Consider the following 60065-nt stretch of genomic DNA (forward strand, 5'->3'; position numbering starts at 1 on the left):
GGCGGGGGGGGGAGGGAAGGGGGGGTCTTTGAAAATTTTGAAACTAAAATAAGAGCTGCGACCATCATGACCACTTTCTCTGAACGACTAGAGTGACAGTCCCTAGCACTGCAACTTAGAATTGTACTATATCATATGTCCCCCGCTAAGGCTTCTTTCCTTTTCTCAGCCATTTCCTCTGTTCTTCTTTCTCGTATTCTGCATCTCACCAACATGCAAACTTAGCTTCAGGGAAGCTGGAACACTCCGCCCAGGGCTGACTGTAGGTTCCATAGCTATGTGTAGGACTCTTGCATTAATTCACTGATTCAACAAGCGTTCGGGAGCGCCCACTTGGGCCATACACTGGATGAGTAAGAAGGGAAAAAATCAGTCTCTGCTTCAAGAAACTATGTTCAGGGCTAGCGCACGGATGTGCCCGCAAGGCCCTCTCTGGATCCCCCAAAAGCAAGCTCAGGTTGGAGGGCCGGGCCAGGGCTGCAGATTCCACCTTCCGACCTTCCGGGAGGGCGCCTCCTACTGGCCCGAACCGCACCAGCAGGCTACGCTGCGACCGCGGGCCGCCCTCTCTGCCCGGCCGAGATGTCACGGCTCACACCTGATGAAACACCCGCATCATCTGCGTGATCCGATACCCCAGGATGGTTCCGGCCGGAGTCCTGGCTTCCGACTGGCACGGGCGGCCGCTTTCGGAGGCCCAGCCGCCGCTGCCGCCCCGATCCCCGCCCCGCGCACTGCGAACCGGGCGTCCGGGGGTGCTCTGAGGGCGGGGCCTGGGCGCATCAGCCCCGCCCCGCGGCGGCCGTCGCCCTGGAGATACGCACGGCATCCTGGGAATGTTGCCTTTCCTGCGCCTGCACTCGGCCCCCATAGCGCCGCCTGCGGGCAGGAGGAGCAGATTGCTCCGGCAGCGTCCGGCAGCTCTGTGCACCTTTAACAGCATCCGGATCTCCCCTGCTCTCCAGACTGGAATTGCACTCCACAGCTCTGACCCTTCCTCCTTTGGGGGCCAAGACAGATCCAAAATTGATCGGCATATAAGTCGTGGAATTGGACCATGCATAATGTTATTTTTTCTGCCTCAATTTTTGTTGACCCAAATCTTCCCCCCTCTTCACAATGAAATTGTACTACTCAATCCACCTTTAGGCCACTCACCCACGCACTGCGGTGGTTATCACCGTTTCGTCGTTACAGGAAAGGTTTGGGCTGCCTTGGGTTTAGAGCAAGTCCTCCAGCTTCTATGAGGAGCTACGAGGGGAGGTGTAAGGGAGGCAAACTGAGGAAGGTACTCTAACGATTAGAAAAGACTAGTTAGTAATGCTCGTTATGCCGATTTCTCTGGTGCTGTCGGTATCGGTATCGGTAGAAACCAGTGCACGGTTTCGGAGGCACAGCTTCGGAAACTGACGTCCAGCTTTTAGGCAAATAGGGAGAGGGCGGGGAACTTGTATCTGCTTCCTTTCCATTGCTTTCTGCTCAAAGTAATCCTTATGCCAAAGTGGCATATTCTGCCACTACTATATAGTGGTCAGATGATCCAGCTAGCACTCGCCAGCAGGAGTGTCTATAAGTTAAAGAAGTAATGCAGAGGCTATTACTTATTTATTTTGAGAGAGAGCGAGCGAGAGAGAGCGCACCCACACAAGTGGGAGAGTGGCAGAGGGGAGAACGGGGAGAGAATCCCAAGCAGGCTCTACACTGTCAGCTCAGGGCTGGAAGCAGGGCTTGAACCCACCAACTGCGAGATCATGACCTGAGGTGAAGTCGGAAGCTTAACTGACTGAGCCGCCTGGTCCTCATTTAATGCTGACGACCGCCTTTCTCTCTCTAGTTTGAGCATCTGCTAGAGCTCCAGACTCACAAATCTGTTGAGCAACTCCACCTGCCTTTTTGTCTTTGCCTTTGAATAAAGAAAGCTGTAGGAAGGTTTTGAGCAGGAGAATGACATGATCCCACTTTTATTTTTAAAGAGCCAGTCTGCGGTGCCTGGTGTGTCAGTTAAGTGTCCCACTTGAACTCCGGTCATGATCTCACCATCGGGGGGTCTGATCCCCACATGGGGCTCTCTGCTGTCAGTACAGAGCCTGGAGCCTGCTTGGGATTCTGTGTCTCCCTCTCTCTTTGCCCCTCCTCACTCAATGCTATCTTTCTCTGAAAAATAAATAAACATTAGAAAAATATTTTTAAATATTAAAAAAAAACTTCTGATGACAAACTGTCCTTTATTTTGTCAATTATACCTAAAAGTTTCAGGATCTGTAGTTACTTGATTTAATCACTCCAAACTGCCCATATTAAGTTGATGGAAACCCCCCTCTCCCAAACTAGTTCGGTAAAGAGTGAGGTAGTGAATTACATTCAATCTGCAAGATGTTTGCATTTTATCACTAGATAATTTTTTTGTTCTTATAATCATAAAGGCTTTCCATTAATTCTCTGCTTTTCTTCCCTATTTAAAAAAAAAAGAATACCTTTCATTAATCTTTTGGTCTCTTCCAAATGTTAATAATCTCCAGAGGCCTGTGTGATTTTGCTCTCAGTACTTTGCGTTTTTTGCTGTTCTCTTTCCTTATAGTCTTCATATTTTGAAAAAAATTTCCCCCTCTTCTGCAACAAACTAATTGGTTTAGGTAACTGTGCTGGTTTTATTACTTTAAGCACTTGGTATTTCTTATCCACAGAATATGAATTTCCTGTATTTCCAATTAAGTGTGGGAGAAGGATCCCTGCCCTGGCACCTGGGGACCCACAGAGAGTCCCAACCCAGCCACCAACTATGGATGAGACATTTACTATAGCTTTGGTTTCCTCCTCTGTAACATTAGAGATTGGAATAAAAACTCTTCTTGCTCCGTATAATGCTAAAATTTGGAATTTAGAATGATAAATTACTCTATATGTTTATTATATTCCTTATATATATGTATATCTATATAAACTCTAAAAAGAATTGAAAAGAGTACTTGGGTTTAATTGGATCTTACCCTTATTCTTGACTTCCTCCAAGGCACCACTAGTTTTTAACACCATTTTGAACACTCTCTTTTAGCGTCTATCAAATCCTGCAATTGTAACAGGCAACAGGTGAGAACAGAAAATGAGAGGCTCTGGCCTCCAGTCTCCCATGAAACCTCTCCTGGGTTCCTGATCACATCCTGCTGTCAGGCCTCCCACCACAGGCATCCACCTGCAGCAGGGTCATGGCCCCTTCCTGCTTACATTGAGTCTAGCTCTATACATCGTAAGGTTGGCTACTCCATGAACACAACAGACATTACCGTGGCCCTGAGTGACTGTAAACCTGCCTAAACGATAGAATCTTTTAACGTTGTCAATGACCTTTGCTAGTGTCCCTCCACTTGAGGAAAGACAGTACTCTTAAACCATGCGAGAATTTATTCTGACTTAAAGGCCTGTTTTCCCTGTCCCATAAAACCTTAGACCTCCTTTCCCTGGATTCTCATTCTTTTTTAAAGTTTATTACTTATCCTGAGAGAGACAGATACAGCATGAGTCAGGGAGGGGCAGAGAGAGGGAGATCCAGAATCTGAAGCAGGCTCCAGGCTCTGAGCTGTCAGCAGAGGGCCGCATGTGGGGCTCAAAATCATGAACTATGAGATCATGACAGGAGCTGAAGTTGGCTACTTAACCGACTAAGCCACCCAGGTGCCCCTTAGCACCCTCCATTTTATATTTCTTCGACTCAGATTACCGAATTTTGATGAAATTATCAGTTTTTAGGGAGAACTATATACATAACCACCATGGAACATGCTGTGAAGCCTCAGCATTCACATAAACAGACCCGGATTCAGAGAACTCGTTTTATTGCTATCAGTTTTAAAGCAATGAATCAAAACCAAATTCAACATTGTATCAGGGCTGCAACAAAACTCACACATACTTGAACCCCCACTTTGGGATCATACTGTGAAAAAGAGTATAGCGGACATTTAATAGCCACCCCATCTCAACTTTCAGAACAGTACTGGATTTCCTTCTGTCTTAATTCAAGCTGGGATTTCAAAGCTAGCTTAGCATTTGGGGGGGAAATTACCACTTAAGATGGTAGGAAGAGACATCGCTTTTATCAATGGATAGGAAATAGAACTGGTGATATTTTAAATGTTTGCTTATTTTAGAGAGAGAAAGAAAGCCCGCGCACACGAGTGGAAGAGGGACAGAGATAAAGGGCAAGAGAGAATCCCAAGCAGGATCAGGCTGTCAGCACAGATCCAGATGTGGGGCTCGAACCCACCAACCAAGATCACGACCTGAGCCAAAATCTGGAATTGGATGCTCAACTGACTTGGGCCACCCAGGTGCCTTTAACTGGCAGTGTTTTAATCGACAAAATCCTTTGTGGCTTCTCATACTCCTAACTTGGGCTACATTCTTGCTCAAAAAAGGGCCCCTGTTCCTAAAACCTGTCTCCCCGCGGGTTCCGCTGTGGCAGCTGCGGATCCCCAGGCAACGTCGTCTGCTGAAGACTCTGGACGCCCTTACCCGGACTCAACTCCAGTCAGCCTCGATCATTGCAAACAGCTGGCTGAGCCTCTTCTTAACGTCAGGCTCGCTCGGGGCGCGGTAGGCCTTGGCGTGCACTCGGAGGTGTTCGGCCAGTTTCGACTTATAAATGAAGCCCTTGCCACAGTCGCCACAGGCAAATGGCCTCTCGGGCCTGTGTATGCGCTGGTGCCTCAGCATGTGTCCCTTCTCCCGGAAGTTCTTATCACACTCGGGACAGCGGAAGGGCCTCTCCCCTGTGTGCAGGCCTTGGTGGCTGAGCAGCTGCGCCTTCAGGCGGAAACGCTTGTCGCACTTGGGACACTGGAAGGGCTTCTCCCCCGTGTGCGTCCGGACGTGTTCGACGAGCTTGGACTGCTTGGCGAAGCCTTTGCCGCACTCGCAGGAGAAGGGCATCTGGCCGCCGTGCAGCAGCCGGTGGGCCTTCATGTCGGCCTTGACGCGGTAGCTCTTGCCGCACTCGGGGCACTGGAAGGGCCTCTCGCCCGTGTGCAGGCGCTGGTGACTGAGCAGCTGCCCCTTGAGGCGGAAACTCCGGTCGCAGCTGGCGCAGCGGAAGGGCCGCTCGCCGCTGTGCACGCGGAAGTGCTCGGCGAGCTTGGACTGCCGCGTGAAGCCCTTGCCACACTCGGCGCACGAGAAGGGCCGCTCCTTGCTGTGGGTGCGCTGGTGGGCCTTCAGGACGCCCTTGAGGCGGAAGCTCTTGCCGCACTCGGCGCAGCGGAAGGGCCGCTCGCCGCTGTGCACTCTCTGGTGCTCGCGGAGCTTGCAGCGGTGCGCGAAGGCGCGGCCGCACTCGCCGCAGGAGAACGGCCGGTCGCCGCCGTGCCGCAGCCGGTGCGCTCTGAGCATGCTCGGCAGGCGGAAGCTCAGCCCGCACTCCGGGCACCGGAAGGGCTTCTCGTCCGTGTGCAGGCGCTGGTGCCTCAGCAGCTGTCCCCTCTGGCGGAAGCTCCGGCCGCAGTGGGCGCAGCGGAAGGGCCTCTCCCCGCTGTGCACCCGGGCGTGTTCCGCGAGCTTGCACCGCTTGGCGAAGCCCTTGCCGCACTTGGCGCAGGAGAAGGGCCTGCCGCCGCCGCCGTGCGCGCGCTGGTGGAGCTCCAGCAGGCCGCTCAGGCGGAAGCTCTCGCCGCACTCCGAGCAGCGGAAGGGCTGCTCTCCCGCGTGCACCCGGACGTGGCTCGCGAGCTCGGGCCCCGAGGCGAAGCGCTCCCCACACTCGGGGCAGGAGAAGGGCCTCTCCCCGGCAGGGCAGTGCTGGACAGCAGCCACGGCCCCCGGCCACGGCCCCGGCTTCCCTCCTGAGCCCACGCTGCCCCGCCCTGCGAAGAAGCCGTCGCCTTCTCCACAGGAGCCCAGCCTCCCCGTGCTGGGCTGGCCCTGGTGAGCCGGCAGGCTGTCCTTCGGAAGAGCGTGCTGGTCACATCCGGGGCACTGGGAAGGCCTCTCCCCTCTGTGCCGGAGGCAGTGGCCGAGAAGGGTCGGCCTGTGCGGGCCGCACAGTTTACATTCAGGGCCCTGCAGGGCGCTCGTCCCCGCGTGTACAGCCAGATGCCTGAGCAAATACCGCTTCCGGTGGAAGCTCCGCCCACAGTCGTGACACCCGAAGCGCCTCTGGCCCTGAGCGATGCTCCGCTGTTGCTGTGGATCAGCCTGTTTGCTTAATTTCTTCCAGGGCCTACACGGCTGGTCCCTCAAGTGGCTCCTCTGGTGCTTCTCTAAGTGGTTCTTCTTCCAAAAGCTTTCCTCACAGACAGCGCGAGGGTGTTGGGTGCCCTCCCAAGAGGGGACCTCCTGGAAGGCAGGGGGACCCAGAGTTCTGGGACTTGGGGTGCCTTCTCTCTGGGTAGGTTCCCTGCAGCTGCGGACTACCGGAATTGGAGCCTGGGTGTCATGTCCGTGTGGGTTCATGAGGGCGATGCTCCCAGCAGGCCTGAGGGAAGCACCAGCCCTTTCTCCTAGTGACGGTTCAGAGGAGCACTGGCCGTGTAGGGCATCTCCTTGGAACCGGCATTTAGCTTCTGAATTCACAGCTTGCTGGCTTCCTGAAATGGAGAACAAAAATTCAGTCAGTATTCCTGTTTGTGTCATGACTAAAGGTTTATGTCAACAGGAAGGGAGCAGTAACAGTGACTCGAGTGGCCTAGGAACCCAGCTACCAAGGAGCTCCACAACCTAGGACATTTCATTGTGGTTCCATTTAGTGATTAGGAGTTTGCTGAGAGTCTGCTGAAACTAAACCAAAACCAAAACAAAACAAAACTATCTTAAAAGAGGAAAATACAGGAGCGCTTGGCTGGCTCAGTCCAAAGAGCATGCCACTCTTGATCTCAAGGTCGTCAGTTTGAGCCCCACGTTGGGTATAGAGATTACATAAATAAATAAAACTTTAAAAAAAAAAAAGGAAACTATAGGTCTTAATAGGGCCTAAGCTCTGGAATCAGACTGGGTTTAAATCCCACCTCTCTGCTGTATAGCCTCTGTCAAGTTAATCTCTCTTGGCTTTGGTTCCTTCTCTCCTAGAAACAGGGAAACAACAGGACATATGATTGTCATGATTATTAAGTGAGTTCCTGCATTTGTTGAGCATGTGCCTGGCATACTGCACACCCCACAAGTGCTCACCACCATCATGACTACAGGACCATCCATCTTGTGCCGTTTGGATGTGGAGGGGTTTCTGTGGTCAAGATGATGACAGTATCACTAATAGACCCTAACACCATGGTCCCATGTGACCCAGGGGCTGTCCCTCAGGCTAGGCACCAGGGCCTGGGCTCTATTCCCCCCTCCTCACCCCTATTCCCACCAACCTTTTAAAAATGTTTCTTGGAAGAATTGATAACAGATGGTAAAAAGTGAAAGAATCTGTAAAGCAAAACTCCTTTACTGTCCAGAAAGCAGCAGCAACAAACTAAGCAAACTGAACACATTTCTTGGAATGATGCTCCCATTGGTTTTCTCATCCCATACTTTAATGCTGACTTTTAAGAATCGAAAAATTTCAGACTCTCCTACCATAATAATAAACAACAGAGGAGAGCTAAATTTTAGGTGTTCAAGTAGAGACAACAGTTCCCAGACAGGAAAGAAGCAAATCTGATCACTAGGATTTAGATAACCAGTCTCGGATTCCCACTACCACCCTGCCCCAAACCGCCCTGCCTACTAACTATAGTGCCCATTTACTGAGCTCTTCCTGTGTGCCCGGTATTTTAACACTTTAAATATGTTGACCTATTTAAACCTGTAATGTAGGTCCTTTTATCATTTTCATTTCATAGGCCAGGAAATTGCAATATCGGGAGGTTGAATAACTTACCCAAGCAGACCCGGAAAAGGCAAGATCCAGACTCAGAGTCCAGGACCCACACTCCTAACCACTGTGCTTTACTGCCTTTCTCTAGAATATGCCAGACATCAAGCCTCAGGCTAGCCAGACAGGAAGACAAGATCAGAGAACGGGAACGAAGTCACCTGAATGTGGTGTCTTAAGGAAAAGGCTCTAATTTCTCAATACTCACGCCAAAACAGATGTCCCTCAACAACCGGATCAAAATGCAGATCAGTTGAAGAGCAAATTATGTTTCCTGATTTCTGTGATTCTCCCCAGTTCTTGAAGAAATCTCTCCCCTGTTCAATCCATGATATTAGTTCTGGTTTGGAAAGTCCATCATCTGTGCAAAGAAGTCAGACAGGGTAGTTTGGTTTCTTTGAGCACTAAATTTAAAGCACACTGAGTTGGTTTTAAATGTTTAAAATATATTTCTGCGAAAATGTAGGAGAAGAGATGTCAAAAATAGATTATAGGTTTACACAAAGAGGAGTAAAACTGCCCACACATCCTAAAAGTTCTTCCTAATCTGTCTGGACCTGCTAAATCAGTTGTACTGTTTAAATCCTGTCTCGGTCCCCATATGTCTAGCAATATGTATTTAGTCATGGGTTTCATAAAAATCACTAGTAGGATGCTTTGAGAATGGTGGAACAGCCCTGGAGACACCATGGGAAGAGTAGGAGATGGAAAAATAAGAACTGGAATGCCTGTCCTAGGAAATTTCAAAGTAGGTAGCTCCAGCTAAAATACTGTCAGAAGTTCTCTGGTGACAGTGCTAATCACGACCCTAAACATGGGTAGAGTTCTGTTAGAATAAAAAGGGTTGTAAGCAGTGAATAAGCAGATGAAAATACTTATAAGATTCTCTACTATATGACTCCCATTTCCCAAAAGAAATATTTACTTTATTTATTTTCAAGTAAAACTTTCTTTCCATAAAATATATTTGACAGAACCTAAAGTATGCTTGATAGATGCCTAAAGGGAGATCAGTTATGGTTCCAATCAGAGAAAGAGGGTAAGCTGGGTAATGTCTGCCCCAAGAATAAAATGTTAGAGTGGTATAATACATGTGGAGACAGACCGCTCTGTTCTAGATTCCTCCTTGCCCTCTGAAATCTGACTTCAATCCCAAAAGAATCCTAAGATTGCCCTCATGAGAAAAGGAATCATTATCTTTTGTTTAAATCAATACACCTATTCTCAATCTTCATCTGCTGAAATCCCAGCATCCTTTAAAATAAAAGTATTTTTCCAAAAGTAAAGACTGGGTGACTCAGTCAGTTAAGTGTCCAACTTTGGCTCAGGTAATGATCTCACAGTCTTGTGAGTTCAAGCTCCACACTGGGCTTTGCGCTGACAGTGCAGAGCCTGCTTGGTATTGTCTCTCCCTCTCTCTCTCTGCCTCTCCCCAGCTTGGGCTCTCTCTCTCAAAATGAATAAATAAACTTTAATAGAATTAAAAAATAAATAAAATAAAATGAATTGAAGAAAACAACTTATTGTTTCAATTATTGAACAATTTATTGTTCAATTTTCAAAAAAATAAACTATTTATTATTAAAAAATAAATAAAATAAAATAAATTGAAGAAAACAATTCAATTTATAATAACACCAAAAAGAATAAAACACTGAGGAATAAATTTAATAAAAGAAATCCAAGACTTATATAATAAAAACTATAAAATATTGTTGAAAGAATTTTTGTCACAAATAAATGGAAAGACATCCCATGTTCATGAATAGGAACCATTAATATTGTTAAAATGACAATATTCCCTAAATCCCATCTGCTTTTTTTCTTTTAGAAATTGACAAATTGATCCTAAAAGTAATGGTAATAAAAAAGACAAACATATATAGATCAATGAAACAGTATTGAGAATCCACAAATAAACCTCTACATTTATGGCAAACTGATTTTCCAAAAGAGTGCCAAGAGAATTCAATGGGGGAAAGACTTTTTAACAAATGGTATGGGGCAACTGGATATCCATATGAAAAGAAGTTGGATCCCTACTTCACGTCATATACAAAAATTAATTCAAAAGGGATCAAAGACCTAAATGTAAGCAATGAAACTATAAACCTCTTAGAAGAAAACAAAGAAGTGAATCTTTGTGACTTTGGATCAGACAATGGTTTCTTAAGTATGACACCAAAAGCTCAAACAACACAAGAAAAAGAAGCTGGACTTCATGAAAATTGCAAACTTTTGTGCTTCAAAGGATATCATCAAGAAAGTGAACAGGGGCACCTGGGTTGCTCATTCAGTTGAGCATCCAACTTTGGGTTCAGGTCATGATCTCAAGGTTCCTGAGAAGAGAGGTCAAAAAACAGCTCGGAGTCTGCTTGGGATCCTCTGTCCTTCCCCTCTCTCTGCCCCTCCCCGACTCATGTACACGCACTTGCTCGCTCTCTCAAAAAATTTAAAAAATTAGGGGCGCCTGGGTGGCTCAGTCGGGTAAGTGTCTGACTTCAGCTCAGGGCATGATCTCACAGTTCGTGGGTTCGAGCCCCATGTTGGGCGCTGTGCTGACTGCCAGCTCAGAGCCTGGAGCCTGTTTCAGATTCTGTGTCTCCGTCTCTCTCTGACCCTGCTCATGCTGTCTCTCTCTCTCTCACTCAGGAACAAATAATTTAAAAATTTTTTTAAATTTTTTAAATAAAAAAAAAGTGAAGAGAAAACTCATAGAATGTGAGAAAATTATCTGTGAATCATATATCTGATAAGGGTCTAGTATCCAGAACAAATAGAGAACTCTTTTTTTTTCTTAATAGCTCAACGTGGGGCCCAACACAGGGCTTGAACTCACAACCCTGAGATCAAGACCTGAGATGAGATCAATAGTCAGATGTTTAACTGACTGAGCCACCCAGGCACCCTACAAATAGAGAACTCTTAAAACTCAATAATAAAACCACAAATAAACCAGTTTAAAAATAGGCAAAGTAGGGGCGCCTGGGTGGCTTAGTCGGTTAAGCGTCCGACTTTCGCTTAGGTCATGATCTCGCGCTTCGTGGGTTCGAGCCCCGCGTCGGGCTCTGTGCTGACTGCCGGCTCAGAGCCTGGAGCCTGTTTCTGAGTCTATGTCTCCCTCTCTCTCTGACCCTCCCCTGCTCACGCTGTCTCTCTCTCTCTCTCTCCTAGAAATAAATAAAAATATTTAAAAAAAAATTATGGAAAGAGTCCAGAGGTTTATCCATTGACTGATGAATGGATAAAGAAGATGGAATATTATTCAGCCATAAGAAATAATGAAATCTTGCCATTTGCAGTGATGTGGATGGAGCTAAGAGTATTATGATAAGTGAAACAAGNTCGGTTAAGCGTCCGACTTTCGCTTAGGTCATGATCTCGCGCTTCGTGGGTTCGAGCCCCGCGTCGGGCTCTGTGCTGACTGCCAGCTCAGAGCCTGGAGCCTGTTTCAGTCTGTGACTCCCTCTCTCTCTGACCCTCCCCTGATCACGCTGTCTCTCTCTCTCTCTCTCCTGGAAATAAATAAAACATTAAAAAAAAAAATAGGCAAAGTATTTGAACAGATATTTCTCCTAAGAAGATATACAAATGAAAAGACGTTTACCATGATTAGCTGTTGAGGAAATTCAAATCAAAACCACAATGATATACCACTTCGCATCCATTTAATCCTGATGTTTGGAACATTCTTTCTGGGTGGAACAGGGTGGATGATAAAAAAATTATCTTTCTTTCTCTATAGATTCAATTACTTTAATTCGTTCTTCAGTAAAAATAAAAATATGTAATATCTTAGAATATATGTTTTAGAAACAACACTCTATATGTAAAGCTTAGAAAACTTAATTATAGTAAAGGAATAGAATAGAAAGTATTAGAAACCTTACGATAGAAAGGAAATGGTATGGCTGTTGAGAGCTGGCAGGAGAGGTGACACAAAGTACAGGAGAACTAATCACCGTATCTTCATACACTGAAGGAATCAAGAAATCTAATATGAAGTTGATGGGACATGGTCTAGAAGTTTATTATTTAAATTATAAAGTTAGCCAATAAAAGCATGGAAAAAAACCCTCAAAATTTGGAGAAAAGGGAAAAAAGGAGATAGAAGAAAGATCATATAAGTGAGTGAATGCCTCATTTTTCACAGTAATGAGTTAATGCTGTCTAAATGCAATAAATCAAGAAATCGAGATGTAAGCATGATAGTTAGATTGGAGGAAACCAGAGTAAGAACTAGAACAGAAAAAGTTAGATGTGGTTGCCTTGGGGAATGAACTGAGTGCAGGAGTGTGGATGAAGCAGAGACTTTATCATTTAACTGACACTTCTCTGAACAGACTGATTTTTAAAAACCACATTTGATAAATTTAAAAATACATATAAAGACCAAGTAAGGAAGAAGACTAAAAAGAACACCCATGGAGCGCCTGGGTGGCTTAGTAGGTTAAGTGTCTGACTTCGGCTCAGGTCATGATCTCACCGTTCGTGAGATCAAGCCCCATGTTGGGATCTGTGCTGACAGCTCAGAGCCTGGAGCCTGCTTCTGATTCTGTGTCTCCCTCTCTCTGCCCCTCCCCTGCTCACACTCTGTCTCTGTCTCTCAAAAATGAATAAATGTTAGGGGCGCCTGGGTGGCTCAGTTGGTTGAGCGTCCGACTTGGGCTCAGGTCATGATCTCGCGGTCAGTGGGTTTGAGCCCCATGTAGGGCTCTATGCTGACAGCTCAGAGCCTGGAGCCTGTTTCGGATTCTGTGTCTCCCTCTCTCTCTGACCCTCCCTGGCTCATGCTCTGTCACAAAATAAATAAATGTTAAAAAAAAAAAAAAAAAAGAAAACATGTTAAAAGAAAAAAAAATTAAAAAAAAAAAAACAACTTAAAAAGAACACTTATTACCATAACCAGGCAGAGACAGCCCCTGTTAAACATCTCAGGATAGAGCCTTACAAAATCTCACTGCAGGGAAATATTGTAGCTTTTCTGAGTTATACAGACTCCACTGTAATAGATGACAAGTAGAAACACTCTAGGGTAAAGATAATATGGGTATGTTATGGATATGAGCTAGGAGTGCTCCTGTATGGATATCCTGGCACTCTGTGAGTGTGACTAAAAGTCTTGATTCCTGATGTATTTGGTCACCTCTGACCACCACACATCAAACAGTCTTAAATAGTCTCATGTGACAGTATCTACCCAGGAATAAGGATGAACAGTGCCTGCAGAAGTGTTAACACAGGACTCTGGGTTAAAAAAATATATATATATACTTTTCTGAGTTAATTTCTGAGAAATCTGGACACCTAAAAAACAGAATTAAGTGGCCAAGACCTCTTTCAGGCCCAGTTCGATGACCCACCCACAAAATCAAGCACTTCTCACCTAGAGAAACAAGAATCTCATAATTGGTTCTCATTACATGCTTGTAAAGCTCCTTCTGCCACGCCTCCAGACTCTTCCATTCTTGCTCAGAGAAATAAATGGCAACATCTTCAAAAGTCAGAGGTAACTGAAATTACAGACATAATAGTCATTATTGCTTCAAAATGATTTTAGCTCCTTCTCATCAATTATTTTCTTTCTTGTTCAAGTACAAAGCTACCCTCAACATAGGGCTTGAACTCAGAACCCTGAGATCGAGAATCACCTGCTACCCACTGGGCAACCAGGCACCCCTGCTTTTCATCAATATAAAAGATTTTTGTAGAGGCACCTAGGTGGCTCAGTCGGTTAAGCATCCGACTTCGGCTCAGGTCATGATCTCACAATCCATGGGTTTGAGCCCCGCATTGGGCTCTGTGCTGACAGCACAGAGCCTGGAGACTGTTTCAGATTCTGTGTCTCACTCTCTCTCTGCTCCCCTGCTTGCTATCTGTCTCTCAAAATAAAATAAAGACATAAAACTTTTTTTGTAGTGGACCCTGTTTTTGTGTATTCAGCAGCTTCCTCGAGAACTGCTCCTCCCCCTATTCCAACCACGTGGTTTTGTTAACTGCTACACCTTCCATGGTTACTTATGCCTGCTCAAGCTGTATGTGCATATGTATAGAATATTTTTCTTCTTTTAAAAATGAAAGTGGGAATAAACCACTGTGTAACTTTATTCACTTAATATGTCACAGGTATCTTTCCAGGTCAATAGTGTACAGGCAAAACCAGATTTTTGCAAATTGCATTATATTCCATTGCATGGCTACATATACCCCATGGGTGGGACATATAGTTTCCATTTCATTTATAAATGACAAACAATGCTCTGATATGCTTCCTGATATACTAAGGCTTTTATCTCTGTAAGATAAAGCATAAAAAGGGGAACTACTAAATCAGAAGGTATAAACATGTTCAGTTCAATAAATACCACTAGATTGCCTTCCAAAAAGAATCCAGCACTTTTGCCCTTTTGCTAATGAGACTTACTTTTTGCCCCTTTGCCAGCACAGGATGTTTTTAAACTTTAAAAAAATTTTTTTTGCCCATGTAATGAGCAAAAAATTATATTTCATTGCTGTAATTTACATTCATTTGTGAGGCTTAACATTCTTTTCATACTTGTCGGGTGTGGGGGCATTCCAGTATCTTTGTACGTCTGTTCACATCCTTTGCTCAACATTCTCATGGACTCGTATAATTTGAATGGACTTCTTTATATTAGGGTTAATCATCCTTTTATTGACTAGCAAACATTTTCTCCCCCAGTCGTTTGTATGGATTTGATCTTCTGCCAAATAGAGCATTTTGAGCCTTTTATTTGATCTGTCAGTCTTTTCCATAGTTTCCAGCTTTTTTAAATTAAAAAAAATTGTTTTTTAATATTTGTTTTTGAGAGAGACAGAATGTGAGACTGAGCCACCCTGGTGCCCCCATGGTTTCCAGCTTTTTAAGTGTCCTCCATATCAAAAAGTTATACAAATATTCTACTAATATTTTTTGTCCTTAGATTTGCAATTTAATTCTATAGATGAGGGGTACCTGGGTGGCTCAGTCCATTGAGGTTCTGGCTGTTGATTTTGGCTCAGGTCATGATCTCACAGTTCATGAGATGGAGCCCTGCATCGAGCTCAGTGCTGACAGTGGGAAGCCTGCTTGGGATTCTCTTTCTGTGCCCCTCTCCTGCTCGCACAGTTTCTCTCAAAATAAATAAGTAAATACTAAAAAAATAAATAAATCAGCATGGAGGGCACTTGTGGGGATGAGCACTGGGTGTTATATGGAAACCAACTTGACAATAAAGTACTTAAAAAAAAAAAATAAAAATAAATAAACCAAAGAAAATTCTACAGATGAGATTGGCATCTTTGATACATACGGAGAGCCAATCACACACCTTTAAATATGCCATCCTTTCTCCTTAGATTGGACTGCCAACTAATCTTTGCATATATTGGATTTTCATAAATATGTGAATCTATATATTCTCTTATACTTTCTTTACCTATCTGGTTAAGGTACCTATGCAATACTGTAATCCTGGGATGACAAGTCTCACCCTCACTTCACATTCGTTTCCAAGTTACTGCTGTAAATTCCTGGATATTTGTTCTTCCTCATAAACTCCAAAACTGTTTCATCCAACAACAAAAAGTGCATTGGGATTCAGTTCGGACTCCATTCACCGTACATATGGATTTAGGAAGGACTGACCTCACCTAGGAACATGTTCTACCTTCCATTTATTTGGTCCCGCCTGCTAACCTTAATGACTTAATTCTCTTCTTCATAAATGTTCGGAGTCCTTTTTATTAACTTTATTTCTGGTATTCTGTGGTCTTTCCAACAACTGGAAGTAGGATCACCCCTTTTGGGGTGCCATTTGAAATTATTATTAATAGTTTAAAAGAAGTTACTGGGGCGCCTGGGTGGCTTAGTCGGTTAAGCGTCCGACTTTCGCTTGAGTCATGATCTCGCGGTTCGTGGGTTCGAGCCCCGCATCGGGCTTTGTGCTGACTGCCAGCTCAGAGCCTGGAGCCTGTTTCAGAGTCTGTGACTCCCTCTCTGACCCTCCCCTGCTCACACTGTCTCTCTCTCTCTCCTAGAAATTAAAACATTAAAAAAAATTTTTTTTAAAAAGAAAAAAATAAAAAGTTACTGAGTTTTGTAAACTTAGTCTGTATCCAATTACTGTAACATATTGTTTGTCAATCCTATTAAGCTTATGGTGGGATACAGTAAAAATTTTCAAAGATAATTTCTCCCTCTTCCACACTGCTTTATTCTTATATTATTATACTTTTTCAGGAGAACCTCTTTTGTGGCTTTAGGGTTTAATATCTTGAAAACTTTTCCTATTCTATGATTATAAAATATTCTTAAATTCTTCATAACATTCTTATAACTTTCATTAGACTTAGACCTTTTTTTCCATATGGAACCTACTTATGTGTAACATAACAGGGAGGAATATAATTCTTTTTCCAAGTGGATATTCAGTTAGCACAAAACTTATTGAACAGTCTATTCTTTTTTTTTTTTTTTTAATGTTTTATTTGTTTCTAGGAGAGAGAGAGACAGCGTGAGCAGGGGAGGGTCAGAGAGAGAGGGAGTCACAGACTGAAACAGGCTCCAGGCTCTGAGCTGGAAGTCAGCACAGAGCCCAACGCGGGGCTCGAACCCACGAAGCGCGAGATCATGACCTAAGCGAAAGTCGGACGCTTAACCGACTAAGCCACCCAGGCGCCCCTTGAACAGTCTATTCTTTCACCATTGATTTGGGATTATTCTTCATTAATGAAGCTTTCATTTATACTTGAATCCATTTTTGCTCCAATATTGCAGTTTAATTCTTACAGTTTTATTAGATATTTTGCCTTTTAAGTGGTCATGGCCATCAACAACCGCACTCCATCATTTCACACAGGAAAATGTCTTGACTTTTCTTGTCTGTTTTCTCTTCTACATAAAAAGGAAAGGCATTTTGTCAAATTTATACAAATTCTAATGGGATTCTGATAGGAATATGCTTGATATATTAATTTGGGAAGAACATTTCTCTCATCTTCCTAGACATTTTTATGTGCTTTAGTAAAATTAGTTTTCTTCATACAGATTTTACATTATTCTGAATAGGCTCATTCCTAGGGACTGTAGAGTTTTTGTTGCTACCATGTTTGGGGTTTTTTTCCCACTAAATTTTCTAATTATGAAAAATTGGGAAGCTAATTTTTGTGTTTATTCTAGAAATGAATTCCCCTGTTGCCTAACACTTTAGTTGATTACCTTTTAGTATCTATACAGAGAAAGAGATCTGCAAATAAACATTTCTTTTGACTATTTAAGCCTATAATTTCTTCTTCTTCTTATTGTATTGGCTGGAATGATGTTGAATACTAGTGATGATAGCATGCATCTAAGGTTTATAACAAGAAGCATGTAAATTATATATTTGTTAAAATACTCTACATTAAATGCAAATTCTGTTTCCTTTTCTCTTTTTAAAGTTACATTTAAGACTTTTTTTAATGTTTTATTTATTTCTGAGAGAGAGAGAGAGAGGCAGGGTAAGCAGGGGAGGGTCAGAGAGAGAAACACAGAATCTGAAACAGGCTCCAAGCTCTGAGCTAACTGTCAGCACAGAGTCTGATGCAGGGCTCGAACCCACGAACCGTGAGATCATGACCTGAGCTGAAGTTGGACGCTTAACCGACTGAACCACCCAGGCGCCCCAAGACTTTTATTCTTTTCAGGTAATTTCTACACCCAATGTGGGGCTTGAGCTCACAACCCTGAGATCAAGAGTCACATGTCCCAATGACTGAGCCAGCCAGGAGCCCCTATTGCTTTCTTTTTTAAGTTTTTAAAAAATTTATTTGAGAGAGACAGAGAGTACAAGCAAGGAAGTGGCAGAGAGAGACGAAGAGAGAATCCCAAGCAGGTTCCCCATTGTCAGCACAGAGCCTGATGTGGGGCTGGAACTCAAGAAACTAAGAGATCATGACCAGAGCTGAAATTGAGAGTCAGAGGTTCAACCAACTGGGCCACCCAAGAGGCCTCTGTTGTTTCCTTTATTTCAGTTTTAACTCCCGATGTTCTGCCATGTGTTTATTTCCTATGGGTATTAAAGTACAGCTTGTTTCAGCTTTTATTTTTACTCATCTTTTTGTCATACTGAATATGAAACTTAGATTTACATTTTTAAAAATCTAATAATTCTTTTACGCTTAAATCAGAAATTCATTAAGTTTCATTTCTGCTATGTTTTTAAGATGTGGATTTGTCCTAACATAATTGATAAAGAAATAATAAAATTGGGTACCTAGGTGGCTCAGTCCATTGAGCATTCGACTTCAGCTCAGGTCATGATCTTATGGACCATGAGTTCAAGCCCTGATTCAGACTGTACTGACAGCTCAGAGCCTGAAGCCTGCTTCGGATTCTGTGTCTCTGTCTGTCTGCCCCTCCCCTGCTCATGTTCTCTCTCTCAAAAACAAACAAACATTAAAAAATAATAATAATAATAATTTGTCACAAAATTTTATACTTGCTTATATGCAATTTTGTCAGCGAAAAACTCTCGGTCAGTTCTACATCAGGACAATCTGACCCCACAAAGGACGTCTGGCGATGTCTGGAGACATTTTTATTAGGATTGGGCAGGGATTGCTACTTGCATCTAGTGGATACTGATAAACATCCTACAGTGAGCAAGATCGCCCCCCACAACACAAATTATCCAGTTACAGAATGTCAGCAGCGGCAAGGGTAACTGTGCCAGGTTGCCAAAGAGAGATGAGAAGGAATATACAAAACACGCCCACGCACATACCCTTCAAGAATCCACCAGCTTCCTCAGATTACCCTGTTTTATGAGCCGGACCCATCCAAACCTGGTGTTAAAACTTTCCCTCTGGGGGCGCCTGGGTGGCTTAGTTGGTTGGGCGTCCGACTTTCGCTTAGGTCATGATCTCGCGGTTCGTGGGTTTGAGCCCCGCGTCGGGCTCTGTGCTGACTGCCAGCTCAGAGCCTGGAGCCTGTTTCAGTCTGTGACTCCCTCTCTCTCTCTGACCCTCCCCTGCTCATGCTGTCTCTCTCTCGCTCTCCTAGAGAAATAAATTTAAAAAAAAACAAACAAAAAACTTTCCCTCTGATTTTGGATAATGGTCCCTCTACCTCACAGTCCCTTCTTCGACCCACTTCCATAAGCAAATTTCAGGCAGTTTTTAAGAGTTTGTTTATTTTTTTATAATGTAACATGCTTAAGGATGTGTTTTTATTAGGTTCCTAGCTTTTCTTTTTAACATGTCTCTGACAAACTTTTTAGGTGTTTTGTGTCTAAACACCATTCCTCCGGTAAGCTGTGGTTTTTATTACATGATGTTGCATTCCACTGTGATTTTTAGAAATGCATGTGATGTATTATAGAAGAAATGAATGCATGTTTTTGCTTAAAATATACTTATTCTCCTCTTCTGATTAAATTCCTTACTTTATTTTTTTTTAATGTTTTATTTATTTCTGAGAGAGAGAGACAGAGTGTGAGCAGGGGAGGGTCAGAGAGAGAGGGAGACACAGAATCTGAAGCAGGCTCCAGGCTCCAAACTGTTAGCACAGAGCCCGACGCAGGGCTCGAACTCACAAACTGCGAGATTATGACGTGAGCTGAAGTCGGATGCTTAACCAACTAAGCCACCCAGGAGCCCCTAAATTCCTTACTTTAAAAATGTTTTCAAGAAATGCTTAGGGGCGCCTGGGTGGCTTAGTCGGTTAAGCGTCCGACTTTCGCTTATGTCATGATCTCGCGGTTCGTGGGTTCGGGCCCCGCGTCAAGATCTGTGCTGACTGCCAGTTCAGAGCCTGGAGCCTGTTTCAGTCTGTGACTCCCTCTCTCTCTGACCCTCCCCTGCTCACGTTGTCTCTCTTTCTCTCCTAGAAATAAAAAAAAAAAAAAAAAATGCTTAAAAAGCCTTCAGTATTCCTTTAATTTTCAGAAGTTTAAGATTCAGAAAATTAGAACATTATAACAAGTATCCTGATTGTTATCAGTATACTATTGATTTAACAACTTAACATTTTTCTTCAGATTTCCTTTGAATGAAATAAAGTATGACAGATGAAACTCAAGTCTTTAGTTCTTCTTAAATATTTTTAAAAATCTTTTTAAGGGGCGCCTGGATGGCTCAGTCAGTTGAGCGTCCGACTTCGGCTTAGGTCATGATCTCGCGGTTCGTGGGTTTGAGCCCCGCGTCGGGCTCTGTGCTAACAGCCAGCTCAGAGCCTGGAGCCTGCTTCAGATTCTGTGTCTCCCTCTCTCTCTGCCCCTTCCCTGCTCACTCTGTCTCTCTCTCTCTCTCAGAAATAAATAAAACATTAAAAAAAATCTTTTTAAAATTTATTTTTTAAAGTGTAATTATTTTGAGAGAGAAAGAGAGAGGGAGAGACACACACACACCCTGGATGAGCAGGGGAGGGGTAGAGAGAGAATCCCAAGCTAATAATCCCAAATTATTAGTCCCAATGCGGGGCTCGGTCTTCCAAAAATGAAATCGTGACCTGAGCTGAAATCAAGTCAGATGCTTAACCAACTGAGCCACCCAGGTGCCCTATCATTTTTTAAAAATATGAATTTATTTTAATGTTTTTATTTATTTCTGAGAGAGAGAGACAGAGAGAGAGAGCATGAGTAGGGGAGGGTCAGAGAGAGAGGGAGACACAGAATCCGAAGCAGGCTCCAGGCTCTGAGCTGGCAGTCAAGCACAGAGCCCGACGCTGGGCTCGAACCCACAAACTACGAGATCATGACCTGAGCCGAAGTCAGATGTTTAACTGACTGAGCCACCCTGGTGCCCCAAATTTATTTTGAAAGAGAGAATGGCCATGGGGAAGGGGCAGAAAGAAAATCCCAAGAAGGCTCTACGCTGTTAGCACAGAGCCCAACTTGCGGCTCAATCTCACAAACTGTGAGATCATGACCACAGTCAAAATCAAGCGCTGGGAGCTCAACAGATTGAGCCACCGAAATGCCCCTTCAATATCTTATACTCAGTCCTCTTCTCTCTTCCAAGAAGTAAACATTATGTGTATGTAACTTTTCAATTAGTGTTTTTAATTTTTAAATACACATACATATCTATAAATATTACTTTGTCTTTTATGCACAAATGCTTTAGTATGCTGCAGCTTGGGTTTTTCATTCAACATTTTGAGATCTGTCCATGTTGATATATACAGAACTGATTTAACTTTGTGTCATGTTCCATTGTCTGAATATGTCACAATTTTTAATCCATTCTTTTATCCATTGACCATTTGTTTTCACTTCTGTGAACTGACCGTTCAGACCCTTTACCTAGATTTTTTACTGGGTCACTTGTCCTTTCATTTCTAGGATTTCTTTTCTTTTTTTAAAGTTTATTTATTTTCAGAGAGAGAGAGAGAGAGCGCGCGCGCACAAGCAGGGGAGGGACAGAGAGAGGGAGAGGGAAAAATCCCAAAGAGGCTCCAAGTCAACAGCGCAGAGCAGGACGCAAGGCTTGAGCTCACAGAGATCATGACTGGAGCCAAAACCTAGAGTCAGATGCTCAACTGACTGAGGCCCCCAGGTGCTCCTCATTTCTAGAATTTCTTTATATAACTTGTATATTGACTAATTGTTGACTAAATTAGGTTACAAATACTTTCTCCTTGTGTATGTTTTATCGTTTATTTTTTCTATTTTTTGAAGTTTATTTATTTATTTTGAGGGGGAGAGAGAATGAGCATGGGAGGGGTAGAGAGAGAAGGGGACAGAGGATCCAAAGAAGGTTCTGTGTTGCCAGTAGAGAGCCCTACGCCCTAGAGGGCTCAAATTCACAAACCAAGAGATCATGACCTGAGCTGAAGTCAGATGCTCAACCGACTGAGCCACCCAGGTGCCTCATGTCTTATCTTTTAACTTTAGATCAATTTTTTCCTTGAACCCTGCGTCACGCTCTGTGCTGTTGACGTGGAGCCTCTGTGGGATTTTCCCTCTCCCTCTCTGTCCCTCGCCTGCTTGTGCGCTCTCTCTCGCTCTTCCTCTCTCAAAATACATAAACTTAAACAAAAGAAAAGAAATCCTAGAAATGAAAAGGACAAGTGACCCAGTAAAAAATCTAGGTAAAGGATCTGAACGGTCAGTTCACAGAAGTGAAAGCAAATAGTCAATGGATAAAAGAACGGATTAAAAATTGTGACATATTCAGACAATGGAACATGACACAAAGTTAAAATAAATCAGTTCTGTATATATCAACATGGACAGATCTCAAATTTTCTGTGTTTTAAGAAAATTTTCTACATCTAGGTTACAAAGATATTCTAAATTTTCTTCCAAAAGGCTTAAGTTTTACTTTTCATGTTTATATTTTAAATTTTACCTGGAATGTAATTTTTTTTATTTTCTTTTTAAAAAATTTCAATGTTTATTTCTGAGAGACAGAGAGAAACAGAAAATGAGTGGGGGAAGGGCAGAGAGAGGGAGACACAGAATCTGAAGCAGGCTCCAGGCTCTGAGCTGTCAGCACAGAGCCCCACGTACGGCTTGAACCCACGGACTGTGAGATCATGCCCCGAGTCGAAGTCGGACGCTTAACCGACTGAGCCACCCAGGCGCCTGATCCCTGACATTTCTTGACTTAAAAGCTGCATGACTCCAATCTCTGTCTCCGCTGTAACGGAGCGTTCTCCGCGTGTGTGTCTGGGTCTCCGTGCCTCTTCCTACAAAGATATCACATGGGATTAAGAACCTACCCTACTGTAGTACCATCTCCTCTTAACCAATTACATCTGCAACCACCTTACTTCTAAATAAGGTCACAATGTGAAGATCCAGAAAGGACATGAATCTTCGGGAGACGCTGTTCAACTCAACAGTCTGCCTCTGGGTTCTCTTTTGGTCCCCACTGCTCTGTGTGTCTACCTCTGCACAAAATAACACTGTTAATTCTATGGGCTTATAATAAGTTTTATTATCTGCTAGAGCAATTCCCCTTTCCTCGTTCTTTTTTCAGAATGATATTTTTGATCTTTATTTTTCCAAGTGAAATTGAAAATCTGCTTATCTAAATTCACAAAAATCTTACTGCCATTCTGCTAAAACTGCAGTATATTTACATATTAACTTGGAAGAAAGGTGCCATCTTTTACTGTATTTAGTCTTTCCATCTATGGGCCTGGCTAGCTCCTATTTATTTAGATTTCTCCATGAAAGTGTTGCATGTCTTTGGAATACTTAATCCAAGGAATTATGTTTTCTAAGCCGAGGCTATTAATGCTATTTTGAAATAACCTCACGAATTCATTTAGTAATCAGAAAAAATGCTCACTATGAAAGTTTGTAAGGTATTAAAAAACATAATAAATGGCCATTCCTTCTAAACCTCAATTACAAAAAATATTAGTCAAAAACTGCTAAGTATTACTGTAACATTGTATTCTGCTTAGATTTTTATATCCTATTCTATTCCTCTGACCCGTCTTCCTTCTTACACTCAACATAAACGTTAGCAGGTGAATTATTGTATCCAAGCCGCTGTCAGCCATCATTTCAACCACCCAGAATCTTAAATGTTTTAAAAACACTTGTTCTGGGGGTGCCTGGGTGGCTCAGTCGGTTAAGCATCTGCTTTTGGCTCAGGTCATGATGTCATGGTCCCTGGGTTCAAGCCCCGCGTCGGGCTCTGTGCGGACAGCTGAGAGCCTGGAGCCCGTTGCCTCCCTCTCTCTCTGCCCCTCCGGCGCTCACATTCTGTCTCGCTCTCTCCTTCACAAATTTTTAAAAAATTTTTAAAAATTGTTCTGAATTCAGTAACTGCCATGTGAAATTGGCTGAGCTTTAACACCCATCGTGAGTACCAGACCCATTTCTCGCCTTTCCCTTGGCAGCCCCCGCCACGCCCGGGCACCCCCGGCCCAGGCAGGGCCCGCTGCTGAGTCGGCCTGGTCCACGCTCAGCATGTTCGGGAGTGGGGCCACGTACGACCCCCGGCGGCCACCGGCTCCGTCCAGGGTCCAGACCTTACACTCGGAGCCTAGCGCGACCTCCAGACTCCAATGCACCCGTTCTCCCTGCAGCCCCGCGAGGACCCCAGAGGGGTGCTCGCCAAGCCTGAGCCCGAAGACCTGCCCCGAGCCCCGAATGTGGGCGTCCGCGGAGGCAGCCTTTCTTACCGGAGCCGGCTCGGCCATGGCCCTCCACGGTCCCTTCCGGCGCCCGCCCGGAGACGCTGAGTGCCCGGGCGGCCCCGCGACACCTCCTCAGGAGCGCAGCCTCCGGCTCCGCCCAGCCCCGCAGGCCCAGCCCCCGCGCGGTGCACGCTGGGACTCGCGCCCGGCCCGGCCCGGCCCCACAGCGCCCCCTGCGGCCAGGAGGAGCCAGCGCCGTCCACGGGTCCTGGTGCTGAGTCTGGGTCCCAAGCGGGGAAGACTGAGACCGAGAGGCACTGACAGGAGCTGGAGAGAAGGGGACGGAGAGGTGGACATGGGACTTCAGCTGCAAGTGGGGAGAAGAGTCGCTCTTCACTCAGCCCAGGACGGAGAGGGGGTGTGGGGTTTGGTTTGGTTCCTCCCCGAAGCCGACTCCAGGCGAGGGGAGGATCCTCTGTGAGGCCATCCCGGGAATGAAGCAACGGAGGTGAGCCGGCCAAGGGGGTCAACAAGCATGTCCCCGCCACCGTGGGCAATGGGGAGTCTGTCCTGCCGGGGATTCTGAGCGTGTGCAATTCCCCCACCCAGTCCCCGCTCAGAATCCACCTGCCAGGGGCCAAGAGGCTGGGAATTCATCCTCAGGGGATCAAGTAGACACATGGCAACGCTCCAAATGTCATATATGGGAGCCATGCATAGACTTAGATATGACCATAGCTTTAAGGAATTAAGATTGACTTTATGAAGAATGAAGCCAATAGAGCCCCTTGGAACTATTGGCCTTGATGAAATTTTGGGGTGATGTGGGGGGAGTCCAGAGCCAACGACCAAGTAAGAATTCTTGAAAATGTCTTTGGTGCAAAAAAAGGTGGTTTTATTAAAGCATGAGGACAGGACCCTTGGATAGGAAGAGCTGCACTGGGGTCAGGAGGGGAAACTCATTATATACCCTCAGGGTGGGAGGGGGTTAGGGATAGAGAAAGTCTCTAAGGTTTTTTGGAAGCAAGGTCTCCAGGACCTTGAGGAGCATTTGTTGCTAGGGAAACATCAGTTAATATCGTGTAATAAAACCTCAGTCATGAGACTCTTCAGATGTGTATGGGGGGTGAGGGGGAGCATAAACTTGGAGTATGATTGTGGAAGGGACCCCTCCCTAAGGAGAGAGAAAAAGAGGAGAGAAGACGCCAAGGTCACCTAGATATGCGCCTCAGTGACTACGTTACCCATGGCCTTGTAAACTGAAACAACTTAACCAGACTGCATGTTTATGTGTGTTACCATACATGGGAGGCAAAGAAATAGAAAATGCATAAAAAAAAAAAACTATGCCATGTGATGTGGGCCGCCCAGTTCTTTGGGTATGAACCCAACGGGGAGGTGCTGGCACGAATTAAGTTGCTTCCTGGAAAGAAAAGCCTTGATGTCACGACTCTGTGTGAGAATCCTGCAACAGGATGGCCAGCATATATCTTGGGGCAGTTGAGATAAAGGAAGGAGACTTATAGGATCCTCTAGGTTGGGATAATATGAAGCTAAGATTCTCTTTTGCCTGTAGCAAAGTGTCATCACCTAGGCAGCTGAGTCCCTAGAGGGAGGTCACTGCCTGTTTCAAGGACTTTGTCTATAAGCTGTAGGCAGTAAGGGAATTTAGTTTTTCATTTGCCTTAGTTTCTTCCCACATTAACCACGGCAAGCACTTAACCCCCTTTCCTTTGTTCTTGGGTAGCCGGGAGTGGAGTGCCGGAGGAATATCACACATATTCCATGGGGGTGGGGGTGGGGTGCTGTTAGCCTATACTGCGCCCTCAGCTTGCCCCACGCTCCCTCATCAGCCTGATACCTTAGAGTTCACAGCAGCCTGACCAAGAATCTAGTCTGTCAGCTGACACGCCTTCTTATTCCCCCGAGAACCTGTGGAAGACCTCAAACTTCTCCTCACATGACAATGAAGGGCCTTGAAGAAAGTTCCAAATGACTATCAGAGTGAAGTGGGAAACAAAGGCAGAAGGAAATGGCAGATAAAATTAAATTTCCTTCTAACCTGCAGCCCACTGACAAATACTTGAGGCAGGCAGAGTACCTCACTTTCCTCCCTGTCTTCATGTAAATGCTTGGCTAGAGGGGAAAACTGCCTTAGCTTAACAATAGCTGGGCCTCCAGGATCCAGTGAGTCTTTAGCATACGAAAACCCTTTTGGAAACTTCCGCTAGCCTTTACCTCCCCCAACTCCCAAGTATATAACCAGTCACTCCATTGTGCTCACTTAGGCAGCACATATACTAATAACCAGTCACTCCACGGTCCTGTCTCTGGGCTTTAATAGAAGTCACTGTTTTGGACAATAAGTAAATATATAAATGTAAAAGTTGTTTATGATTCTGGTACTCTAATGTAAATGCTGTATTTTTAATTTTTTTTTAGGGCGCCTGGGTGGCTCAGTTGGTTAAGCCTCTGACTTCCGCTCAGGTCATGAGCTCACGGTTTTCCAGTTCAAGCCCTGGGTCGGGCTCTGTACTGACAGCTCCCAGCCTGGAGCTTGCTTTGATTCTGTGTCTCCCTCTCTCTTTCTGCCCCTCCCCTACTCGCTCTGTCTCTCTCTCTCTAAAATAAATAAAATATGTAACTTATTAAACTTTATATATATTTATTTTTTTACTTGCTTATATGACATAGTTAAATAAATAAAGTCCTGTTCTGACATACTGGGGGTTAGGACTTCTAACATAAATTTTTGGAGAATATCAGCCCATAGTAGGTAGGGTAGTGTCAACTATTTAGAGGCAGTTAAAAAAAAGTGGCCATAAATAATGCTGCTTGAAGATTTTCATGTATATAGTCTTAAAATGCACAAAGTACAAAGTGCAAAGGATAGACCCATACATTGTTATACCCAGATCGCAGTATCCTCACCGACCAGAGACCACCAGGGAGACCGAGTCACACATGCAAAGACAAAAGGCTTTATTACGGGCTAGAGCTCGGGCTCACAGACTTCACCAGCACATGGATCCGTGCTGAGAGCCCCGAACAAGGGCAGAGTAGGGTTTTTATGGGGTTTGAGACAGGGGACTAACAGAAGTTGTGACATGGGAACCGTGATCCAATCATAATTATACAACATCATTGACAGCGGGTTTGACCATACACATTGTCTAGAGTATTCGTTACTTTTGGCGGGATCCAATTACAACATTTAGAGTACCTTTAAATTCAACCAATCACAGAGCGAGCCTATGGTCTTGTTCGGCGACTAACAGGTTAACTTTAACATTAGGTAACAGGGTCCTATCTATAGTTTCTATCTCCAGGCCTCTCCCTTAGTAATGTGGAGGGTGGTCGCTGGTCTTTCTTGATTGGGTATTGCAAGGGTGGTTTCCCCTGCCTTGGGCAAGTGTAACTACCTGATAGTTTCAGGGAAGCCGAAATTCAGGCCTTCTAGTTTAGAGGGGAAACTTAAAGCCTGTCATGGAGTCAGTTTGGTTTAGACATTTAGACTTGTGGCCTTACAACATTAAATCAGATTACGATTTAAAACTTTTTTTTCCCATCAAAAACACAATAGCCTAGCCCAAACTGGTCAGACTGGGGAAAGATATCTGCAGCAAGGAGAAACATCCAGAGAATAGGAATAACTTCTAAAAATCAAAAGACTACTCCAGAGGAAAATGTGCAAAATTATAAATAGTGAATTCATAGAAAGGGGGAAAAGAAGAATAGGTAAAAAATACACAAAGATGTTCCCTCCTGTGTTAGTCTGGAAAGTGAGGTATCTGCTTGTGAAGGTATGTGTGTCCTATTGTTGCAGGATTCTCGCACAGAGAGTCATGACACCGAGACTTTTCTTTCCAGGAAGCAACTTTATTCGTGCCAGCACCGCTCAGTTGGGTTCGTACCCAAAAGAACTGAGCGGCCCACATCACATGGCATAGTTTTTTTATGCATTTTCTATTTCTTTGTCTCCCATATATGGTAACACACATAAACATGCAGTCTGATTAAGTTGTTTCAGTTTACAAGAACATGGGGGATGTAGGCAGCTGGACCCATATCTAGGTGACCTTGAAGTCTTCTCTCCTCTCTTCTTCATTTTTTTTCTCTCTCCTTAGGGAGGGGTTCCTACCACACTATCATCCACAAGTCTTACCTTGGTGCATGTTTTGCACGTTTACACAGGAGCCATATTCAAGAACCGCCGTAGCAGCATTGTTTTAAGAACAGAAACAGGAGAACAATTTAAGCATCTATCATCCAGAGGATGGGTATCTTGTGGGTGTTTCTCTCATGCGTTGAAACCTAGTGGCAAAAACTAGTGAACTGTGGCTAAAAACAGCAACCGTGAATAGCATTAACATAAGGCTGACTGAAAAGGCACGTTGCGGGTTACATACAATATGGCACCCCTTATAAAAACTTTAGAACACAGGGGCGCCTGGGTGGCTCGGTCGGTTGAGCGTCCGACTTTGGCTCAGGTCATGATCTTACAGTTCATGGGTTCGAGTCCCGCGTTGGGCTCTGAGCTGACAGCTAGCTTGGAGCATGGAGCCTGTATCAGAGTCTGTGTCTTCCTCTCTCTCTGACCCTCCCTTGCTCATTCTCTCTCGCTCTCTCTCTCAGAAATAAATAAAACATTAAAAATTAAAAAAAAGAAACTTTAGAACATATAAAATAGCACTATATATTATTTAGAAGTAATACATATGTAGGAAAAGTATACTGACGTGTACAGGAATTAACACCCAATTTGGGATAGTAGTTACCACTGGGAGCTGGGATCGAGAAGGGGTGAGGAGGGGAGGATGGAAATCAAGGTTATACAAGTGCACCATCAGTACAGATGGTCCCTGATTTGTGATGGTGCCACTTATGATTTACCAATTTTACAACGGTGTAAAATCAATATGCATTCAGTAGAAAGTATCCTTGGCATTTTGATCTTTTCCTGGGCTTGGATATGTTGGAGGGTTCTCTCTCTCGTGATGCTGGGCACCTGCAGCTTACAGTCAGCCACACCATCACAAGAGGCAAAAAACTGATGTGCTTACAGCCATCATTACCTACACATCCATTGTTTGTCATTTTCAGTACACTATTCAATACATTACCTGAGACATGCAGCACTTCATTATAAAGTAAACTGTATTCAGCGATTTTGCCCAATTGTAGGCTAATGTAAGTGCTTTTGGCAAATTCTAGGTAGGCTGGCCTAAGCTATGATGCTCCTTAGGTTAGGTGTTTTAAACGGTATTTTCAACATACAATGGTCTTAACAGGTTGTAAGCCCATTTTAAGTCACAGGTCTGTACTGCAAATGACTTCTTACTCAAGATGAGCCAACAGCTCAACAGCTGTGAACATTCTTTACACCTTCCGAATATTTTTAACACTACAAGATACATTTAAATAAATTAATCAAGTCATCACTGAGTATTTGCCATCCAAAGGGAGGGACACAAGCTTGTAAAAAACAATGTAAAAATAATATCCAATACTATTAACAGAAGGAAGTACAAAGTGCTATGGAGCATCGGGCAAGGGATTAGCTGGCTGTTTCCAGAGAAAAGTTCATTGAGAATGTCTAGCTTTTTGACTATGAAACTAATTATTTCACAAAATTTAAAAAAAATTAATGTATACACACACACACGATTTATGTCTAAACTTCATCTCACAAATTTGGTATATAGAACTTAGAATGTTTAGCTATAAAATTGCATTGCGATTTCCTCTTTAACCAGAGTTCTTCAGTGTATTTTTAAAGTTTCAAAGCCTAGGAAATTTTGTTTGTTGTTTAAAGTTTTCTTTTTTATTTCTAAGTTAACACTTCATGGTAGGAGAAGTTTCTTCACAATGAAATGAACTTTTAAAAATATGTTGAGGGGTCGGGGCGCCTGGGTGGCTTAGTCGGTTAAGCGTCCAACTTTCGCTTAGGTCATGATCTCGCAGTTCGTGGGTTCGAGCCCCGCGTCGGACTCTGTGCTGACTGCCAGCTCAGAGCCTGGAGCCTGTTTCAGTCTGTGACTCCCTCTCTCTCTGACCCTCCCCTGCTCATGCTGTCTCTCTCTCTCTCCTAGAAATAAATAAAACATTTAAAAAAATAATAATAAAATAAAAATAAAAATATGTTGAGACTTCACTGTGACCTATTACATAGTTAATTTTTGTAAATACTCTTTGTTTAAAACTGATGTTATTTCCCATAGGGGCTTTCTGTTGTGTAAAACTTGTAAATTTTTTGCTGTTCACATCATATTATTAATGTTTATTACTGTCTGCTAGATGAATACACTTTTAAAGTTATGCTAACTATCCAAATAAAATGTGATATCTTTATTTTGGTCATTTGGGTAACTTTTGCCTTTCATAATGCAAGTCTACATTGTTAAGTGTTTACAAGTTCATGATTCTTAAATCTTCTTAGTGGATTCTTTTTTATGGATTTTGCTATAAATTCTAACTTGTTCTCATGTATAGTTTATTTCACTATTCTTCATTTGATAAATATTTTTCCATCACTTTATTCTCATTCTTTAGTGTTTGTAGTTCTGTCACTTGTCAACTTCGTATAGTATAAAGTTTTAAAATATCTGACAGTCTTCTGATTGTGTGCTTAATTCAGTATATTATTATTTTCATCATCCTGGAAATTTTTTTTCTGACTTCAGGTGGATTGGTACCTTTCTTTTTTTCTCTTTGTTTCTTTCTTTGTTTCTTTCTTTCCTTCCTTCCTTCTTTTTTTTAATGTTTTAATCTCAAAAATAAGTATATTTTTGAGAGCACGAGCAGGGGAGGGACAGATAAAGAGCAGGGGACAGAGGATCTGAAGCAGGCTCTGCACTGACAGCAGTGAAGCTGATGTGGGACTCAAACACTCAAACCGCGAGATCATGACCTAAGCCAAAGTCAGACGCTCAACCAACTGAGCCACCCAGGAATCCCTGAATTGGCACTTTTCTATATTCCTTTTTTCTTCAGCTGTTTTAGAAACTATATATTAACATCTTAGTGATTGCTGTTGATTTTTTAACTGCTCTATGGAGGTACAATTGACACACTATAAACTATGTTTAAACCTTACAATTTGGTAAGTTTTGGCATATGTATAAATTCCTGAAACCATCCTCAAAATCAAGATAATAAACATATCTATAATCCCGCCAAATTCTCCATGCCCTTCCTTATGTTCTTCTTATTCTTGATGCTGGATTCACTCTCATTGCTAGGTGTGGATTAATTTTTACCATCCTCTCATGTAATGGAAGTGCACTTTTTTCTTCTTTTCTTTTTTTTTTTAAATGTTTACTTATCTTTGGGAGAGCACAAGTCAGGGAGGGATAGAGACAGAGGGGGTAGAGGAGACTCTGTGCTCAGCAGCAAGTCCAGTGCGGGGCTGGAACTCATGAACCATGAGATCATGATCTGAGCTGAAGTCAGATGCTCAACAGACTGAGCCGCCCAGGTGCCTGGGAGTGTACTTTTCGGTTGAAAATTTTGGAAACCTCTCAGTCATTTCCAAGTATTCACTACTCAGCCACTCCCTTTATTTATTTTTTCCTCCTGGAATTGTTAGGTATATACTGGAAGCTCTCGATCAATTCTTAACATATCTTCACTGCTTTCATACTTCTATTATTTATCTCTCTACTTCATCCTGGGTAAATCCCTAAAGCTTATTCTATTCGGGATTTTACTTCAATCAGTAACTTCACTTTCTTATTTCCAAGACTCTTTTTTCATATCCACCTGTTTGTATATCACTTCTGCTTATTTTTTATTTCCTAGTATTTTAAAATGTTATAATTCACTTATATTTTGGTGAATCAAGTGCACTGGTTTTAAGATATCTTCCCGGTATCTCTGTTATTTTAAATGTATATGGAGTGAATTCATCTTCTGATTTCGTTGGCTCACTTAACCTTAGATCTTTTTTTTTTTAATTTTTTAATGTTTTATTTCTGAGAGAGAGAGAGAGAGAGAGAGTGTATGATGAACAGGGAAGAGTCAGAGGGAGAGGGAGACAGAATCAGCAGCAGACTCCAGGCTCTGAGCTAGCTGTCAACACAAAGCCTGACATGGGGCTCGAACCCATGAACTGTGAGATCATGACCTGAGCCGAAGTTAGACGCCCAACCGACTGAGCCACCCAGGCGCCCCAACCTTAGATCTCTCTATGGGTTCTGGAACTATGGACTGCAGATCATTTTGAATGGGGATGGGTAGGGTTTCGGTGTCTCTGTGAGAACACACGCGCATCCAACTATTCCTGTTTTAGCTGTTCTGCGACCGTATTCCCTGGGGCCCTGAAATCCATAATTAAGTCCTATGTAGTTCAGTGCTCCCCCACCCCGCCCAGTGTTAGTGGGTACATCACAGATCCAGGTGTTAAGCCAGAGAATGGCTTGATCTGGATGAGAAAATGCAAAACCAAGATTAAGCCCCTGGCCTGGCCGGGATTCAGTCTCTGAGGGAAACGGCTGAACGCTAAGAGTGCTATTAGAGAAAAGGTGCTGTGCTACTGTGCACAGAACCTAAAATGCTGCTGGTGTGGAGACTGAATGGTGGGACACGAAGGAGTCAGGAAGATGAGGGAGCAGTCGTGAGGATATGACGCACTTGGGAAAGACAAGAGTCATCAGTAAGAGTGAGGTTCATATTGTGAAAGGGTAACGAGATTAAGCTAAAAAGGCAGGTCTGGGTCAGCTCAAAAGTTTCTTTCTAATGTCATGTTAGGGAGTTTGCATTTATAATAAAATTGGAAGCTTATAAAAATAATTTTTGAGAATAGCATTAGAGTTGGGTATTAGGAAAACCAATCTGTTATAAGGGTAATGCATGCACTGCAGGAGAAAGGAAAATCTGTCAATAAAAACACTAAATTTTTTAAAAAGTTGGCTTGGAGGGGGCAGCTGGGTGGCTCAGGCAGTTAAGCGTCAGACCTCTTGATTCAGTGCAGGTCATGATCTCATGGTTTGTGAGTTTGAGCCTCGCGTCAGGCTCTGTGCTGACAGTGCGGGGCCTGCTTAGGATTCTCTCTCTTGTGTTCTTCTCCCGCTGTGTTCTCTCTAAAACAAACTTAAAAAAATAATTTTTAGAAAAGTTGACTTCAGTTAGTGGTAATGGTAGAGATAAAGAAGGGCCTTTGTTTAGGAGGAATTTAGGAGACAGATCGGGGTGTAGGAAAACCTAGGATCATTATCAGATTTAAAGCTTTGGAGATTAGTATAATTTTAGAGGTGGGAAACACAAGAATGTTAAGGAAGAGGTGCAGAGTGAGGGTTGATATGGATGCAAAGTCTTTTTTTTTTTTTTAATATTTAAATGTTTATTTATTTTTGAGAGGGGGGGAGGAGGGGCAGAGAGAGAGGGAGACACAGAATCTGAAGCAGCTCCAGGCTCTGAGCTGTCAGCACAGAACCCGATGCGGGGCTCAAACTCACAAAGCACGAGATCATGATCTGACCTGATGTTGGATGCTTAACCATCTGAGCCACCTAGATGCAGAGTTGTATTTTGGACATTTTGTGTTTGAGATGCCTGTGAAAGTCAGAAACACTCAGGGGGAAGGTGAATTATGGGTATGAATGTATAGATTTGAAAGTCATCAGCACCTAGGAGACCTTACTGCACAAGCTGAGGCTCAGGAGAGAAACAGATGGCGAACATGCACAGCTAGCGGCTGGCGGGGGTGGGGAGAGAGGGGAAGAGGAGGAGGTACTTCTTCCCCATTCTTGGTATTTCTTTCCATTTAGGAACACACAGCATTCTTATTCTCCACACCTCCTCAGGTCTACTGGTGAAGGTTAAATGAGGCCACAGGGTTGGGGCCCTAATCCAGTAGGACTCATATCCTTTTTTTTTTTTAATGTTTTTTATTTATTTCCAGGAGAGCGAGAGACAGCATGAGCAGCGGAGGGTCAGAGAGAGAGGGAGTCACAGACTGAAACAGGCTCCAGGCTCTGAGCTGGCAGTCAGCACAGAGCCCGACGCGGGGCTCGAACCCACAAACCGCAAGATCATGACTAAGTGAAAGTCGGACGCTTAACCGACTAAGCCACCCAGGCGCCCCAGGACTCATATCCTTCTAAGAAAAGGAAGAAACACCGGAGATCCCCCAGGCCCACCTTGTGCACAGAGGGGAAAAAAAAAAACCCGTGAGGACACAGGAAGTCAGCTCTCACCAGACACAAATCGTGCCGGCACCTAGGTCTTGAACTTCTAGCCTTTAGATCTGTGAGAAAACAAATTTCTGTGCTTTAAGCCACCCGGTCTGTGGTGTTTTCTTATGGCAGCCTGAGCTCACACACACATAACGTAAGAAACTTTTATCCCAAGGAGATTTATTACCAAATGGAGGTGAGAAAAGGGTTAAAGGAAAAGGTCTAACCTGAATTCACAGCAGGATGACTAGAATGCTTTCAGTTTTCTTTCTCCAGTCTCGCCAATCACTAGATTGCATGTTCTGAAACTTTTCAAACAAGTTCACGTGAGAAGAATGTCCCCTGGCACGTGTGGGGAGGGTCTCCGGGGCCTGCGTTTCCCACACGTACCCCGGGCAAAGGCACGCAGTTGTCCTGAGGCGCGCTGGTGAAGAGGCCGCCGAGGTGGACATCCAGGCCACACGCGCCCTGGCACAGGTTGGAGGAAGTGCAGCTTTCTTCGCACACAGACATCCTTGGCTCGCCGAGACGCTTGCACCTACAGGCGTGTAGCAACCAGAGTTGGACCTTCCCTCTTCTCACAGACACTGGCTTGTAGGGTGGCCTTCATTCCAGCTGATTCTGACTCAGGCCATCAGCAACCACCACATACTACAGATGTGGAAATTCTACGTGGGACCCAAGATTCAGTAAGGAAGCACAGCCATACGTTTTTGTAGGAATGATGTCAAAAGACTGACACTCCATGATACAGAGGAAGGTTTGCTAGAACAGGCCGGAAAATCACCTTAGAATGATAGCTTAAGCCACAGAACAAAAAAATGGAGTGGCATCTTGGACTGGCAATAGTTTTTCCTTTGGTGTTTACCTAAGAAACCCCAATATTAAGGCAAGTCTGTTCCCTGGAGAATTGACATATACTATAGAAAACGCAGAGGAGTTAGTTCCGTCATTGCTTATTACTCACAATGGTGGATGTTTAGGTGATTTAAATTAAACCAGAGGGAAGCAAAAGCTTGCGTACGCCATCCTTGACAAGGGAGATGGCAGACAACATTTATTTTTGGCAATATAAATTCCACGACACAGATGCTCTCGCCACGAGAGAAAATGAAAATGAAAATTCACTATGAGAAAAAACTGAAAATCTCAGTACAAATTTAAATATGGAGGCCTGGTAATAGCAGACCGAGGTGTTTGAGGGGAAACATTTCCGTCTGTAACATTTCTTCAATCAAGCTATGGTTTCAGAATTGATTTTAATTTTATTTTAGAGAGACAGCGCGAGTGGGGGAGAGGGACAGAGGGGGGGAGGGAGAAGGAATCTCAAGCAGGCTCAAAGCTCAGCGCAGAGCCCGATGCGGGACTGGATCCAATGACCCTGGGGTCATGACTTGAGAGGAAATCAACTGCCCAACCGAGCCACTCAGGCACCCCAAGGTCTCTGAATTTATTTATTTATTTTAAATGTTTTATTTATTTCTAGAAGAGAGAGAGAGACAGCGTGAGCAGGGGAGGGTCAGAGAGAGAGGGAGTCACTGACTGAAACAGGCTCCAGGCTCTGAGCTGACAGTCAGCACAGAGCCCGACGCGGGGCTCGAACCCACGAACCGTGAGATCATGACCTAAGCGAAAGTCGGACGCTTAACCGACTTAAGCCACCCAGGCGCCCCCGAGGTTTCTGAATTTAATAAAGATATTACTACGCTCTTGGATGACACTGCTGAAAACTGCTGGGAAGGCAGCAGAGAAAAATGGTCCTTTCAGAAGCAGCAAGTCTTGTCCATGGGAATCACAGGGAGGAGACACCTCTTTCCTCTTCCTGGATAATTTGGGACCTTTGTCAAGGAGCCGGCACGTCCTGCCTGCCATCTATCTGGCCAGGGTGTCCGAGGCCAGTGCTCTGTGAATCCCTTACCCCGTTTATACCATGGACCCAACAGAGCTGCTAGCTCCACCTAAAAGCTGTCACTGCTGCCTTTCCACATGGCGGCTTGACCTAGACACTGAAGGCTTTTCCCTGGCATGTACTGCGATATGGGTGTTGAGTGCCCCCATGTACGTAAAGCTCCTCCCACAGTCCTCACAAGAAAAAGGCCTCTCCCCTCTGTGATGGTGCAGATGGGTCTTCAAACTTCTCTTCTGGAGGAAGCCTTTGCCACACTCGGGACAGCTGAAGGGCTTCTCGCCACGATGCGTATGCAAGTGGACCTTCAAACTGCCCCGTATGCAGTAGCTTTTGTCACACTCGGGACACTGGAAGGGCTTCTCACCGCTGTGGACTCGAATGTGTTCGGTGAGCCTGTACTGCTGAGTGAAACTTTTGCCACACTTAACACAGGCGAATGGCTTTTTGTCGCTGTGCTGGAGCAGGTGGCTTTTCAAATTTCCTTTGAGACGGAAACTTTTACCGCACTCGGGACACTGGAAGGGTTTCTCTCCGCTGTGGATTCTCTGATGTTCAGTGAGCTGGGACTGCTGGGTGTAGGTCTTCCCACACTCACCGCATACGAAGGGCTTCTCACCCCTGTGTATCCGCTGGTGGAACTTCATGGAGGCCTTCCAGTAGAAGCTCTTGTCGCACTCAGGACACTGGAAGGGCTCCTCCCTGCCATGGAGTCTCATGTGCTCAGTGAGGTGCGAGTGTCGGCTGAAGCTCCTGCCGCACTCGGGACAGGAGAACGGCTTCTCTTTGGTGTGGACCTTGAGGTGCTCCGTGAGCCTTGACTGCCGAGGAAACATCTTCTTGCACTCGTCACAGGAGAATTCCTTTGGCCTGCTGTGAACTCTGCTATGGCGAGCGAGCTTAGAGGGCCGGGTAAACCTCTTGCCACACTCCCCGCAGGAGAATGGCTTCTCCTCGCTGTGCAATCGCTGGTGGGCCTTCATGGCGTTCTTCCAGGAGAAGCTCCTGCCACACTCCGGGCACTGGAAGGGCTTCTCCCCACTGTGCTGAAACAGATGGGCTTTCAGGCTTCTCTTCAGGCGGAAGCTTTTCTCACACTCGGGACACTGGAAGGGCTTCTCCCCCGTGTGAACTCTGCTGTGTTCTGTGAGTTTCGTCTTGTGTGTGAATTTCCGACCGCATTCGTCACAAGAAAATGGCTTCTCCGCACTGTGTGTCCTCTGGTGGGCCCTCACGGCGGCCCTCTGGGAGAAGCTCCTGCCACAGTCTGGGCAATAGAAGGGCTTCTTCCCGCCGTGCTGGCAACGGTGGGCCTTCAAACTTCTCTGCAGGCGGAAGCTCCGGTCACACTCAGGACACCGGAAGGGCTTCTCGCCAGTGTGCACCCTGAGGTGCTCTGTGAGCTTGCACTGCTGGGCGAAACGCTTGTCGCACCGCTCACAGGAAAATGGCCTTTCCCTTCTGTGCAGACACAGATGCTTCTTCAATGTGGCTTTACACTGGAAGGTCTTGTCACACTGGGGGCATGGGAAGGGCCGCTGGCCCATGTGAAGCACCTGGTGACCCATCAGGCTGCACCTCAGGGAGTAGCTCTTTGCGCACTTGCCACACTGGAAACGCTTCTTCCTGCACAGGCTCGGCCGGTTCCACCTGAGTTCAGAGTTCCCTCTGGATTTGTTTTTGTACTGTGGGTACTTACAGGGCTGGCTCCTGGCGTGGTTTCTTTTGTGCTTTACCAAGTCTCTCTTTACATGGAAGACCTTCCTACACACAAAACAGGAATAAAATCTTGGCCCTGGTGGTGGAATATCCAAGTGACCCAGGGTACCTATGAGCGTAGGTGATGGATCGGTCTTATCCTGATTAGATGCTCTGATGTCAAGGTTTTCTGGTAGAATCCCTACTTCTTGGAGACTGGGATGCTGTAAGGTGGCTCTTTGATTTGGGAAGCTCTTTTTTTCCTCCTCTGGTAAGGTAGCACATGAACCCTGCTTTTCGAGACCATTTAAATGGCATTCCTCCTCTTTTGCCCCAAGACTTCCTTGGTCATCTGGAGAGAAAAAAAGAAGACCCACCCTTACTAATGATGTATCTGTGCTACAGTGGGGCAAGAACAGTCTTCACGTCACTAACAGCGTGGGACAAGGAATCCCATTGATCTTGATGACTTTGTGTATCTGCTTGCCACAGGCCAAGTATATTTAACTGTCATGTGCAGATCTTTCCATCATGTGTTAAGAAATGGCTGAATGTGGGAAAAAAAACAGCAGGCAAATATATCTTGTGAACCTATACTTAACCTGCTTAGAGGATAAGCAGAAGTTGAAAGAAAATAAAATGAGCTGGTCTGAGAATAGGACCATTCTATTCTAGTTCCTTAAATCTGTGAAATAAATCGCATAATACTTACTTATGAAGGCTTTGGGTCATATTCTTGCCCCTTCTACCACGGATTTCAGGAAAAGCTTTCTGGAAGAAATGCTAATAGGATATCTTTCTCAGGGGAGCCTGGGTGGCTCATTCAGTTAAGTATCTGACTTTGGCTCAGGGCATGATCTCGCAGTTCACGAGTTCGAGCCCTGTGTCAAGTTCTCTACTGTCAGTGCAGAGCCCACTGCAGATCCTCTGTCCTTTCTCTTGCCCTCCCTTGCTTGTGCTCGCTCACTCTCAGAAATAAACATAAACAGGGGCGCCTGGGTGGCTTAGTCGGTTAAGCGTCCGACTTTCGCTTAGGTCATGATCTCGCGGTTCGTGGGTTCGAGCCCCGCGTCGGGCTCTGTGCTGACTGCCAGCTCAGAGCCCGAAGCCTATTTCAGTCTGTGACTCCCTCTCTTTCTGACCCTCCCCTGCTCACGCTGTCTCTCTCTTTCTCTCTCTCTCCTAGAAATAAATAAAACATTAAAAAAAAAAAAAGAAAGAAACATAAACAAAAAAAAGTATCTTTCTTAGGAATATCAAAATGGCCATTTACTAAATTCACAAAGAACACCGTGTAAATAATGCCTTTTTCCAAGGAAGTCTGCACTGTAAGAAAGATATTAATAGAAGCATAGTCACTGCCGTTCCCAGAGCAAAAACCATGATGATAGGAGCAGGGAGCTGAGCTAGCATCTTATTCCCACCTACAAAAACTGCAACGGCAATTCTAGATGCTCACCCGAGCCACTATATTTCAGAACTGCTTTTTCCCCCACCTGTTGAACTGGGTCCTAGGCCTCTTTTTTAAAATCTCTCAACACAGGAGGAAACCTCACCTGTCAGGAAGGGTGGGCCTGCTCCCAGAGAAGAACTCTGATTATGCTTTGTGGTCACTGTAACAACAGAGGTTATGTCTCCAATGGGATGACGTCATTTACTAAGTCAGCACTCCTTAGCTGATGTCTAGATCATGGCAAAAGTGTACTTACCAGTCTCCTTGAATCCTATTTCTTATCACTTACTATTTATTCCAGGCAGAGGAGCAGTTGTGATTATTGGGGGCGTACCACCTGGCACGAAGGGAACATTCACAACCAAAGTTGTTCATTCCTTGGTACTCAAAAACCTTTCTGGGTCTTCCCTTTCTATAGGATGAAGTCAAACTTCCTCCTTGGGGTTCCTGGCCCCAGATAATCTTACATCATGTTATGCTTCTCCTTCTCCACCTCCCATTCGGTCCCAAGAATAACATTCCACTATACATTTTTCAAACACAATGGGCTTGTTCCCACCTCTGAGACAGCTCATGTATGATCCCTGCTGATCTCCTCTGTCTGACCAAATCTGCCCATGTTTTGCTCTTTAAATCTTTTTTTTTTTTTTTTTTTTAACAAATAGTTTATTGTCAAGTTGGTTTCCATATAACACCCAGTGCTCATCCCCACAAGTGCCCTCCTCCATGCCCATCACTCCATGCCCTCAGTTTGTTCTCAGCATTCAAGAGTCTCTCATGGTTTGCCTCCCCCTCTTCCCCACTATTTCCCCCCTTCTTCTCCCCCTTGGTCCTCCGTTAAGTTCCTCCTAATCCTCCTATACGTGCAAACATATAGTATCTGTCCTCTGTCTGACTTATTTCACTTAGCATAACACCTTCAAGTTCCATCCATGTTGCTACCCATGGCCAGATTTCATTCCTTCTCATTGCCATGTAGTATTCCATTGTATAGATAAACCACATCTTCTTGATCCATTCGTCCGTTGATGGACACTTAGGCTCTTTCCATGTTTTGGCTATTGTTGAGAGTGCTGTTATGAACTGCTCTTTAAATCCTAATTCCTTTAGAAGTCCTCCTGGGAAACTGCTGTCTCTACTCCACTCATTCTCCTCTAAATCCCTATAGCACTACTACTACCACTGCCACTTAGTAGTTTATTAAATTGTACACAATCCCATTATATAGATGACTAGTCCAACAGTTCAAGATGATCGACTAACTTAACTGCCAGGTCAGGTGAGTGAGAAGACAAACTCCTACAGTGGAACATATATATGGATATACGTATGTATCTGCATCCCACCCCTGGCCTGAGTAATAACTAACACAGGCCTATGAACATGGTAGGAACTCAAAGCTAGTTAGACAAATGAAATAACAGACAGTGGCAATTAAATGAAGTCCTTGGGAATTCTTTTACTCTTTTGATGGAGTTAGCCCATACATTTCCTGGGCTCAAATCCCCTCTTCTTAGGGGGAATCCTATGACTTCCAGGGACTTAGATCTCCATTTAATAAAACATTAGCATAGTCTAAAAAATAACATATTCCCTTAAGTATTTAAAGTATTTCCATTGTTTTTCTTGTGATGCAAGGAATTCAAAAAGGAATTCTTCAAAAGGATTTAGAAATCAAGATCTAAAAATCTGTACAATAAAAAAATAGTATGTTATACCAAATTGGACAGTTTTCCATTTGTCTATACTCAAATAGACACAACGGTGTGGTGGGGAAAATGGTTGTTTCTCAGGACTTGACAAGTAGGGCTTTACATGCTCTTTTGCAGGTAATTCGCATCTTCTTTCTAGGGTCATAATTTTTTTTTAGCCAAACATACACAATTTCCTGCCTCATAAAAGTAATACTTTCTTATATTTGCTTCCCACTTGAGTAAAAAATGAACATTCTCCATCAAAACAATGCTTCTTCTTCATAATGTACAGCTGACTATCCAGAAAAGATTCAGCAAAATGCAATGACCCTAAATCTATCATACTCACCAAAATACAGCAACTTTCCAGTCTTCTGCAAGTCCCACTGCTCATCAGCAAAAAGGCTAAGTGTCATTCTTTCCTCCAAGGGTCCCTGGTCTCTGATTAACAGCGTTCTCCCTTGTTCCATCCAGGTGATCAAATCTGGCTTGGAAAAAACACCACCTGCAAAGAGAGTCCACACAGGCCCAATCTGGATTTATCTGAGTACTTCGCTGAACATGATTTTCACAGCTGACTTTGATTCCTGAAGGCAGGACATCAACATTATGTTAAAAAAAAAATTGAAACCCTTGAAATTAATGAATGACAACAAAACCTAGCTAAACCAGGACTGCTTAGCTTAAATGTTCTCTGCAATGTTTCACAAAATTAAAGGAAATGGAGAAGCTAAAGACAATTATTTTTATTTTTATTTTAATGTTTATTTTTGAGAGAGAGAGAGAGAGAGAGAGAATGGGGTAGGAAAGAGAGGGAGGAAGACACAGAGGCCGAAGCAGGTTCCAGGCTCTGAGCTGTCAGCACAGAGCCCAGTGTGGGGCTTGAACCCACAAACCGTGACATCACGACCTGAGCCGAATTCAGACACCTAACCAACTGAACCACCCAGGTGCCCTGGGACAATGATTTTTAAAAGGCCAAAAGATCCAGGCAGAAAGTCTTAAAAAAAAATGATCATTATGAGAACGATGTGAGTGCAATGAAAAGCAAAATCACAGGAGGTCAAGGAGGGAGCCTGATCACCAGACTCCCCATATCCAAGGAGACTAACTACTTTTTTTTTTTTAATGTTTTTATTTATTTCTGAGAGAGAGAGAGACAGCGTAAACAGGGCAGGGTCAGAGAGAGAGGGAGTCACAGAATCTGAAGCAGGCTCCAGGCTCTGAGCTAGCTGTCAGCACAGAACCCGATGCGGGGCTCAAACCCAGGAACTGTGAGATCATGACCTGAGCTGAAGTCGGACGCTAACTGACTGAGCCACCAGGCGCCCCTAAGGAGACTAACTACTGAGGTGCAGTGAAGGAACCAGAAGCTGTTAAATGATGGCAGTTACGAATGGGGAGAGAGTAATGTGTCCTATGACATAAGTGTGAAGGGAAGAAGGGTAGTTCTAAAGTAAAGGAGTGACTTTAGAAGATACAATGGACGCTCTGTGGTAGCGTCACCTACTGCTCAAACCTTGGATCAGTGCTCTTCAAAGCGAACCGGTTACCGCCAGCACTGGCAGCACCTGAAGGGCTTGTTAAAAATGTGGACTCCTGGGCCTCAGGCTGGACCTGCTAAATCCTAATCTCTGGGCATGATAGCTGGATGCCCTGTAAAGGAAATCATTTATAAATAACACCCTTTGGGTTTTAAAAAGTGGGAAAATCAGACTGGATTTTCCCAGCCCAAGGACACCAGTTGTGATCATTCCCGTCTCAACCTTGGATAAGCATGTAGCTCTCATTTCTCCTGCTGTACTGGACTGAGACTGCTGTGCTTGAGCTCCAAATGCTGAGGTGTCCCGGGGCTCTGTCCTGTCTACGTATTCTCCCTAGATGATCCCCCCCTAACCCTGAGATTTAAATACCATCTTGGGGTGCCTGGGTGGCTCAGTTGGTTGAGCGTCTGACTTTGGCTCAGGCCATGATCTTGCAGTTGGTGAGTATGAGCCCTGTGTGGGGCTTTGAGCTGACAGCTCAGAGTCGAGCCTCCTTTGGATTTGGTGTCTCTCTCTCTCTGCCCCTTCCCTGCTCATACACTGTCTCTCTCTCTCAGAAATAAACATCAAATCGGTCTGTCTCTCAAAAATAAATAAATGTAAAAATAAAACTTAAGGGGTGCCTGGGTGGCTCCGTTGGTTAAGTGTCCGACTTAGGCTCAGGTCATAGTCTTATGGTTTGTCAGTTCGAGCCTGGCATCAGCCTCTGTGCTGACAGCTCAGAGCCTGCAGCCTGCTTCGGATTCTGTGTCTCCTTCTCTCTCTGCCCTTCCCCCGCTCATGTTCTCTGCCTCTCTCCCTCTCAAAAAATAAACATTAAAATAAATAAGTAAATAAACATTAAAAAAAATTTTTTTAAACACCGTCTATACAGTGACTCCAAATTTGTGAATCCAATCCCAATCTTCACTTACAATTCCACTCTTGCATACCCAATTATATATATTTCCATATAAATGTCTAATAAACATCTCAAACTTAAGGCCCTCTCCCCAAGTGTTCCTCATGTCACTGAATGAAGCCATTGCCTTCAACATACTCAAACCAAAAAATCTAGGAGTTGATTCTTCTTTCCCTCTCAGGCTCCAAATCCAATCCACCAGCAAAATCTGGGACGCTACCGCCAAAAGACATTCAGAGCCTGTCTACTTCTACCTTTATTATTACCTATTAGGTTCAGCTGCCAGAAAGCTTCACCTGCACTGCTCAGGTTCTCGGCTGGTGTCTCTCCTTTCACTGCTGTGGACCACAATTCATTCTCCCCATGGCAACCCAAGAAATTAATTGTTACAACAGATTTTGTCTTATCGCTCCCATCTAAGTCTTCTCATCACCTTCCCTTTGTCTACAGAATTTAATCGAACTCTGTACCTTGGACTAGAGGCTCCTTCCAGATCTGGTACCACTGTTCTCATCTCCTAGCCTTCTACACATGTGCCACTGTAGCCTTAGTGTGGTTCCCATCACATACTGAGCTCATGCATTCCAACCCTTGAACTTCTGCACTAATCTTTCCTCTGCTTAGAATTTCCTTCTCTCTGATTTCACACAACTGACTCATCTTGTCATCCCTATCTGAGATAGAAGAGCTTATAAACCCCAAAGAAGGGAGAGAATCCTACAGGCTATATTGAGATCACCTATTAAATTGGTAACAGTAGAAATGGTTTTGATGATGTAAGAATGAGTTAGAGCATGTTGGATAAACAGTAAAGTATAATCTCAACTTTCTCTTCAAATCTACCCCCTGAGTACTTCTCTGGGGATACTGACATGTCCCATCCCATCGCCCTTTCTCTCTCAAGCAGGCAACTTTTTCCTCAGTTCTTACGAGGATAGAAAATTCATCTTGTGTAGGCAATATAAGTAGACACCAAAGTTTATCAGTTAAGAAAAAATAGGATACACTTAAAAGAAAAAGAGAGAGAGAGGCAATTAGATTATTTAGTAATTCTAACTGTGGGAGAAACAAAGGAGGATTTGGGTGACAGAAAATTCAGAATTATTATTATTATTATTATTTTAAATATTTTTATTTATTTTTAGGAGAGAGAGAGACAGCGTGAGAAAGGGAGGGTCAGAGAGAGAGGGAGATACAGACTCTGAAACAGGCTCCAGTCTCTGCGCTGGCAGTCAGCACAGAGCCCAACGCGGGGCTCGAACCCACGAACCGCGAGATCACGACCTAAGCGAAAGTCGGACGCTTAACCGACTAAGCCACCCAGGCGCCCCTAGAGAATTCAGAATTATTAAGACTGAGGGGATGCAGATACCACTAGATAAAAAAGGGACAAGTTCAATATTCCCACACCATAATAGGAGGTTAAGGAGATATTCTAAGTGTAAATTGGGCACAGAATCATACTCAACCAGCCAGTAGCTAATACAGAGTGGAAAGCCTATTAGTATTAGACTGGTTCCCCAAAAATGATTTCTTTGAAGCCAATCCTACCCAGGGAATCAAGAGTCTCATAATTGCTCTTCATCACTTGCTGATACATTTCCTTCTGCCACTTCTCCAGGATCTCCCACTCTTGTTCCGAAAAATATAAAGCCACATCATCAAATGTCATGGTTACCTGGAATCACAAAGAGTACATACACATGTTCACTTTCAGGCTACCATCTTTCAATGTCCGTGTCTTTAAGAGACAAGAATAAACTCTATTAAAATCTCATTCTTGGGCACCTGGCTGGTTCAACTGGTGGAGCATGCAACTCTAGATCTCAGGGTTGTAAGTTCGAGCCCCATCGGGGTGTAGAGATTGCCTGAAAATAAAATCATACAGGGGCACCTGGGTGGCTCAGTTGGTTAAGCGTTGGACTTCGGCTCAGGTCATGATCTCAGGGTATGTTGGTTTGAGCCCCACGTTGGGCTCTGTGCTGACAGCTCTGACAGCTCAAAGCCTGGGGCCTGCTTCAGATTCTGTGTCTCCCTCTTTCTCTGTCCCTCCCTCTCTTGTGTGCTCTCTCTCTCTCTCAAAAATGAATAAACATCAAAAAAATTTTTTTAAGAAAATCATATATATATGATTATATATAATATATACAGTCTATCGTTCTCTCTGGATGGTGCCATGAACAATGTAATAAAGGGGTCACAGAAGTCTATTTGGCCCACATAGTGAATTAACGACCAGCAGGGCTTTGAACACATGCACCACCTAATGCGGGATCCTTTACTTAGCAGCAACCAATTATTGGTATGCAACACTTTTAAGAAACCTTTTATTTTGAAATAATTATAGACTCAGGAAGTTGCAAATATAGTATAGTAGGGAAAGGTTCCCTGTGTCCTATATCTGTTGGGGGAGGAGGCGAGAAGCAGAAGGGGAAAATATGCATTACATTAGTAAGATGATTAGATATAAAAATTTCAGTAAGGGTAGAAGCAAAACTTGGATACCAGGCAGGTGATACTTAGTTGAACTGAACAGAGTTTCTGGGTTAAGCTCAAGATATGCCTATTAAACTCTAAAACTGGTGTTCAAATTTTCCATTAGCCACCCCAACTGTTTTCGAATTTTCTGTCATTTCCTAGAGGCAACAACAGTCTCCAGTTCCTCTGATTCCCCGTCTTCCTTCCCCTTTTTTTCATCCGTTCATACAGATGAGCTTCTCGGAGGCTACATTCATCAGCAGAGCACAGAACGAGAAACCAAAGAACCCCGACACAGGGAGGGAGCGGCGGGTGACAAGAGGGGACGATTGGTTAGACCCTGAATTTCTCCAGGTGACCCCTCGCTTCCTAGACCACTGCAGAAACAACTTGACCACCAAAACCGCCCCTTTACCGGCTGGGGACTCCGAGCTCAGTCGTGGGTCACGGACAGTCGCCCGCCACCTCACTGCCCGAATCGGGACCCCACTCCAGACCGCGACAGGGACGAGTTTCGACAGGCCCCGCATCCTCCACGGACCCTCTTACCGGAGCCAGCTCAGCCATGGCCCTTCACGGTCCCCGCCTCCGCGTTCACCTCTCTGCCAGAGACGCCGGGCGCCCGGGCGACCGCGCCGCACCTCCCCCAGCGCGCGGCCTCCCACCCCGCCCAGCCTCGCAGGCCCCGCCCCCCGCGCGGTGCACGCTGGGACTCGCTTTCGGTTCCGCCCCACAGCGCCCTCTGCGGCCAGGAGGAGTCAGCGCCGCCTGCACGTCCCCGCGCTCGGCCGTTCGGGGTCTCCAAGCGAGGAAAATGGAGACCTAGAGGCACTGAAAGAAGCTGCAGACAAGGAGCCGCAGAGGTGGACCTGCGGCGTCAGCTGCAAGTAGGGAGGAAACTCCCTCTTCGCAGAGCCCGGAACGGAGAGGGGTGCGGGGCTGGTTTCTCCCGAAGCGGATCCCAGGCGAGGGGAGGATTCATATGTGAGACCATCCTGAGAATGAAGCAAGGGAGGTGAGCTGACCAGGAAGGTCAATGAGCAGGTCCCCTGCAGGTCCCCGCCGTGGGCTATGGGGAGTCCGTCCTGCCGGGGATTCTGAGAGTCTGCAGACCACTCCCCTCGCCTCCCCCCCATCAGAATCCTCCCGCCAGGGTTCCAGAAGGCTGGGAACTCTTCCACCAAATCCTGCCCTTCAGTGAGGTCACTTCTGGTCTACCTTGGATACTGGCCGAGCCCGTATTTAACAGTAGGTTTTGTAGATACACTTCAGGATGAGAGCGTTCTCTTCTGTTTCTACTTTGCTGAGAGTTTATATTGTGAGTGGGTGTTTTGTTTTGTCCAAAGCTTTTTCTGCATCAATTTATAGTTTTATGTAGTTTTTCTCTCTTAAGCAATTAATACGGTTGATTAGATAGATTGATTTCTGAACATTGAACCAGCCTTGCATTCCTGCCATAAACCTTACAGTGAAGAACTGTGGAGGGTTGAAATGCTACTCATCTTACAAGCTAACAAATCAGCCTGCCATAGTTTCATAGGCGTTGGCAAAAGTCAAAACTCATGGGTCATAGGCAGCTTGAGCTTTATGTTCACATCATTACCTGGCCCCCAAGTCCCACCGGGATGATGTGGGGCGGCCCAGGTGGATGCTGCACACATAATGGGTTTGTGTCGCAGGTAAGGAACCCAAACCTGCATTGCCACTCTTACAGTAGAGCTGTTAGCAATTTGCTCTACTACTCTGATAATCTTTTATTTTATTAATAACTACAGTAAATGTCTATTAAAATATTTGGATTTAGATCTATTGCTTTAAATTTTTCATGTTTATTATTGAGACAGAAACAGAGCATGAGTGGGGGAAGGGCAGAGAGAGAGGGAGACACAGAATCTGAAGCATGCTCCAGGTTATGAGCTGTCAGCACAGAGCCCTATGTGGGGGTCAGACCGACAAGCTGTGAGATCATGACCTGAGCCAAAGTCTGATGCTTAACCGACTGAGCTGCCCAGATGCCCCTTAGATCTGTTATTTTATTACTAGTCTTCTGCTTTTCTTTTCTGTTTTTCATGTCTCTGTTTTCTCTTCTGGGTTATTTGAACCTGTTTTAGCATTGCATTTTAATTTACTTGTTATAATTTTCACTGTGCCTTTTTATTTCTTATTTTATTTATTCATAAGTAAAGAGAATCCCAAGCATGCTTCACACTGTCAGCACAGAGCAAGATGTGGGGATCGAACTCACAAACTATGACATCATGACCTGAGCCAAATTCCAGAGTTGGGGGCTTAACTGATGGAGCCACCTACATCCCCCTAACTATATCTTTTTATATTCTATTTTGAAGATGCTTTAGGAAATATAAAATACATGTTTCATTTTCTTTTACTTTTTTTAAAGTTTATTTATTTTGAGAGAGGCAGGGGAGGGGCAGAGAGAAGCAGAGAGAGATTCCCAAGCAGTTGCACACACGGTCAGTGTGCAGAGCCCAATGTGGGGCTCGAACCCATGAAACTGAGATCATGCCCTCGGCCGAAATCAAGTGAGTTGCTTAACAAACTGAGCCACTCAGGGACCCCTAATTTTCTTTTACTTTTTTTAAAAAAAGCAGCTTTATTGGGATATAATTAATATGCCATACATTTTCCCCATTTAAAGAGTACAGTTCAATGACTTTTAGTGTATTCACTGCTTCTTCCTTTTTTTCTTTCTTATTTAATTAATAGATTTTTAAAAAGTCAGTTTTAAACTTACAGAAAAATGAGAGGCACCTGGGTGGCTCAGTCTCTTGAGTGTCCAACTTCTGCTCAGGTCATGATCTCCCAGTTTGTGGGTTCAGGACCTGTGTCGGGCTCTGTGCTGACAGCTCAGAGCCTGGCGCCTGCTTCAGATTCTGTGTCTCCCTCTCTCTCTGCCCCTTTCCCATACATGCTCTTTCTCTCTCTTTCTCAAACATAAATAAACAAAAAAAACGTTTTAAACAAACAATATAACAAGAGACAAGGAAGGACACCATATAATAAATAAAGGGGACAATCCAATAAGAAGATATAGCAATTGTAAATATTTATGGACGCACTTTGGGGGTACTCAGATATATACGTTAGTAACAAAACTAAAAGAACTAATTGATATTACAGTAATAGTAGGGAACTTCAACACCTCACTTAATGACATTAATTATTTCTTTTCTTTTTAGAAAGTTTTTTAATGTTTATTTTTGAGAGAGAGACAGAGGGACAGAGCACAAGCAGGGCAGGGAGAGAGAAAGGCAGGGAGACACAGAATTCAAAGCAGGCTCCAGGCTCTGAGCTGTCACTACAGAGCCTGATGTGGGGCTCGAACTCATTGACTGAGAGATAATGACCTGAACTGAAGTCAGACACTTAACCAACTGAGCTACTCAGGCACTCTATTTTTTTTTTTTTTTTTTTTTTGAGAGAGAGAGAGAGGGCACAAATGAGCAAGGAGCAGAGAGAGAGAGGAAGAGAGACAGAAGCAGGGCTCACCCAATGTGAGACTCGAGCTCACCTGATGTGAGTCTTAAACTTATAAAACATGAGATCATGATCTGAGCCAAAGTCAGATTATTAACCAACTGAGGCACTCAGACGCCCTAATGGACATAGCAGCTAAACAGAAAATCAACAAGGAAACAATGGCTTTGGTTTTTTTTTTTTAATGTTTATTTATTTTTGAGAGAGAGAGTAGGGGAAGGGAATAGAGAGAGGGAGACAGAGAATCCCAAGCAGGCTCTGCACTATCAGCATAGAGCCCAACGTGGGGAGCAAGCTCACAAACCATGAGACCATGACCTGAGCTAAAATCAAGTCAGATTCTTACCCGACTGAGGCACCCGGGCACTCCAGGGAGACATTGACTTTGAATGACACACTGGACCAGATGGGTTTAACAGATATAGTCAGAACATTTCATCCTAAAATAGCAGAATACACATTCTTTTCTGGTGTACATGGAACATTCTCCAGAATAGATCACATACTAGACCACAAAAGAGTGAAGTCATACTATGCATCTTTTCTAACCACAATCCCATGAAACTAGAAGGCAACCACAAGAAAAAAATCTGGAAAGACCACAAATACATGGAAATTAAACAACATGCTACTAAACAAATGAGTCAACCAGGAAATAAAGAAGAAATTAAAAAATACATGAAAAAAAAGAAAATGAAAACAATGGTTCAAAACCTCTGGAATGCTGCACAAGTATTCCTAAGAGGGAGGTTTATAAAAATATAGTTTTATGTCAAGAAGCAAGAAAAATCTCAAATAAACAGCCTAACTTTGTGCCTAAAGGAGCTAGAAAAAGAACAACAACAATAACAACAACAACAAACCTAAAACCAGCAGAAGGAAGGAAATAATAAAGATTAGAGCAGAAATACATGATGTAGAAACTAAAAAACAAAAGAAAACCAATAGCGCAGATAATGAAACCAGGAGCTGGTTCACTGGAAAAATCAATAATATTGATAAACCTCTAGCCAGACTTACCAAGAAGAGAAAGGACTCAAATAAATAAAATCACAAATGAGAGAGGAGAAATAACAACCAACACCATAGAAATACAAACAATCATAAAAGAGTATTATGAAAAACACTATGGCAGCAAATTGGACAACCTGGGAAAAATGGATAGTTTTTTAGGAACATGAAAACTACCAGAATGGAAACAGGAAGAAATAGAAAATTTGAATGGACTGAAAGCCAGGAACAAAGTTGAATTAGTAATCAAAAAACTCCAAACAAATAAAAATCCAGAACCAGATGGCTTCACAAATGAATTCTGCCAAACATTTAAAGAAGAGTTAATACTTATTCTTCTCAAACTACTCCAAAAAATAGAGAAAGAAGAAAAACTTCCAAATTCATTCCATGAAGCCAGCATTATTCTGATACCAAAACTAGATAAAGACAGCATAAGAAAAAAAAAGTACAGACCAATATCTCTGATGAACATAGATGTAAAAATCTTCAACAAAATAGTGACAAATCAAATCCCAAAATACGTTTAAAAAATCATTCACCACAATCAAGTGGAATTTATTCCTGGTTTGCAGGGATGTTTCAGTATTTGCAAATCAATCACAATATATCAATCACATCAATAGGAGAAAAGGTAAGAACCATATGATCATTTCAATAGACACAAAAAGCATTTGAGGGAGTACAACATCCATTCATGATAAAAACCCTCAGGAAAGTAGGTTTAGAGAGAACATACCTCAACATAATAATGGCCGTCTATGAAAAACCCACAACTAACATTGTCCTTAATGGGGAAAAACTGAGAGCCTTTCCTCCAAGGTCAGGAACAAGACAAGGATGTCCACTGTCACTGCTTTCATTCAACATAGTACTGGAAGTTCTAGCCACAGAAAATCACACAACAAAAAGAAAAGGCATCCAGAGGGGCGCCTGGGTGGCTTAGTCGGTTAAGCGTCCGACTTTTGACTTTCACTTAGGTCATGATCTCGTGGTTCGTGGGTTCGAGCTCCGCGTCGGGCTCTGCTGACTGCCAGCTCAGAGCCTGGAGCCTGTTTCAGTCTGTGACTCCCTCTCTCTCTGACCCTCCCCTGCTCACGCTGTCTCTCTCTCTATCTCCTAGAAATAAATAAAAAAAAAGAAAAGGCATCCAGATTGGTAAGGAAAAAGTAAAACTCTCACTATATTCAGATGACATGATACTATATATAGAAAACACAAAAGGCTCCACCAAAAAGCTACGAGAACTGATAAATGAATTCAGTAAAGTTGCAGGATACAAAATAAATCTGTACAGAAATCTATTGCACATCTATACACTAATAATGAAGCAGCAGAAAGTACAATTAAAAATCAATCTTGTGGGGCTTGGGGTGGCTCAGTCGGTTAAGCGTCCGACTTCGGCTCAGGTCATGATCTCACAGTCCGTGGGTTCAAGCCCTACGTCTGGCTCTGTGCTGACAGCTGAGAGCCTGGAGCCTGCTTCGTATTCTGTGTCTCCCGCTCTCTCTGCCCCTCCCCTGCTCACTCTCTGTCTCTATCTCTCAAAGACATAAAAAAAAATTAAAAGAAAAAAACAATCTCACAACTGCACTAAAAATAATAAAATACCTAGGAATATACCTAATCAGGGAGGTGAAAGACCTGTACTCTGAAAAGTATAAAACACTAATGAAAGAAATTGAAGTATTCATAAAGAAATGGAAAGAGATTCTATGCTCATGGACTGGAAGAACAATATTGATAAAATGTCTCTATTACCCAGAGCAATCTACAGATTTAATCCAATATCTATCAAAACACCAACAGATTTTCCACAGAACTATCACAGAGAATCCTAAAATTTGTATGGAAACACATAAGACCCCAAATAGGCAAAGCAATCTTGAAAAAGAAAAGCAAAGCTGGAGGCATCACAATTCCAGACTTCAAAGCATATAACAGAGGTGTCGTAATCAAAACAGTATGGTACTGGCACAAAAATAGACATGTAGATCAATAGAGCAGGGTAGAAAACCCAGAAATAAACTCACAATCATATGGTGAATAATTTTCAACAAAGAAGGCAAGAATATGCAATGGGAAAAAGACAGTCTCTTCAACAAATGGTGCTGGGAAAATTGGACAGCAACATGCAAAAGAATGAAACTGGACCTCTTTCTTACACCATACACAAAAATAAATTAAAAATGGATTAAAGATGTAAACATGTGACCTGAAACCATAAAAATTGGAGAAGAGAGCAGGCAGTCACTTCTCTGATATGAGCCACAGAAACTTTTCTAGATAGATCCCCTGAGGCAAGGGAAACAAAAGCAAAAAATCATTGGGACTACGTCAAAATAAAAAGCTTCCATACAGTGAAGGAAACAGTCAACAAAACTAAAAGGCAACCTATAGAATGGGAGAAGATACTGCAAATGACATATTTGATAAAGGTTTAGTATCCAAAATATATAAGAACTTATAAAACTCAACACCCAGAAAACAAATAATCCAGTTTAAAAATAGGCAGAAGACATCAACAGAAATTTCCTTAAAGAAGACATGCAGATGGCCAACAGACACATGAAAAAGTATTAATCATTACTTATCATCAGGGAAATGCAAATCAAAACTACAATGAGGTATCACCTCACACCTGTCAAAATGGCTAAAATAAAAAAAAATATGAGAAACAACAGGTGTTGACAAAATGTGGAGAGAAAAAAAGAACTCTCTTTCACTCTTGGTGGGAATGCAAATGCTTGCAGCCACTCTGGAAAACAGTATGGAGGCTCCTCAAAAAGTTAAAAATAGAACTACCTTATGATCCAGCAATCACAATATTGGGTATTTACTCAAAGAATATGAAAACACTACTTCAAAGAGATACATGTATCCCTATATTTATAGCCGCATTATTTACAATAGCCAAGATATGGAAGCAGGCCAAATGTTCATTGATTGATGAATGGATAAGGAAGATGTGAGCTGTGTGTGTGTGTGTATACAATGGAATATTATTCAGCCTTTAAAAAGAATGAAGTTTTGCCATTTACAATGACATAGAGCTAGAGAGTATAATGTTATAATGCTAAGTGAAATAAGTCAGACAGAGAAATACAAATACCATATGATTTCAGTCATACGTGGAATTTAAGAAACAAAACAAATGAGCAAAGGAGGGGGGAGAGAGAGAAAAGCCAAGAAACAGACTCTTAACTATATAGAGAACAAATGGATGGTTACCAGAGGGGAGGTAGGTGGGGGGTATGTGATATAGGTGATGGGAATTAAGGAGGGCACTTGTCATGATGAGCACTGGGTGATTAAAATAAAAACTTGGAAAAAGGAAATATCAACAAGCCATCAGAAAGATGTTAACAATGTGAACAGTTCAGAGAAAAGGAAATTCACAAAGCTTTTAAGCTTATGATGTTCAACTTTACTCATAATAAGAGAAATACAAGTAATACTAAATGAGATCCCACTTTTTACTTATTAGGTTGACAAAGATCAAAAAAGTTCCGCATCTAGTGGATTCACATGGGGAATAAAACAGATACTCTTATACCTAATTTGGTGAGAGTTTATGGATATGACCTCTACACAGAACAATTTGTTGGGGCGCCTGGGTGGCTCAGTTGGTTAAGCGTCCAACTTCGGCTCAGGTCATGATCTCATGGTTCGTGGGTTCGAGCCCAGCATCGGGCTCTGTGCTAACAGCTAGCTCAGAGCCTGGAGCCTGCTTCGGATTCTGTGTCTCCCTCTCTCTCTGACCCTCCCCTGTTCATGCTGTCTCTCTCTCTCAAAAATAAGTAAAACATTTAAAAAAAAAGAGAACAATTTGTTGATGTAATTCAACATTTTATGTATACATACCTTTTGACCCAGCATTTCCACTTCTAGAAAATTTTCCAACAGGTTATTGTACCTATGCACAGAGAACTATGTTCCGGGATATTTGTGACAATATTGCTTACAATAGTAATATTGTCTAATTAGATTAGAAGTAACCTCAGTGTTTCTCCATAGGGGGTTGTTGTCAAATAAGCAACTGTGGGTTCTGAGATTTTACCCTATTTATAAATTCACGAGTCAGGGGCGCCTGGTGGCTCAGTCAGTTAAGCGACTGACTCTTGATTTCAGCTCAGGTCATGAACTCACAGTTTGTGAGTTTGAGCCTCATGTCGGGCTCTGAGCCTGTTTGGGATTCTCTCTCTCTCTCCCTCTCTCTCTGCCCCTCCCTTGAGCATGCAGTCTCTCTCCTCCCCCCTCCCCCGGATAAAAAAAACTTAGGAAATAAACTATTTAAAAAATTGACCAGTTAGCCTGCCATAGTTTCCAGAGATGGTAGAGAAGACAGGAGACTCCTGGGTTAGAGACAAGGGACTTTATTACTCAGAGAGCAGCAGAGAGCATGAGCTTCATGTTCCATCAATTCTCCCATAAGAACAACGTAGTGTGGCTCAGGTGGCTGCTGTACACACTGGGGATCTGTAATTTTCGTAAGCTTACGAAATTCCCAAAATAGAGTTGCCAGAGTTAGCAAGTAAAAATACAGATGTCCATTAAATTTAAATTTCAGATAGACAACAAATAATTTTTAATGTAAGTATTACATAGGGCACACTTGTTATTTATTTGAAATTTAAATTTAACTGGGCATCCTATATGTTACCTGGCAGTCCTATCCTATTCTTGTGAGGGTGATACTAGCATACATGCAAAACTTCTTTATTTTTATTTTATTTTTTAAATTTTTAAATGTTTATTTTTGAGAGAGAGAGAGAGCACTCAAGGTAGGGAGGGTAGAGAGAGAGAGGGAGACAGAGAATCTGAAGCAGGCTCCATGCTGTCAGCATAAACCCCAACGTGAGGCTCAAACCCACGAACTGTGAGATCGTGACCTGAGTTGAAGTTGGACGCTCAACCGACTGAGCCCCCCAGGTTCCCCTACATGCGCAACTTTTCACAATATCTTTATTATCCTAATGAAGAAACAAATATGCCTTCTCCCCCAGAGGGAGATGGTACTTCTGTTTTCACAGGTTGTTTGCCATACAAATATACTTGAAAAGCTTGTCCAGAATAAAAGGTGTCATAACATGTGTAGAAAACTGCCCCGCAAAATTTCACTTAAGCTGAGATGTAAAAATAACAGCAACATCTACCTCATGTGGTTGATGTAAGGATTCAATTAGATGATTGTGTAAGTGCTCAATAAATACTAATTACTAGCTCAATGTTCGTGTGTTGTTTTTACAAATAGTTTTTTTTTTTTAAATATCCCTTTTTGAAAAGTTTATTTTGAGTGAGAGAGGACGAGGGAGGAGTAGAGAGAGAGAGAGAATCCCATGCAGGCTCCATGCTGACAGCGCAGAGCCCAACAAGGGACTTGAACTCACGAACCATGAGATTATGGCCTGAGCCAAAATCAAGAGTCTGGCTCTTAACCGACTGAACCACCCAGGCGCCCCTCAATGTTAGTTTACTGCCTGTTTTGTAATTGCTGTTTTAATTCTTTCAAACCTTTTTGTCAAGCTTCTGTGAGTTCATAGCTTGCAAGCCTCTTGAATCCTGTGCGTCTGAGCTCTCCTCCCCACAATTCCACATTTTAAGATCTAGCAGCACTGCCCCGTTTGCAGTTCTCTGTCCACCCCTTGCTGATCACACCTCTAAGACTGTGCATTGCTGGAATGACCGTGTTCCGTTCTCAGGACATCTGATAACTTCTGTTTTTCCTTCAAGACTCAGCTCTCACGTCACCTGCTCCAGGAAGCCTTCCCTGAAACTCCCTGAAACACACAGATACTTACTACAGCTACTTTCATTTCATGTTTGTATCTGTTCTGGGTGGAATTATGGAAATTTTCATCTACGACTCCAGGAATCTGATCGCGGCACAGTTGCCTGATTGTTCATGTATGCCTAGATGAGAGCTACATGCACTTGTACCAGGGGCGCGCTGACCTTTGGCTTTGGACTCAGAGCTTAATCAAATTCTGCCATCCAGCCTTGGCCACTGCAAGGTGGAATAGCTGAATGCTTGCTCAGTGTCACTGCTGTACATGAGTAATGACCATGCACTTGCGTAGATTTCTGTCATGTCCTGTTGGTGCTTCAGTCTTCAGTAACATGAATATGGCATGTCACTCCTACTTCTTGTTAATATCCGATATCTACTTTCAAATCTAGGTATTCTAAATTCTAGATAACTTGGCAACTTGAAAAGCTAAATTCGGTGATGTCCTTTATATGTTAAACTGCTAACAGTCAGTTGAAGTACATATGATTGTATTTTTTAAAAAAAGTTTATTTATTTTGGGGCGCCTGGGTGGCTCAGTTGGTTAAGCCCCAACTTCGGCTCAGCTCATGATCTCGAGGTTTGTTAGCCTGTGTCAGGCTCTGTGCTGACAGCTCGGAGCCTGGAGCCTGCTTCAGATTCTATGTCTCCCTCTCTCTCTGCTTCACCTCTGCTCATGCTCTGTTTCTCTCTCTCTCTGAAAAATAAACATTTAAAAAAAAAGATTTTTTAAATGTTTATTTATTTATTATTTATTTCTGAGAGACAGAGACAACATGAGCAGGGGAGGGTCAGAGAGAGAGGGAGACACAGAATCTGAAGCAGGCTCCAGGGTCTGAGCTGTCAGCGCAGAGCCATATGCAGGACTCGAACCCACAAGCTGTGAGATCATGACCTGAGCGGAAGAAGGCAGACACTCAACGGACTGAGCCACCCGGGCTCCCCAATGTTTATTTATTTTAGGGGAAGGGAAAGGACAGAGAGGTAGAGAATCCCAAGAAGGCTTTGCACTGTCAGTACAGAGTCCAATGAGAGGCTCGAGCCCACGAACCGTGAGATCATGACCTGAGGCAGAGTTGGACACTTAACCGACTAAGCCACCCAGGTGCCCCCGCCCAGATGAGTTTAGAAAGAACATTATATTCTTTTTTTTTTTTATTTTTATTTTTAATGTTTTATTTATTTCTAGGAGAGTGAGAGAGACAGTGTGAACAGGGGAGGGTCAGAGAGAGAGGGAGTGACAGACTCTGAAACAGGCTCCAGGCTCTGAGCTGGCAGTCAGCACAGAGCCCGACGAGGGGCTCGAACCCACGAACCGCGAGATCATGACCCGAGCGAAAGTCGGACGCTTAACTGACTAAGCCACCCAGGTGCCCCAAGAACATTATATTCTTTATGATGTTTATTAAAATATAAATATGAACACAGGGCAAAATAATAAAGATTAGATTATATCATATTTCTAATTACTGTAGAATTCTTTTGTGCAGTTGCTTTCATTACACTAAATGAAAGCTGTAGCAGGGCTCCTGGCTGGCTCGGTAGGTAGAGCATACAACTCTTGACCTCTGGGTCGTGAGTTCAAGCCCTATGTTGGGCATACAGTTTATGTAAAAAGAAATAATAAAATAAAAATACTTTATAAAATACACGTAGAAACTAATGTTTAATTACATAATTCCGGGGCACCTGGGTGGCTCAGTTGGTTAGGCGTCCAACTTTGGCTCAGGTCAGATCTCATGGATCATCGGTTCGAGCCCCGCATCAGGCTCTGTGCTGACAGCTCAGAGCCTGGAGCCTGTTTCAGATTCTGTGTCTTCCTCTCTCTCTGCCCCTCCCCCACTCATGCTCTGTCTCTCTCTGTCTCAAAAATAAATAAACTATAAAAAAAATTTTTAATTACATAATTCCATTTAGTCTGTGAATCTCAAAAAGCCCTCTTTGGTAATTTTTTCACATATTAGGAGGGTAAATTAAGAACAAAATGTTGGTGGGGGCTGCACCTGGGTGGCTCAGTTGTTAAGCATCTGACTCTTGATTTTGGCTCAGGTCATGATCTCACTGTTCGTGGGATGGAGCCCCGTGGTGGGCTCTGCGCTATTGGTGCAGAGTCTGCTTGGGATTCTCTCTCCCTCTCTTTCTTTGATCCCCTCCAGCTTGTGCCCTCTCTCTCACACTCTCAAAAATAAATAAATAGGGGCACCTGGATGGCTCAGTCAGTTGGGCATCCAACTTCGGCTCAGGTCATGATCTCACAGTTTGTGGGTTTGAGCCCCGCGTCGGGCTCTGTGCTGACAAATCAGAGCCCGGAGCTTGTTTCAGATTCTGTGTCTCCCTCTCTCTCTGTCCCTCCCCTGCGCACGCTGTCTCTCTGTCTCAGAAATAAATAAAATATTTTTAAAATTTTTAAAAAATAAATAAATACACATAAAAAAAATAAAAACAGAATGTCAGCATGGCTACCTCAAAATTTTCCAAAGCCAAAAACTCATGTACAACACATATAGGATAAATCATCTTTTTTTTCTTCTTTAAGTTTATCTATTTTGAAAGACAGAGTCGCTCAGGAAGAGCAGAGAGAGAAGAGGTGAAGAGAAAGTCCTAAGCAGGCTCCACACTGACAGGCCATAGTCCAACATGGTTCTCAAGAACCACGAGATCATGAACTCGAGTTGAAATCAAGAGTTTGATGTTTAACCAACTGAGCCATCCAGGTGCCCCTGATAAATCATCTTTGTGTCATGATTTAAAACATAAAGACAGAGGGGCATCTGGGTGGCTCAGTTGGTTAAGCATCCGACTTTGCTCAGGTCACGATCTCGTGGTTCGTGGGTTCGAGCCCCATGTTGGGCTCTGTGCTGACAGCCAGCTCAGAGCCTGGAGCCTGTTTCAGATTCTGTGTCTGCCTCTGTCTCTGACCCTCCCCTGCTAATGCTGTCTGTCTCAGAAATAAATTTTTTTTAATGTTTTATTTATTTCTAGGAGAGAGAGAGAGAGACAGCGTGAGCAGGGGAGGGTCAGAGAGAGAGGGAGTCACAGACTTAAACAGGCTCCAGGCTCTGAGCTGGCAGTCAGCACAGAGCCCGACACGGGGCTCGAACCCACGAACCGCGAGATCACGACCCAAGCGAAAGTCGGACGCTTAACCGACTAAGCCCTCCAGGTGCCCCTTAGAAATAAATTTTTTAAAAATAATTAAGAAAAATAAAAAATTGAGACAGAATTAAAAAAAAGGAGAATGTTTAGATAAAATGAGACACCCAGAATACATTTGTTCTCTCTAAATAACCAACTATTCAAGAATGGTTTATTTTTTTTTAATTTTTTTTTATGTTTTATTTATTTCTGAGAGAGAGAGAGACAGCGTGAGCAGGGGAGGGTCAGAGAGAGAGAGGAAGACACAGAATCTGAAGCAGGCTCCAGGCTCTGGGCTGGCAGCACAGAGCCCGACAAGGGGCTCGAACCCACAAACCATGAGATCATGACCTGAGCCGAAGTTGGATGCTTAACCGACTGAGCCACCCAGGCGCCCCAAGAATGGTTTTCATAAGACAATATCTCATGGTTTGGGATCTGTGAAGGCTAACGCTTTTTAAAGCTTGTAGAAATAATTGCAATATGTTAATAACCATTTCAGCAGTTGAAGAGAAAGAATTTTTGAGATTTGCTGAAGCTATGGATTCTAAATATTAATTTATCTTAGAAAACATTCCTTAAAACCGTTCCTGGGTTTATATTTTGTTATATACAAACAGGTTAATGAAAATGTTAAATACACTCCCAAAATATATGGTTTGACATATTCCTTGGTGAAGGATTCTTGTGTCTCACACAGTGAATCTGACTTTGAGAAATATTTATGGAATATAAAGTCATATAGACCAATGCATGAAATTATCATTGACTACAGAACGCATATGGTAAAAGGCTATGAACACAAACATATTGTAATTTGTTCACACCCTACAGTTTTATATTCAGAAAATGGTCAT

The 60065-nt window shown here is 43.6% G+C and overlaps 2 protein-coding genes across 4 annotated transcripts; both read right to left on the bottom strand.

The window, feature by feature from the left end:
- Nucleotides 1-4274: 4274 nt before the first annotated feature.
- Nucleotides 4275-24072, bottom strand: ZNF786 (zinc finger protein 786). Of its 2 annotated transcripts, none has more exons than XM_039253876.1 (4): nucleotides 23973-24072; nucleotides 13233-13359; nucleotides 8055-8207; nucleotides 4275-6575 (listed from the first exon to the last, which is right to left on the bottom strand). In XM_039253876.1, the coding sequence occupies exons 1-4, from the start codon at nucleotides 23988-23990 to the stop codon at nucleotides 4516-4518; spliced, it is 2358 nt and encodes a 785-aa protein (XP_039109807.1). In that variant the 5' UTR covers nucleotides 23991-24072; the 3' UTR covers nucleotides 4275-4515. The 2 variants fall into 2 exon arrangements, with proteins under 2 accessions (XP_039109807.1, XP_039109808.1); XM_039253877.1 differs by lacking the exon at nucleotides 23973-24072 and adding an exon at nucleotides 18645-18749.
- Nucleotides 24073-34000: 9928 nt separating this feature from the next.
- On the bottom strand, nucleotides 34001-46407 carry ZNF425 (zinc finger protein 425). Of its 2 annotated transcripts, XM_039253934.1 has the most exons (4): nucleotides 46326-46407; nucleotides 44850-44976; nucleotides 41203-41358; nucleotides 35728-38058 (listed from the first exon to the last, which is right to left on the bottom strand). In XM_039253934.1, the coding sequence occupies exons 1-4, from the start codon at nucleotides 46341-46343 to the stop codon at nucleotides 36071-36073; spliced, it is 2289 nt and encodes a 762-aa protein (XP_039109865.1). In that variant the 5' UTR covers nucleotides 46344-46407; the 3' UTR covers nucleotides 35728-36070. The 2 variants fall into 2 exon arrangements, 1 of the variants encoding a protein (XP_039109865.1); XR_005532048.1 differs by lacking the exons at nucleotides 35728-38058; nucleotides 44850-44976; nucleotides 46326-46407 and adding exons at nucleotides 34001-34173; nucleotides 34330-34753 and having other exon boundaries at nucleotides 41203-41290.
- Nucleotides 46408-60065: the final 13658 nt, after the last annotated feature.

Source organism: Hyaena hyaena, unplaced genomic scaffold, assembly GCF_003009895.1.
Source record: "Hyaena hyaena isolate Hyena2069 unplaced genomic scaffold, ASM300989v1 scaffold_471, whole genome shotgun sequence".
Lineage (NCBI taxonomy): Eukaryota > Metazoa > Chordata > Mammalia > Carnivora > Hyaenidae > Hyaena > Hyaena hyaena.

Excerpts from the sequence above, each read along its gene's own strand:
- ZNF425 (XM_039253934.1), bottom strand. Across the intron at positions 41,359-44,849 it reads TGAGACTCTTGATTCCCTGG|GTGGTGTTTTTTCCAAGCCA; the intron begins GTAGGATTGGCT and ends CTCTCTTTGCAG. Across the intron at positions 38,059-41,202 it reads TGGAAAGTTGCTGTATTTTG|ATGACCAAGGAAGTCTTGGG; the intron begins GTGAGTATGATA and ends TTTTCTCTCCAG.
- ZNF786 (XM_039253876.1), bottom strand. Across the intron at positions 8,208-13,232 it reads TGAGATTCTTGTTTCTCTAG|ATGATGGACTTTCCAAACCA; the intron begins GTGAGAAGTGCT and ends TTCTTTGCACAG. Across the intron at positions 6,576-8,054 it reads TGAGGGACATCTGTTTTGGC|GAAGCCAGCAAGCTGTGAAT; the intron begins GTGAGTATTGAG and ends TCTCCATTTCAG.